This window comes from Schistocerca serialis, chromosome 4, assembly GCF_023864345.2.
Source record: "Schistocerca serialis cubense isolate TAMUIC-IGC-003099 chromosome 4, iqSchSeri2.2, whole genome shotgun sequence".
Classification (NCBI taxonomy): Eukaryota; Metazoa; Arthropoda; class Insecta; order Orthoptera; family Acrididae; genus Schistocerca; species Schistocerca serialis.
The window spans coordinates 102991614-103063702 of record NC_064641.1 but is presented as its reverse complement, the minus strand read 5'-3'; the positions used below and the strand labels follow the sequence as shown (position 1 = coordinate 103063702).

The following is a 72089-nucleotide window of genomic DNA, read 5'->3' as shown; positions in this document are numbered from 1 at the left end:
TATGTGTTTTCTTACCAGAAGCCCACCCGATCCACTGGTAGGGGGAAATGTAGAGGTCGAAGGGTCCATTGTGGTCCCACGAGCAGCTAGGGAACTAAAGGTCCGCTCAGACAGAGCCCCGCATGCCTGAGTAAGCATTATACAACTGGGGTGTTGTTGCCCCAGAGGTTGCCCGCTTGCGAATGTTCCACCCCAACAGCCACGCATCTTATAGGCGTGCAGCACACTGTAAGATTGAGGGGTTTTTATAGAGGTTGACCTTCCTCGCAATCCAGGCAGTCAAGCCAAGATTACCATTCCCCACAGCACACAACATTCCACCGCCGCGCCATACGGTGGTCGCTGAAGTATGTCCGGGGGTTACGGTGACAGGAGACTGGCAGCGCTGACCCGTCCCCAGCTCAGGACCCCGGGGTTGCCAAGCCCGCATTCAGCAAACGAATGCTGAGCCCCTGGGGGCTCTTCACTTCAGTTCTCATTTTTAGTCCTGTTAGCAACTACATCTTGTCACATCCTGGGAAAGGAATGGGACTCAGGAAGGCATTCTGACATACTTAATATTTGCATGCTAAAATCCACATTTCTCACATTTACCTATTACTTTTAACACAAAACTCTAAAAAGTTTTCATGTTACATTGAGTCACACCCTGCAATTACATAAGCAATATTACATACTATCCACCACTGACATAAAGAAACGAGGCACTCACTGACCTGTACACTTCACTTTTAGTTGTTCTGTTTTAGCTACCCTCCTATGCCCATAATGAACCTTTGAAAAACTTCATAAAACTTTCCCTGGTATCCAATATGTTCTCCCATGTTGTGTACATAGTTCCGCGTAGTCAGCGCGTATACAACTTTCCCACTAGAGCGCGCCCCTGTTAAGCACAACAGCGCAGGTGCAGCACTCGTCCATCTCTGCACTACAAGATGGCGCTGCCATAAAGATGGACCAAATTCTGCTTCCGCCAATCCGCGTATTAATATGTAATGCAGCCAATGAGATTGCTGCTAACGTAGAACCTTTTCTCCTCACGGATCACACTCGCGCAGTGATACATGAACACGCGAGGTATTATAACGAGTGTACAGACCTCCGATTAGTGAGTCTGCATTTGTCTGCACCAGTCTGTACCAGTCTGCATTAGTCTGTACCAGTCTGTACGAGTTCTACATTTGTCTGTACCAGTCTATAGTCAAGTTTCTGTCTGCATCTAATAAGATTAACATATTCCTGTACATAGCCATGAAGATAAATGTATAGACACTTTTGTCTAGTATCAGAGATATATGTGAGAATAAGATTAACGTACCAATACCAAAGGAACTTCCGACTGTCAATTTTGGTCACCATCAATCTGCTACTCTAAGCATGCAAGTGGCATTTCTATCATCTGACCTAACGGAAGAAGATAAACATGCCACGATAAGACCATGAGACATATTGCTGACACTCGCCTACTTCGTTAGAGCAACAAGTCAAATAATCTGATGGTGTGTGTGCTGAAGGTCTTACAGCTCACACACCACATCCCATAAAGTCAAAAATCTACAGACATTGTCGGCTGATTCTCTGCAATTCTGTACAGTGTATCCTGGCAGACCCAGAGAAGATTAACTTACACCACCAGGGCCAATGACTCACCTCACATCCATGTGGTGCCTTAGAATATTGCTGCTTAGGATTAGTGTTGGATAATGTAAGGACAGAAAACTTGGAACATCTGACTCTGCTGTGGCTCTTAGACTAGGCTCTACATGGTCTTTGCTGAACTACAGCTGATTACATCTATCTTATTATTTACTTTACATTTGGGAACAAAATTACATTCCTTCCTGATTCCTGTTCCCTTCCCAGGATGTAAAATGATGTAGCTACTAACAGTACTAAAAGTAAGAACTGGAGACTGTGCAAATGACAACATAGCAACACAGTGGTTGTGAGGTAGTGTAAATAGTATCATTCTGAGTGAAATAGAGGATGTCAAAGTGTCATTCACTAACTACTGTCTTCTAATACACACTTACCTAGTTACTGGAACTGCCAATGTTTTCTACCAGACTACACACTCCAAGTTCCAATTATTGACATATTCCATGTAATACAGCTAACCTAAAAAGGTTCTCTAATGAGTTACCTAAACTTTACTATACACAGTACTCATTCTATTTTACAAAATATCTATTTAAGACAAAAACTTACAGTTATTTTGGCCTATTCTTAAGTCCCCTTGCCATCCTCAGTTTCCCACATCTAAGCCAGGCACACTCCTGGCACTTGCTTGCATAATGACATTTTCGTTGACAAACCCAATGAATTACATTGTAAGACTTATTACATGCGACTGTGTGCACTGGTAAATTATGCTGGGTGCAAACCATATAGATGTTGATTTCTCAACTCTCGGCCCTTTACTCAACACTGCAACTGGGTGAGAACCTGACACAGTGAACAAAAATACAAGATACAAAGCACAAAGGATGCAGAGATACTAGATCCCAAAGTGAATATCAAAAGTATGAGCTGCTAGTTTCATATTTTACTGCCCCTGTTGAAGCTCCGCTAGTACTCTTGAGTCATTAGAATGAAGTGCAACCTTTTTTTTTGCCTGCAAATCATCCAGCTGCTGATATCAAAGATGTAGCAGTTCAGCAGGATGATCCTCATTGGACGCAATGACAGGTATGGAGGAATGGAAGAATGGTTCCTCTGGTGTTCAGGATGCCAGTGTATCTCCCACTTAAGGGTCATGGCTTCCTAGATGGTTTGGGAGACACAAGTGACATTATGCACAGCTGTTGCGAAACAAATGAACAGGAGCAGTTCTTTATCGATTCGTTCAATGTGGCCAGTCACCTGTGTACACACCACTTCCAGCAGGGGTTTATCATTAGCTCTAAATATTCCCTTTCTCAGGAGCGGGCAAGGAATTGCCACATACATCATACAGACATTCCCAAGAAGCGGTGCACTGATCTGGCACGGTAGGCACTTTGAGCTGAGTTGGCGATGGCAGCCAAACATCGTATGCAGTTCCATTACAAACATGAGGCAGCATGCAGTGTCTTTTTATCTCACAGCAGGTCGTGGCATTGCCCAGAGTCTAACTCTGGAGCAAAGGCTGGAAGCATCTGTAGGAGGCTGGTGGACTCCAGTGGCAGATACAAAGCCAAGCAGTCCCGTTGATTTGGTGTCAGTGTGTCAGTGGCCACAACGTCTAAGCAGTCTGTCCCCATTCGAGAGTATGTGGCGGACAGTGGTGTGTTAGTGCATCACTGGGTGGGAGGTGAAAGAGAGAATGGGATGAACAGCTGGCTCCTTAAACTTAGCAACAAGTACAAGGTGTTACTTAGTGTTGACAATACTTCCAAGCCAGCACAGGATGCTCTTCCCACTGGGCCAGGGGTCGAGTTTCCTGCCCAGTACAGACATGTGCAGAGGGCAGTTAGTTATTGGAAACTCCAGAGTTAGGCTGGTAATGGAGAACCTCCGTTAACTAGCATGCTGGGTGGGAAAGAATGTCAGCGTGCACTCGATAAGTTTGCCAGGTGTCTCATCTGTGACACGCATGAGGTACTGCCAACACCTATCGAGCACACTGGGGGGGAGCCAGCTGCAACTAGTGGCACATGTCAGCAGTAATGTCACCTGCTGCTTGGGTGTTGGTGAGGCCATCCTCAGTTCCTGTAGACAGATAGCCGATTTGGTGAAGGCAGCTAATATCGCACATGGGATGCAGGCTAAGCTGCCTATTTGTAGCATTGTCCCCAGGGTTGATCCTGGTCCTCTGGTTTGTAGCAGGTGGAAGGTCTAAACCAGAGGTTCAGACGACTCTGTGATGGTAATGAATGTGAATTTCTTGACCTGGCACTATTGGATGCACAATTGTAGGGTTGCCCTTACTAGGTCTAGCATGCAGTACACACAGGGTGTAGAGTAGCCACTGTGGCAGTTCAATATGAATGCATGTACTTTTTTTTTAGGTTACAGAGATCCTGCCTTACCTCCCCTCCCCCTCTCCTTGGGATCAGACACAAACTGACTGCCAAAAACAAAGTTGTAGTACCTGCAGTGTTCTCAGAGATTGCTCGTCCTAGTGGATCAGATATTGAACAGGTTAGTATGGCATAACTAAACTGCATAAACATCCATGAAAAGGTCCCAGAATTAGTATCAGCTATTTAAGGTTATAATGCCCACACAGTATTAGGAACAGAAAGTTGGTCGAAACCAGAAGTGAATAGCAACAATATTCTAAGTCCAGATTGGAAAATTTATTGAAAGGATAAGTTAGTCACCAATGGTGGTGGCATATTTGTTACGGTAAAGAGCTCGATAATATCTAGTGAGGCTATCACCGATTCCAAACCTGAATTAATCTGGGTGAAGTTCAGCATCAAAGCTGTTTCGGAAATGATAATCAGATGCCTTTATGGATTGGCATGATCAAGACCTGTAGCAGTAGCACACTTCAGAGAGAACTTTCAGAATATTGCTAATAATTTTCCTGATCATGCTGTTGTAATTAGGGGGAGGGCTTCAATCTCCTAGCAACAGATAGAACTGAACTTAAAAAATCAGTTAATGTAGAGAAAGATATCAGTGCTCACAAGGCAGTGATGGCAACTCTATGACTAGGAGTTTTTCAAGGAACATTAAAAAAAAATAGGAAAGTATTTTTGCTTAGCAAGACTGACAGGATACAAACTGTAGAGTACCTGAATAGTCAGCATCAAATATTCAGTGATTAGAATGAAGATGTGGAGCAAAAATGGAAAAAAAATTCAAAAGCATTATTGTCATAGACAAGAATGTTCCAAGGAAGGCCTTAAGGGATGGGAAAGACCCACTGTGGTTTAATAGCTATAAAATAAATAAATAAATAAATAAATAAAATATTGGTTATTGTATATTTATGATAGTGATTGGTTGTAATTAATATTTGCTTATCTGGAATGTGGACGTTTAATTATTTGGCATCAGACGCTTGACAATGGCTTTTTCGTAAATGCAATGTTATTCATAGTTGACCGTGAAATAAGACTCAAATAATCGGACTTCGTATTTAAATCGTTTCCAAAGACTGCTGCGGTAGGTGCGGACTCAAAATCTCAATATTAGAATAATTTGCCAGCCATGTCAATATGTCGTACAGAGGTGACTGTCTACTAAACATAAAAAAGTTTACACAGTTAGTTAAATCAGATATATTCAACGAATAAGCCTACAGTTAAATAATTCAACTTACTTTCATAAATATAGAATCTTTACAGGGTCGAGTGCCTAGTGAGATTGCAACTCGCAGTGTTCTTATCTAACACCACATATGGCGGTGTGCCAGTTAATAAAATATATGTGCTTCCCGCACCAGCTATTCTCCACACCTCCTTCTTCTTAATGAAACATAAGAGTGTCATAATTGTATTTTGTTTTATCAGTGGCATAGCGCTGCAGTTCTGTGCCATAGGCTTTATTTATTTGTCAGAGATTAATTATTTAATTAAGTTTTCGCGTTTCCGAGGAAACTCATGCACGGCATGCAAATGTGCCTTTATACAGCCATGTTGGAACACAGCTACCCAAATGGAGTGTCGTCACAGATTCAAAAGAAGTCAAAACCTAGAGGAGAAACAAAAGCTGAATGAAGCAAAAATGAGGATAAGGAGAGCAATGAGAGAAGTGCTCAATGACTCTGAAAGTAAAATTTTGTCAATCTTAGTAAAAACCCTAAAAGATTTTAGTCTTTTTTAAAATCAGTAAGTGGCTTGAAACACTATTTATTCACTCTGTTACCATGCTGTAACCAAAATGGAAGATAATAGAGAGAAGGTTGCAATGCTGAATTTGGTCTTGCAAAGTTGTTTTACGTGGAAGATGGTAACACGGTCCCTCCTTTCAATCATCGTACAAAGTTTGAAATGTCAGATATTGAGATAACTGATAGCAAAATAGAAAAGGAATTACATTTGCTTAGTAGTGGAAAGGCATCAGTACTACATGAGACACCTATAAGATTCTACAAAGATTATGCAAAAGAGTTGCTCTACTTCTAGCAGCAGTTTATTGTGAAACACTCAAGCAATCACTCTTTTCCTACATGAGACACACAATGCTGTAGACGAAGGCACTCAGGTTGATGCCCTGTTCCTTGATATCTTTGCAGTTACATCTCAACATTTCGCTCTTAATAGAACAAAATTTACAGATGTAAATGTAATTTCTGGAGTACTCCAAGGAAGCATGGTAGGATCATTACTGTTTACAGTGTATGTAAATGATATAGCAGAAGGAGTAAGAAGTTCTTTTAAGGCTGTTCACAAATGGTGTGGTTGTCTATAACAACATATCAATGGCACAAGACTGTATTTATGTGCAAAATGACCTGCAGAGGATTGATTAATGGTGCAGGCTTTGGCAGTTGACCCTGAATGTAATTAAATGTTTCATATTGTGCGCAAGTACGAAAAAAATCCATTGCAGTACAATATTAAAGACCAACTGCTGGAAACGGTATCTACTATCAAATATCTAGAAGTAGCTGTCCAGAGTGGCCTCAAGTGGAATAACCACATACAACAAGTAGTAGAAAAAGCAGATGTCAAACTGAGAGTCACAGGAGGAATCATACAGAAATGTAACTCATCCACGAAGGAAGTAGAGTGTAAGGTGCTTGTTCAACTGATTCTTTTGTACTGTTCGTCAATGTGGGATCCTACCAGGTAGAACTGATCGAATAAATAGAGAAGATCCTACAAAGAGTGGCGTGTTTCATCACGGGATGGTTTAATTAGTGTAAGAGCATTACAGAGATGCTCAAAAAAAATCCAGTGCCAGACATTACTAGAGAGTCATTGTGCATCACAGAAAGATTTACTAGTGAAATTCAAAGAGAGCACTTTCCGGGATGTGTCAGACATATAACATTACATGTATGTACGTGAATTATTCAGCTGCCTAGACCTGAATTTGTGTGGCTGAATGCTAGCAGACCAGCCCAGAAAGTATAAAGGCGAGGAGCGCTTGGCTAGAAATGGGTAAAGTCCAAAGCATGTGCGCAGCAGTTGCTTACTTTCCAGCATGCAGAAGACTCACCAGAAATGGCAGAGTTGAAAGATGTCTGAAATATAGCTACTTACATCTGTTAAAAAATTTATAATAAATCACATTCAAGTAATACAGCAAATCTGAATACATTGGTGATTTCAGAAAAATGATGTACATCCATTGAAACAATAATATTTTCAATATCTTTAAAACCACACAAGTTAATAATTTATAGTGACTAAATATTTTCACAATGAAGCTTAGAATTAACAACTTTTAAGTGATTCATGTGATTTCAATGGACACTGTGTTGGATAGCAATATACAATAGCTGTCAATCCTGAAAGCTATTCATCTGTCTCCCATTTATATATAGATTTAGTACATCTTTGTATCATTTTCATAATGCAAAGGTCTGTCAGAACAGCATATTTTCTACAGTAACACAGCAACTGACTGCAGTATAAATACCTCATATCTTGTCATACTCATGTACTTACTTGAATATATTACTATTTTTGTAGATATTTATTTAACTATGATTACAATTGACATTAAAAAACCAACATAATTTAAAAGTAGTCAATAACGCATGTCAGCTGATATCACCATTGAAAAGAGGGCCAGAAGATGCTTGTCAAGCAGGGATAATAAATAATATTTAATGACAATCTGTTGTCATTTAGTGTTAGCAAACATGTCCAAGAAAGCTGGCTCATTTATTTATTAACAAACATTTGTTGGTATTTGTTGTGGGTAAATGTTTATAAAATTTCTTTATTTAAATATGGCTGTAATATATTAGTTTAGTGTGGAAAGTGGTCAACTTGAGTCAATTTCATGTCCATAGAAGATAAGAATGATGTATTTTTGGTGGCAACTGCCTTCAGCCAATGGAGAGAAAGTTAGTGGCAGAACACTGCTGGAGTCAAGAGAAGACTGGGACTTTCTGAGTGGTGCACTGTAGTGAGTGATTCTAGACACTCTGATGTTTGTTCCTGAAGAAGGCAGACCTGCCTGTGGTAGTGTGGGTTTTTCGGTCATCTGGGTGATTGATTCTGGGTGGTGAATGGTTACTGGCATACTTGTAACTTTTGAAGGGGGTTTATATTTTGAGAGGTCTGAGTGTGCTCCATTGCAGACCTCTAACTCATCCCACCTGCATTAAAGATCCGAAAATAGAGTATGAGTTACTACTCTTTTTATTTTGTTAACTGTAATACTGAACTCTTAATTATTCGAGCAGGTGAATATTTCTTGTATTGTGATCACGAAATGGTCTTAGTTTTCGCAACTCTTTGGTGACTACTTAGCTTGGGGGTTGTACCTCCACTCTCGTAATGCTCACAATGCAATGTTACTGCATTTAATAAGACTATGTGTGCCTGTATTATACTCAGTTACTGTAGGACCACTTTCCATTTATTTTAGTTTTACTTTCTTGCATATTCTATTCTCTTATTTTACTATTTATTTATTTTATTCAACATAATTCTCTGTTGTCTACTTCACTATTCTAACCACTGTATAGACAATTTGACTGCAGGAGCACAGCTACAAGTCATTATTTGCAGCCTGTTAGATGCTGGGCATGAAAGCAGACATGTGGCTTGATCCTACAACATTACTGAGCTATGCTTTTTGAACAGAACTGCACATATCCCAACTAAGGTATGAGCAACATCAGGTAAAGACACAACTGGTTTGCTTGAATGGAATGCTGGTTAGATAACAACTACCCAGCAGAATATCCATTAGGTAACATCACAGGCAACATATTACATTCTCCCACATATATCTCACAAAACGACCATGATGAGAAAATTGGAGAAATTAGAGCTAATATAGCGACTTACTGGCAATCATTCTTCCACCTGCCGTTTGCTAACAGAAGTACCCTCTGCCACACACTGTTAGGTGGCTTCCAAAGTGTGATATAGATTTAGATGTTCTGGACAGTCAGGAAGCAGTCCCTCTATCATGGTCTGGTGGCAGTGGCGTAGTTATGGCAGACTCCGAGGACACGGCTGGCACTGATTGCGCGTGACTGCAGTGCACTGTTGGTTGACCACAATGGGCTGGCTAAGGACGTGTTTAAATGCAGGTTCTCTGAGCTGCTGATGCTGAAGTGGACTGTATTTAATGCACATCTTCATATTTTCGCGGCGCAAAGACTGATCCATGAAATTCTGGGCATGCAGCCACATAAATTCGACTTCTTCTTCTAATATTTTGGCTGAATACCGTCCAAACATCCTATCAATGAGCCGAGGTGACTCACTTCCTCCATCCTTTTAAACCTGTAGACCTCACCCCTGTGCATGCAGCCACAGATACACAAGGTGTCAGAGATGTTAATCAGCGGCAAAGAAGTATGGCATGTGAATAGAAATAGATCTATGACTGCGCAGTCGATCCATACAGTGATATAGATGTATTAGTGCAAGCTGCACTGTCACGACGTCTTTGTGATTTTATTACACAAAATTGCCGGATTCCATGATTTGTCCAAGCTGAAGCCGCTATCTCTATTAATTAAATTCGCCGCCAACTGAATTTCAATTGCTTCCTTCACTACTGAGTTCCAGAAAGACGAAGTCGAGGCTACAATTTTGACATTATCATACATCATAGAGTGCCAAGTGTCAATACGGTGCTCTGCCACCGCAGCCTTATTAGGTTGTAAGAGCCGGGTGTACCTGCGGTACTCTGTGCATCTCTCCTGGACAGTTCGTGTCGTCTGTCCGATATATGAACGGCGGCATTCACAGGGGATTTTGTAAACCCTAGGCTTCCAAAGCACCAAATCATCTTTACCAGAAACCAGGAGTGCCGCTATCTTTGGTGCAGGGCGAAGAATTACTTTCACTTTATGCTTACTGAGAATCTGTCCTATTTTTTGACTTTAGACTTCGCATATATGGAAGAAAAGCTTTCGATTTAAAACTTTCCTTGTTTTCTTCTGCTTTTCTTATACCCACAGTTGGTTTCACTTGTAGCGCCTTACGTATCTGCTGTGGAGAGTACCTGTTGGCTTCAAAAACTCTTCTCAGGTGTACAAGCTCGTCCTCCGGACTTCTCTTGTCAGCAATGTCATGTGCTCTGTGTACTAGAGTTCTGAGTAGACTCATCGTGTGTGGAGGATGGTGGCAGTTATTTGTGCATAAATATAAATCCATATGGGTCGGTTTTCGATATACTGCATGTCTCAAAGTGTCATCATCTTTGCACCACACCAACACATCTAAATGGAAAGCATCCCTCTTTTTCGGCTTTCTTCGTGAACTGAATTTGTCTGTGGATAGAATTCAGATGATCTAAAAATTCTTTTAACTTGTCTTCGCCATGGGGCCACACTACAAATGTGTCATCAACATACCTCCAGAACACTGTGGGCTTCAAGCTAGCAGATTCCAGCGCCTTCTCCTCGAAGTCTTCCATAAAAAAGTTGGCCACCAAAGGTGACAAAGGAGTATCCATGGTGACACCATCAGTCTGTTCGTAAAATTCGTTATTGAGTAAAAAATATGTCAAGGTCAAAACATGTTCAAACAAAGCTGAAATCTCTTTATCGAAACTTTTTCCAATTAATAGAGATAGCGGCTTTTACTTGGACAAATCATGGACTCTGGAAATATCTGTAATAAACTTACAAACACGTCACGACAGAGCAGAAATTCTTCCAAGCCATCTGTGGCATGAATCAGCAAACCAGTGTTCAGTAGCACTAGTTGAAAACAGTCTTGGTTGCAATTTTAATTTTTTTATTTAACAGCTACGCGTTTCACCTTAGCTAGGCATCTTAGAGCTAATCTACATAGAAAACAAAGAACAAATACATCTATTTAATGATCGTGATCGCGTTGTGCAGACATGGATAACCTAAAAGCATGTATAAACAGATCAAATACTAAAAGGGCAAATACTGTAAATTGGTATTTCCTAGGACGATCCTTGAGACAGCGTAGCTAAAGGGCATCGTCGACCACATCAGGCCAACATTGCCTTCGTTAACTTCAGTAAATACTAGAAATATAAAATACTAAAAACGAATAAGAGAATAGACCAATGATCAGACACTCAGGAATGCAATCATATTACCAAAGCCTTAAGATAAGGCCTTACCTTTCTAGATGGACGTGAGTGACTCCAAGACCTGCATAAGGCGTACACGTTCACAGGAGCAAATTATAGAATAAGATGGGGCTTTAGTAGTTAGCATAATGCACCATAGCATCGTGTGCTAGTTCTGATGCCTAATACACACATTAACAAGTCGAAAAGAACTGGTTACATTGTTACATGACCAGGTTTTTCTGTCAGGCTATCGTCTGTTATCCCTTGACATGAAGAATTTATACACAAACGTGCTGATAGAAGAAACCATTATGACTATCCAGGAGAATCTCTTTCATAATAAGCGATTAATAACAGAAGAAATTTTTGTGGTTATCTCTCTTCTTCGAATTCTTACAGCATATAATTTTTTCTCGTTTAATGAGAACATATACAGTCAGAAAGATAGCCTGCTATGGGCAACGTTTTGCCTGGTTTCTTAGCTAATGTTTTCGTTAACTACATTGAGCTCCAGGTGTTTAAACACAAGTCCTATTTCTGTCAAAAAATTCTAGTTTATTGGCATTATGTTGACGGCATTTTGATCGTGTTTAAAGGCGATGAATCAGAAATTTTGGGTGTAGTTGATGAATTTAATGCCCTTCACCCAAAGATGATTTTCACACATGAGGATATGAATACTGACGGAGTCCTCAATTACGTAGACCTGTGGTTACACCTACGTGATAACAAAGTATCAGTAGATATTTTTAGGAAACCCACAACCACAGATGCTATCATTCATGCTTCCTCCTGCCATCCTCGCCAGCATAAGATTAGATTCTTCAGAGCTATGATCACGCATCTATGCAAATTGGCGTTATCTGAAGACGCCGTTAATAGAGAGCTTGACAATCTAAAGTATATCGCCCGTAATAATGGCTACAGTGTCATGCTTGTTGAAAAGTTATACCAAGACAAAGAACAATGCCACTTCAGAGTTCACCCAATGCACCTTCTGTTGAGGAGCACAATTACATTTCTTTGCCATTTATGGGCAATTTTAGTTATGAACAGGAGATACGTTTTTGGGGAGTGGGATCTTGTATAGTATTTTCCACAGCTGCCAATCGCCAGTTTATGTGCATACATAATGAATCACCTAAAAAGAACAACCATTTGGCATTGGGTGTATATCTGCTGAATTGTCACTATTTTAATGTAGGATATGTCAGACAAACAGGCAGAGCCTTTAAAGTTAGATTACAAGAACATCTCCTCAATAGTTGGCGACAGGTAAAACAGAACTCCGCCTTTGGTCAACACCTTAAAGCCAGTGGCCATAGTCCTTCTCAAGCACAAAATCTTAAGATTTTGTATTCTGCACATAAGGGTAAGAAGTTAAATATTTTGGAAGAAATTGAAATAATTAGGCATAGGGAGGACAAAGTTTTGTCCCTCCTAAACGACCAAATATTGGCGCTAATCAGGCCTTTTTAGAAATTATGAAATCAGTGTTATTAATGTAATCCTGGGGCTCTCGCATTTCTGCCTAAATATGATCTCTTCCCTCTCTGGCCTTATGTCTTCTTGTTAGCCAAGCCTTTAGAGCTTTTTGACTAGAAAATGATATTGCGAGTTTTTCGCTTCAAATGTCGACGTATCTTACAGTTTTTAATGTAAGTATAAAATAGATATGGGAAAGAAGTTCACTCACATTACGTCTTCCTCCCACGCTGGTGTGTATCTTTCAAGCGTAATAATTTTACTATGGTATTTTCATAAAAAGAATTTTATTGTTTGTTAGTAGTTCTTGCTCCAAATGATGCAGTATTGCCTGTTATACATGGGCTTCTTCATCTGAAATTATGGTCTTGTGTTAGTTATGTTCTCGTTCTAGTTATATATGATATGTAATACCTGTTTAGGCATCGCATCTGTATGTTGTATTACACCCTGGTATTATATTTTAAATTTACCACCATCTTTTGTATTTTTACCTCATCATACTTTTTGGATAAATTAATGCTTGGGTGCTGCTTCTAGTAATTCTATCTTATTAATGTTTTATGTGCATTATATTTATATTTATATTTATTTATTTGTCCATATAAATCTCTTTTTGAGTAGATATATTGTATACAGGATATTGGACAGAAAACCTTTTTAGCTATTGGTTTTTCAAACGTCAAACAAACATTATTTAAATTTTTATGACAAATTGGATCTATACAGTTAATAATTACAAATTTCTGAAATACTGTATATTTATAACTTATTTCTACCAATAAAGATACAAATTAGATTTTTTTCTTGCATAAGATACTGTGAGATTGAATAGTAGCAGTTTTTCAGGAGGTAGGCTGTCACAGACTTTTTAAAGCTTTGTAGTTCAGGAAGAGATTTTATGTCTTGGTAATCTGTTGTAAAGTTTTGTTCCTGCATGATATACACTTTTTTGGCATAATGTTGTGTTACAATGATTAACATGTATGTCACTGTCTCATCTGGTACTGTAATCATGGACACTTTTGTTTTGAGGACAAAGGTTTTCTTTTCTCAGTATGCTTTTTTTGATATGCATGACTTCTTCCAGTATATATATGCAGGGAAGGGGTAGGATCTTTAGATCTTTAAAGAAAGGTTTGCATGGTTTTCAGCTACTCACTCATTTCATTGTTCTTATAATAAATTCTTATAATAAAAGTTTTAGTGGCAGTGTATATCTGGTTTACGGTCTTTCATTCTTCCCAGCAGCTGCGTGGCAGCGCCATCTAATGAAGTGATTCTGTATTAGGCTCAGTACTAGCACACGACACTGTGGGCATTATGCTATCTACTAAAGCCCCATCTTATTCTATAATTTGCTCCTGTGAATGTGTATGCGTTTTGGAGTCACTCATGTCCATCTAGAAAGGGAAGGCATTATCTTAAGGCTTCGGCAATATGATTGCATTTCTGAGTGTCCGATCATTGGTCAGTTCTCTTATCTGTTTTTATTATTTTATATTTCTAGTATTTACTGAGGTTAACGAAGGCGATGTACTCGACGATGCCCTTTAGCTACACTGTCTAAAGAATCATCGTAAGAAATACCAAATTAAGGTATTTGGTCTTTTAGTATTTGATCTGTTTATACATGCTTTTAGGTTATCCATGTCTGCACAACACGATCGGAATCCTTAAAGAGATGTATTTGTTCTTTGTTTTCTATGTAGATCCGCTTGAAGATGAATAAATAAAAAAAACTAAAAATGCAACCAAGACTTTTCAACTAATAAGACGACAGTGCAGCTTGCAGTGATACATCGATATCACCGTGTGGATCGACTGTGCAGCCATAGATCTATTTCTATGCATATGCCATGCATACCACTTGCGTCTAGGGGGACGCCAAGGAATTGGGTCTGCTGATTGCTTGATGCTCATCAGGGAGACAGAACGTGTGTACCATGGTGTGTACTGTGTAGTGTACTATGTAGCAGTGCCGCCTGGTGACAAGAAGTGTGATGAGCAATATTGACCTTAGCGACGTCGCTCACCTGTTCGTTTAAAAAGCCATTACATGTAGATTGCCCACAGCTGTCATTTTGGAGCGTCAAATAAGTCCAGATTATTCAATGGAGCTTAACTTACGGGAATTAAATGTAAAAACCTGTTTCGAATGCGAATAATCGATAATGCGGTGACAGACTAACCCTGTTGCAGCTGTGGCAAATGCGGAAAAGCGGACCAAATATATATAAAAGTCACATACATATTCCTTGCATTTTCTGCAGTTTATGTATGATATCGTTCATAATATGTATCAAAATATTCTTTGAATGTTTACTCATTAACTATATTTTCCGATTTTACCTTGTTCTTTTACGTTTTATTGCGAGAAGTGCGATAAATATGGTACCTTCAAATATAGCGCAAACGTAAATATTAGGCAATGCCATATGTCCATTTGTCACCACAACAATTATCCTGCGCCTAAACTTTACGAGTTCCACAACTAACGAAATTATCACCCTTCAACTAACCTAGGCCTCAGACAACATTATACAGAAGTCCATAGAATAGATTTCCAGGGGGGGAGGGGTGTCCCAATATTGTGCTCCGGGCAAAGTATATGTTATGCTTCAATTTTGGTCGTTGTTATGTAAACAAGGAACTATATGTCAGTGTCATGCACGAACTGTCTCTTCCTACACCTTGTCTAGTTTTTCTGAATCCGGGTTATGTTCATATGGCATTGTGATAAACAATGCTGAATGAGGAATTAGATTAATTTTCTTTCCGACGTGCATGCCTCCATGCATTGCTTAATTATACTAATTAATTTGAAATTGTGTAAAAATATTGTGTTATATTCGTATATACTGCCTCATATGCAACATGTGGTCTGTTCTTGTATTAGAAAATAGCAAATAAATAAACTGATAATTTCATAGCCAGTGTGTATATTGTGATCATACAGTCTAATTTCAGCTGCTTCCGTAATTACAGAGACCCAACAGCTAGAAATATGGGCCAGATCTTTATCTGCTTAAAGGCTATCTCGCATTTACTCAGTAAACAGTTCTCGGAAACAGCTGATTTTCATTTTTTCATGCTTGAGATGATGATCAACACAGCAATTAGCAGTAGTTTGTATAGGCTGTCCCACATAACTGATACCATAGTTACAAGGAATATTATAAATCCCTGGTACACTGAGCCTGAGAGTATGTTTGTCAGGTCACAAACACTCTTTAATTTTGTTTGGTGACAGAAAGACTCTCTGATTCCTTGCCTGTTTACACTCTAACTTACCCATTGCACCACAGAATGGAGGCCATGCTGTGTCTTTGTCCTCATGGCTTGGCTGATGATTTCTTCAACAGATTGGATCTAATTTCATATACAGAATGTTTGTTTGGAGGGAGGGGGGTGGATTGTGAAAGAGCAATGTGAAGATGAGGAGGTATGGTCAAGGGTATATGTAAAATAAATAGTGACTAAATGGTGGTGGCAAGGGGGCAGGGGGGTGGTTTTGATTCGTAATAAATACAAATCCAGACGAGATTATGTCACAGCGTTATGACAAGACTATGGACTTCATGTCATAGGCACGATCCCAATTTATACAGTAGTGTTCTATCTGAATTAATAGCAAACTTACTTCCAACTGGGAATTTGCATAGATAGCCAATACATATATAACATGCATAATACTGCAAAGAATTCAAACATTATAAACAATGTCATGCTTTGCTTAATATGCAAACACACCCAACAATTCAATAATAATCATGAGGATAAAAACATTGTTTGTACTATATATATATATATATATATATATATATATATATATATATATATATATATATATATCAAAACAAGTGTAGAAGGAAAAATGCCTTCTGCTGATTCCAAAATCACAGAGCAGACTAGTATCACAAAGACCATCATACTACACCTGACTGCCAATATCAATCATTATAAGATGATATCCAAATTTACCTATTAGTGTTGACATTGATAGTCATCAAAACATATAGAGGGTAGTTTCTGGAGTATAGTTCTACAATCAGACAAAGATATTCCTCTCTTCTGTTCTTATTTTGTACACCTCCATGCCCCAACCCTCCTTCCAGCGACCCTTTGATCCGTGTTCTGCTTACATCTTTCCTTGATCATGAATGCTCACTTTACCATGTGCAATTCCCCCCCCCCTCCACCCCCCCAGTCCAAATGATCTGTCTCAATGCTGACCCTTTGCCTCAAGTGATGCAAATGTATTACCGACTGCCACTCACCCTATGGTCAGGGCAGACCCACCACATCAGATACACTAGAAGGTGCCTCAACAGCAGAGCCTATGGTGAAACAAATGATACCTGAGCTGTTTCAAGCAATGCACCAGTTACTCCGCCACCATCACACCTGAATGCAGCAGCCTGAAGACAGCTGACCATAGTTAAAAGCACCTTCAGCCAATCATGAACTGCAGCCAGCTCCTATTGTGTCCAACAATCATCCTACCATTTCTAACTTATGAATTAAACTATGAAAACAAACAGAAAAAAGCTAAATATGTGACTTATTACTGTTTGACAGAGGCTGATGGCTTCTCCCCGCTCAAATAACATTATATTGAATATATTGTGTGTTCTTATCTAAGTGCTGGAATAATTTAATAAACTGTTTATGCACTTTAAAGAAATTTCACCTTCAACTTATTATGTGTATGTGCAATACCTAATAGACTTACAGTATGCCTCTATTCCCTATTTTAAGTTTATTAATACCAGAGATTGCTGGTTCTCATTCACATAAGCTGAGATTAATTTGTAAGCCTCTCACCACATCCCCCTTGTCCCTTCCCTTCCCTTCCCTCTGTCTCTTGCCCATACCACCTGTATTAATACTGTACTTTTGTTCCAATGTGAACTTAGCACTCTCAATTGTGATTATTAGTTTTCCTAAAGGAATAAAAAATCATTTGGCATGATGTACTGTTTTCATGGTTTTACAGTTGATTTTTGTTAATTATCTGTCAAAATATGACAAATGAACTCAGCACTTCTACAACCAAGTCAATTAGTGGTATGTTATAACAGCTAATTATGTGATGGCAGAATGCTGTGAGTTGAGAGCTCCAAAGTTTTGATAGATAACACTTGACATGATACTCTGAAGTAAAGTTTTTTTCTCTGGTATGTTAGCTTATTTTACTATGAATCTAAGTATGCTTAATGTGTCATACATATTTTGTGATGTTTATGGACAGATATTCTGATGATGGGCAATGTCTGAAATGCATTACTAATTAGTCATCAAAAGTGGCTAAAACATTACTGTTGTTTGCTTAACTTTTTCTGGTGATTTACCCATAATTATTTAATCCTTGCACACTATTTCCTTTTGCATTTATTTTAAAAATAAAAGTAACTTCCTAAACAGATATAATGGTACATTGTACATGGAAATTCAATCTTTATTTTTTGTTTCATGCTCCTGCTAGTGTTTCAGCTTGTATTTACTTTATTTATTTTTAATTGAATTATTAGAATTTTTTGCTGTTTTCAGTGTGTTCACTTAAATTATGAATAATTTATAAGTACATAAAACATGAATCATATAACGTGCTGAAATACTAAGAAGCACTTCCAGAATTTCTGTAGAATGGGTTAACACCATGATTCTGATCACTTTACAGGAAACTATCGAAACAATCATTTTAACTCTTTCACTGTACAATTTATTACTGTATTTGGTGGGATGAATTTTTACAAGATACATCACTTCTTGAAAAGCTGCTGGCAACCAAAACTTTTTTATTGAAAATGTATGTACAATATTATGCAAGTGTTTATTTTGGCAAATAGTAATATTATTTAAATAAACCGAAAGTTAGTTGTTTCTGTACGCTGCAACATTTTGAAATATTTTCCAATTAATTCACAAAATTTAATTCCTTTATGCAATTTTCAAGTGCATCTTTACTTCAATGATACTTACTCTTTACTTTCACTTGCCTCTTTTTTTTCCATCACCTCAGTTAACTATCTTCATTTCTTTCTTTTACAAATGACTGCCAAGTCATCAGGCGTAGCCTATCTAGCCCATAACCAGTGTGGTGGGGTAATACAGATGCCAGGGAATTTTGTTTATGTTTAGATTGAATGCTTGTAAAGTTGTAGTGCTGTAAGTCTGCATACTTTGCACTCTGAACTGTAAAACCAAGTGGTTGTGTTCAAAGCAGTTTGGGGCCAGACTGATTCCACCATACTGCTTGTGGGATTTCTCTAGCGAACTGTTTCCTGTTCCTATAGATTGAAAGAATGTTATATTCTCGTAAAGAAATGAAAATAAGTGATCAACTTGATGAATGGCTACAGTCTATCCTTGACTAAGTACAGCTACACACATTGATTAACCAGAACCTTTTGATCATCTACCTAATAGCCAGTATGTCTATCTTCAGCACGGATAACAGTGACGGTGTGTTTTAGCATGGAATCAATGAAGCCTGGATAGGTCGCTGGAGGGAGTTGGCACCACATCTGTGCACACAAGTCCCCTAATTCTTGTAAATTGTGGGGAGTGAGATCTGATGCCACATTCAAGTTCAATCACATGCCAGTCTGTGTGATGGGCAAAATCAAGTGTGTCTGTATGATCACCCTGTGTGAACGAGTTCTTAAATGCAAAATTTAGGACTTCTGTCTTCCTTTTGCCCTCTTCTACAGAAAGTAACCAGCTGCAATGCCGAGTCGGGCCTTTATCCGGATTATATAGCAGCCATGACAGTAATTCAGAGTTAGGTGAAGAGGAAGAAAATGAAAACGAGGTAGAAAATGAAGAGGTGTTGGAAGAGGTCATATTTTGATCTAGCACTTACCAGGCATTAGTCCTGCATAGGTCTCCAAAATTCTTGTTCTGAATGCAGCATCTGGTCATTCCATGTAATGGGTAACATTTTTGGAGAAATTCTTAGGGCAATGAATGATTTTTTCTTCTTTTTGTGAATCCATCAGAGGTGGTATATAGGACTGCAGCTGGCCTCAAATTCTTGTGAAAAACCTTGTACCAAACAGCTGTTTTACTTTTTATAAATCCTTTACTATATGCTCCCATTAATCTTAAGGCTATACACAAACCACCAGATAAATGTATCACGTAGTTGGTCTGCATTACGCAGGTGCCACCAGTTTTTTTTACTAGATTCCACGGACTTCTTCATGCTGACATGGACACCTCAGTCATAAGACAACTAGTTATATTTCTACAATTATATGCATGGTATCCATTCTTTCAGACAGTCGAAACAACAGTCACCATGTATACAATTGTATCTATACATAGCCTAGCTTGGCATTGGGAAACTTTCTTCAGTTCAGATGCACTCATACACTCAGAGCCATTTGCAGGAATATCTGATGGATACAGCGAGTGAGATGGACTACTGTAGTGAGGGTACTACTGAAGTAGTAGTGACATATGGAATTTTGGGTCAGATGGGAGACTTGCACAGGTAATCCACATAGTCATGATGGGCACTGTGTCTGGGTAGTGAAGTAGTCAGTGCAACTGCCTTGAGAGCAGGAGACGGGTCAAATCCCGATCCAGTAAAAATTTTCTTGTGTCACCATTGATATAGGTCAACACAGCAAGAAAGCATTTAATAAAATTATCATAATACTTTTATGTCAGAGGCATCCACATGGAACTGAAGGAGACATTCACAGAATCTAATAAACTGTTGGGACCTGCACAATGCAGGCCAACTATGTAGACATGTTTATCTGGTTGTTTGCATACAGCCTTAAGAAGGCTGCCATTGGGTCACCAAAACTAGGTGCATGTAATAATGGATTGATCGTAGAAAAACAGCTGTTTGATCCACGGTTTTTCACAAGAACAAATGAAAAAATTCTGAAAACCAGACTATTTCTCCAACAGAAAGTACCTGATTGGTGATATGTGTTATGCAATATAAGGCATCTTGAGATTATTATCCTATTCAGCTTTCTTGAAGTAAAAATGTATTTACAATGATGCCTACACAAGTTTATCTTGTTGTCCATCTTTTCTATAACCTTTGCAAGCTTTATAATAAAATTTATATGAAAAGTTTTCTGTACATGTTTACTTATCCTGTAACTACAGCTAATTGATGCATAACATAGTGCTATTGTGATGGGTTTACTCATATGTTAATTCAATCGATAGGTTTGGTTCTTAAGGTTTCAAGAAAATATAACATTTCCATATATTATGCACATGTCAGAACCATTTCAATGTAAACATTTAAATTATGGTGAGGAGTATGTGATTTTCAACATGCTTCACAAGTTTGATTTTAATTGCTTTAACCAAAGAAAACTAGTTTCAACCTCTTGCACAGCCCACTTTTGTATATTATCCGTTAAAAGTCACAAAGTTGCCAGCAGCCATGGCAGACAGCTCAGCTGTGGCTGGTGTTGGCCTCACAGCACTTACCATGTTAAGTACGAGTAATTACCAGACATTAACTGAATTATTGGGCAAAAACATTCCATTAAAGGAAAATTCTTCAGACAGTCATTAGAATTTTGGCTGCACTTTTTAAACAAGACTTCTAGACGCAGATAAATTTAATTCTTCATGCTCAAGGTCCCGAAAAGCTGTTAACACATTGACTGCAGTATTGTCGCTACAAGCCACACACCTGATGCCATATGCCTGGTGACAAAACATCCATCACCATGCATGTTGTAACCGACATGTTAAATATAGAAAATTAGACCAAGAAAGTCAGCAAAATATATTCTTGGGGACTGTTTTAATATAAAAAATAATAACAGCAACTGAATAAACAATTTTCAGCTTGTCCAAGCAAATTTTGCTTTTTGACTTCATTCAGTTGTCAATTGGAAACCATTCGTACTGTAGGATTCTAGTGAATACTCATACTTTATCTGTGAAAAATAGCAAAACCATTTGAAATGACTATGTACATAGTCCAATTAATGTTATAGTTTAGTAGATATTTCAGTTACATTTTGTTAACTATATGCAATAGAATAAATGAGTCAAAAGAAACACACAAACAGTGACATTTTCTTTATTAAGTACACTCGGATTTCCACATCACCCTGAGGTACCGGGTATGATGCATTACTCATTTTTTTACATGGCGAGTTTCCCCAGTAGGCCTATAAACCATGATACACAAACATGCACACACAACTGTAGGACAGATAAATTTAATTCTTGGAGTATGTGTGATCAAAGCCAACATGTACACTCAACACTTCACCGTCAAGTTGCACCAAAGCACTAGCAACATTTGACTTTTCAGCCAGGGTTGGTTTACCAAAGACACTTTTTGGACTGAAGTTCTGTTTGTTAGATGTTTGTTGAACTGGCATCTTCTCATTGCTGGCACAGTGTTGACCTTCTTTCTTGGAGTGAGAGTTAACAAGTGACAGCAATTTCTTACCACAGCTTCAGAATTTGCTCACTATCTCCCGGTATGTCCAAATTGTTCCTTTTGCTAAGAGAAATCTGTTACACATGAAACTGGATTCCAATCTGGGTTGCATGCGTTGAGTGATACAGAGAGAGGTGGGGGGGGGGGGGGGAGGGGGAGTTTCTTCACAATTTATAATTTATGGACAGTAAAAATAAGGTTTGTTAATTACCCATTGTGGATTACAATGATTGTGACTTTAATGTCTTCTAAGACTAGGCCGTTAATACAAATGATGCTTTCATGTGAACTGAAAGAAACTTTGCAGTAAAACATTGCACCAGGTTACTGAATGCACAAAGAATGAAATTCTATAGTTTTACCAGAAATGATCCTACTATTGAATAGTAAAAACTTATTATTATGCGGTGTTTCTTACCGTCCATTGACTGGAATACAATCTTTTCATCCGCAGTTCGAACCATGTGCTTTTTCTCCACATGTGCTCTCAAACTAGCCAATGTATTGAAGGAATAGCTGCAGTCGTCTTGTGGGCACTTAATCTTACCTTCTGTATTTGGCTCTACATCATGCATTTTCCTGATATGCTGGTATAAAGTTTTTCGAAGCTGAAATGCTTTATCGCACACAAAACACGTGTTGGAATCTGCCAGTATAAACACAGGCCTAGAACACACAACAGTGAAGTACTATAACGAGTGAGCCACACAATGTATCGACAGACGAATGGCCTCGTTTAAAGAACAGCGCATTTGAGAAAGTAGCAACGATCTGTATTGGCTGGTGTGGGAGACGACGTCATGGCACGACATGGCCAATCAACAAAGCCAATTCCTTGGTGTCCCCTAGACGCAAGTCATACGTACCTCTCTGCTGCTGATTAACGTCTCTGGCGCCTTCTGTATCTGTGCCGCATACACAGTGGTGCGGTCCATGGGTTTAAAATGACAGGGTAAGTGCTGCAACGTCAGTCACCTCGGCTCACTCTGAAGATGGGTGGAGTGTATTCAGCCGAAATATTTGAAGAAGAAGAAGTCGAATTTATGTGGCTGCACACCCAAAATTTTGTGAATTGGACTGTATTTGTGTGCGTCTGTGGAATGGTTCGGAATGGGGTCAATCTGTTGTCATGATACCAATTTAATTTAGCATCTTACACATGTAGATCAAGTACGGATAGAGGAGGATTTGCCATTTTCATAAAACAAGGGTATAAATATAGAACTGTTGAAGTAAGCACATTTTGTGTTGATCAGCACTTTGAGGTTTGTGCATGTGAACTTCAGCTAGATAATGTTGTGTTTGATATTAGCAACAGTGTACAGGTCTCCACTAGGAGATTGGGAGCTATTCATAAAAAAGTTTGACTCCCTATTATGCTGTCTGTCAGACAAAAAGAAGAAGTTATTAATCTGTGGTGATTGCAATGTTAACTTTCTAAGCAATTCTGGTAGAAAAGTGAACTAGAAGTGTTGTTAACAACATATAACTTACAAACAGTGATCAATTTCCTTACACATGTAGCTCAGGACAGTAGTACTCCAGTATACAATGTATTTGTACAGCAAGAGGATGTAGAACAAAACACATGCTTTCCCTGTGGTAAATGGATTATCTGACCATGATGATCAACTGATTAACTTACAAAACCTAACAGGGTGTACACTTCAGAAACCATTAAGTAAAAGTGTGAGGGTGCTCAACCAGCTATCCAGAGAAAGTTTAGGAAATGTAAACTAGGAAGATGTATATAATGAGTCAAATGCTAATGATAAATGCAGCATATTTCTTGATAAATTTATATGTCTTTTAGAACATTGTTTTCCAAAGAAAATTACTAAATGTAACACCAAAAACTTTTCAAATAAACCTCGGATTACAACGGGTATTAAAGTGTCTTCAGAAAAAAAAGAAAACTGTATGAGACAGCAAGAACTAGTAAAGATCCAGAAGTAGTTTTAAAGTGTAAAAATTACTGTAACATACTGAGAAAAGTTGTAAGGAAATCAAGAAATATGTATGTTAGAGAAGAAATTAACAACTCCAGCAATAAAATCAAATCAATATGGAATGTTGTTAGAAGGGAGACAGGAAAAGTAACCACTAGGGTAGGCAGTATTACCGTTAAAGAGAATGAGAACATCTTAACCAACAGTACACAAGTAGCACCAATGTATTTAACAACCACTTCTTAAGTGTAGGAGAAAAAATTGGTAAGAATAGTTCAAAAGAAAAAGCCAGGCAGTACATGGGAGAAACACTTTTGAAAAATTTTAGTCAGATTAGGTTTCATCTAACAACCTCTTGTGAAATAAGGAAAATTATTAAATCTGTGAAAAATAAATGTTCTGTTGTAGTAGATGACATCTCTAACAAGTTATTAAAACAATGTGGAGCAATTACAGCTGATGTTTTGAGTCACATATGTAATGCATCACTGACTCAGGGTATTTTTCCAGACAGGTTTAAATATGCCATTGTCAGGCCTCTCTACAAAAAGGGGGAAACCACATATGTCAATAATTACCGGCCAGTATCCCTGCTTACAGCATTTTCAAAAATCTTGAGAAAGTAATGTACTCAAGAGTGGTTAGCCATCTCAACAGTAATGGGATACTTAGTAAATCACAGTTCAGATTTCAGAAATGCTGTTCCACTGAGACAACAATATACAATTTCACTGTTCACATAATAGAGTCTTTAAATAGTAAAATGTCACCAGTAGGAATATTCTGTGACTTATCCAAAGCATTTGATTGTGTGAACCATGACATTATGTTAGAGAAATTACAATTCTATGGTATAAATGGAACAGTATAAGAGTGGTTTAAGCACATCTACAGAACAGGAAGCTAAAAGTCTCTTTATATGCTTCAAGTGACTCAACAGAGTTTGCCACTTCATCAAACTGGGGTGAAATTTCATTAGGTGTTCCACAAGGTTTGATCATGGGTCCTCTACTGTTCTTGATATAGGTGAATGACCTCCGTTCTTATGTGAAACAAGATGCTGAACTGACACTGTTTGCTGATGATACAAGCATAATTATTAATCCAGTAAAAAAAAGTCCAATAGAAAATGATACAAATAAGGTCTCTGGAAAAGTTATTAATTGGTTTTCTGTGAATGGGCTTGCTCTCTACTTTGAAAAAACACAGTAAGTCCAATTTTATGCTGCAAAAAGTATAATTCCTTCAATAAACATAACACATCAAAAGAAGTCAGTAGCCAGGGTAGAGCATACTAAGTTTTTGGGTGTACATATAGATGAGAATCTTAATTGAAAAATTCATATTTTGGATTTCCTAAAGCACTAGGTTCAGCAACTTTTGCAATCAGAATAATTGCCAATTTTGAGGATGTAGAAATTAGTAAGCTAACATACTTTGCATACTTCCACTCTCTGATGTTATATGGAATAATATTCTGGGGCAACTCAACACTTAGGCAAAAGGTATTCACTGCTCAAAAGAAAGTAGTTAGAATAATGCGTGGGGTTCATAGTTGCACATCTTGTAGGCATCTGTTTAAAAGGTTAGGAATTCTCACAACTGCTTCGCAGTACATTTACTCAGTAATGAAATTTTTTCTCAACAACATGGACCAGTTTAAGATCAACAGCGATATTCATGATTACAATACCAGAAAAAAGAAGGACTTACACTATCCTTTACTTAACCTATCTTTGGCACAGAAAGGGGTAAAATATGCTGCTATAAAACTTTTTGATAAATTTCAGATGAAATAAAATGTCTGACAGACAGCAGTAAGTTTCAAAAAGAAATTGAAATCATACCTCCTTGACAACTCCTTCTGTATAATATATGCATTTTGTGCCATTTAAGGGAATGGGATAGATAATAGAAATATTTAGGTATAACACTGTAAAAAAAAAAAAAAACACTTGTTTCCTATGCACATTTCTTGTGCATTTGACACGTTCCACATCAGAACGATTTTCCGCACTATTGATCAATGTAACACGTAACTAACTAACTGAAGCAATGTGTCAAAAGCATCCTTATGTGTCAGGTCGCTGACACATTGAAGTGGTGGTTTCTGCTAAGTTGTGTCATCAGCGTTTGAAAGTCCACACCTATTCTGTTGTAAGGGGGGGGGGGGGGGAGTGTTTCGGGATCTTATGGGTGCCCAGCGACGAGGTTATTAGCACACTAACAATGATTGAAATAAACGAATGTGGATAAGAATGAAAACCGTCATACACACATGCACACGAAATGACCACACAATTACTCTATCGCGAGTTTATCTACTGATGTTACACCTAAGATGATGTACTTTATATTAGTAAAAGCCTTCAGACAGCAGCAATAAGAAAGTAAGAAAATAATAATAAGTATTTACCAGCACTGGATAACTGAATGTAATGAAACACACTCATGAATGGCTCCACTACCAACCCAAGCAATTGGTTCCACAATGCTGTCTTTATCACTAGAACTCCAGTGAACCATATTAAACACAATTTAAATAAGTTAAGGCTTATTACTGGAACCACCAGAAGATTGATTGATCACAATGAATTGAGAAAACTCAAAACAAATGCAAGCACAGTGGTGTAACTCCCAGCTCCGTCGTGTTAGGTGTCAGCAGATAGATGGCTAAACTAACAGCACGGATTTGCTATGCGTGTTAGTAACTGTGCCATTAGTGTTGTTAATGGTATTCCACCACTTGCTGAACATAGTGAAAAAGTAGTGTTAAACCACTTGAGCTTTAAAACGTACATAAATAAAGTGATGGAAAAGTAGTTAAAATAATTATCAGTGTGTGTTGATTGACACTAGTCATAGTTTATTGCAAGTATACTTTCCTCAAATAGCTTGCAATGGCTTTTAATTGGATTTTGGAACACAATGTTTGAATGAATCTTTCTATATGGAGAAAGTTCCAATGTATAGCACAGTACGAACAAAAACAAAACATCGTTGATGCTACTGCAGAATTTCTGGATGAGAGCTTCCCAGATAAGCTATTACTTTAAGCAGTTTCATGAAAATCAATATTATTCAAGTAGTTCATTGGGCTATTTATACACATAATGGGAATATGTTTTTTGGGACTTTCTTTAATTTATGAATTTTTGAGCTGTCTGCTAAGTTTCCTGACAACTGATTGTCAGACTGTTTGTGAACATGGCACCTTTTAAATTAGAAGACACTTTGTATTTTGTAATAAATCCGTTCTGTGTTCAGGTATTCATATGTAATCTAATATATGTGTAATCTACATCTTGGATGCAATCGTCAGTGCATGGAATGTGAATTTAACAGTGCATTTGCCATTAGCTACATTTCTTGGTCAATATTTGCCATTACTTGGGCCATGTCTTGGAAGATTCTCCTTGTCTGTGTAGCAGTGAATGAATGAACAAATGAGTATTACTTTTGTTGATGGAATTCCAAACAAAATTCTACTGAGCTATTTTCACTTAAGTTGCTTCCTTAGTGATATATGTAATGCATCAGCAGTGCAGGAAACTTTTCCAGTAAGATTAAAATTCTTAAATCGCTTTATAAAGAAGATAATTGGAAAGATTTAAATAATTATTGTCCAGTGTCCTTACTACTGCCATTTTCTTTCAGAACTACTGCTACAGTAATTTACTCTACAGTAGTGTTGCACTTAAAGGTGTGTGTAAAATCCCAAGCCAACTGGCTCACAAGCCACTCACGGGGACACTCACAAATTGTACATTACTTGTAAGCCACCTCCTGTCTGCCTTGCTGGCAATTTTTTGTGTGAGAGAAAAAAAAAAATCACAAAGGGAGTCTCACGAGATTTAATTTTAACCCACTCCTATTCCATGTATGTGTGTTTGACCTCCCAATATGCCAAAATTTAAACAGAATTTTTGAAGACTTAAAGAAGCATTCAATTAATCCTGTTAAGACAGAAACAATGAAACCAAAATCACAGATCTACTTGAGGAACAACAAGCTCCCATTACCTCAAAAGGAGGGGGAAACACTCAAACATAAGAAAGGAGGGAAGACACCCACAGATGGTCAGTAACTGTATCTACGATGGCAGCGCCAAAAATCAATAGAATGTACAAAACAAACCCTGCACCAAACAGTGAGATATGAAAACAAGGTACCCAGTGATTGGAAAACAGAACTGTAATATCTGTGTACGAAAGTTCCAGTAGAATTTAAATACTTTTGGATTACAGTATACAGCTTACCAGAAAGCAGAATTATTGAGTCACCAATAGGCACATGAAAAAAAGCCAGAAAACTTGCTAACCTTCCTCAGGCTTTACTCTAGCTCAAGAAAGGATTACTTCGAAAGCTAACAAGTTATCTGTCTTTTTGTGTGTGCCTATCAATGACTCAACAATTCTACTTTTTGGTGAGTGGCCTCCTGTAATCCAAAAGAACTACAATACTGATATTTAGAAAAGAAAATACAAAAAGTGTACCAACTCTAGGAAAATCACTTTATTACTCAACTGTCCAAATATCTTGCAAAAGATTTTGAGAAATAAGTTGACTCTTATCCTACGGCATCAACAGGAAGAATAACAACATGGATTTTGATTTAACAGAGGAGCAACTGACTTTATTTTTGTACTCAGACAAACAATGGAAAAATTTTGGGAGAAAAGAAGAGACTCAATAAAAGTGTTCCTAGATTTGGTGATGGCAAATGACAGTGTGCCAAGGTGTCAGAGAGACTGCTTGGGAAAAAGTGATTGCCCATAAATCTCTATTTACAAAAATTCAGACGTGGTATGACAGTTGTCAGAGCAGGGGATACACAGAGGGACAAACTGGTTTAGAGCAAGAGAGGTGTGCAACAGGGCAATTCCGTTTCCCCATTACTCTTCATGAGATTCATCGATGACTACCATAATGAAGGATATCAGGGAAGTGGAAAAAACAATACCTAAAGGCGCTTATATTTGATACTGCCATCTGGGATGAAACCCAAAATGGAGTTACAAAAGAAATTGTATGTGTGAAATATCAACTTCAAAGGGTTTGATTTAACTGTAAGTGAAAACGGAGCAGTGGTAATGCTACTGAGTAGAGCACCCACTCTGTGTGGCCTGTTTGTGGAGTGGAAGGAGATTGAGAAAATGAATAATTTGACACTTCTTGGTCATGTCATGGCAAGTGACCCGAGTGCCAATCTTGAGGTTCTGAACAGTATAACTTCAGGATCTAACTTCTTCACTCTAATACAGAAGACTTTTGTGGGATAAAGATGTTCCTCAAAGAGCTAAACAGACTATGTCCAAAATTTAACTCGTGCTCATCTTGTACGAAAGTCTAGAGACATGCATTGTAACCAAGAGACACTTAAGTCGACTGCAAGCTTGTACCACTACTTACTGAGGTCTGCTCTTGTTGTGTTAAATGGATGCAGCTTAACTGAATTTCCTGTCAATACTATGAAAGTTGTGTGCCAGGACAAGGACTACTTGGATATCTGAGAAAGAAATGGCTAGATAATATTAAAGATGACCTTGAAACGAGAGGAGGTATACGGTCTGCTGTGATGAGAGGGGAAATCTAACAAAACAGAATCCGATGGAGGCAGATCATTCCGAAACATCCTACACGGGTTGCTGGAAGGACTCTCTGACGGTAGTAGGGAAATGAACAGAAGTAATTGTTTTTTTTTTCTTTTTTTTAAGCAGGTACCCGAAAATATACAATGCCTTAACCTTATTTTTTTTTTTTGGGGGGGGGGGGGGGGGGGGAGGGGTTGTAACTAACTCAGTCATAGAAGAACGTATCACATGAAAAGGTGTTAGTAAGTAGGACGCAATTTTCCAAATTTTTGGGGCAATCTATTGATGAGAACTCTAACTATTATAAACATATAACTAAGCTCCTCAAACATCTCAGGTACACAACGTTTGATCTTCGGATGATTACTATCTTAGCAAAAACAAAATCACATCTTTTTTTTTCATACTTCTCCTCTTATCTTATGTCATTAGCTTTTAGTGCACATCACTTGGAATGATAGTAGCACCTGCACAAAGGTAAGAATAATATGTGGGGTCTTCCATCAATCATCTAGTATACAACTTTTCAAAGAGTAGGCATTTTAACTGCTCCTTCATAACATGTATTAGAGCAGGTTGTAGTGTTTTAATTATCAACTATAAAGAAATAAAAGACGTGTATTTTTTTTTGTTTGTCTGCAGGTACATACCTGCAGTCTCACTCTACACACCCGTCCTCCAACCACACTGCAGTAATGTAGCAAGCCACCATAGGATCCAAAGTGAAATGACCCAGTCCATTGATGAAGTGGAGAATTGTGTGGTAATTCATCTAAAATTCGCAGCCAAACACACGTTTGGTTTTACATACTTATGTGAACAACTTTTCTCAGCATTAAATCTTTGCAAATCGAAACATCAATCTCGAATGACAGCCACCAGAGGCTGCCCCAGACTGCAAACCACCAGTAGTACTGCTCCAGACACTCCCTCACAGCAAAACAAGGGACTACACATCATAATATGCATAAATGAAAAACAACACAACTACTGCATTTTTGTATGTAATGTAAATACATGTTGTTGTGGTCATCAGTCTTAAGACTGGTTTCATGCAGCTCTCCACATTACTCTGTCCTGTGGGAGCCTCTTCGTCTCCGAATAACTACTGCAACCTACATCCTTCTGAATCTGCTTACTATAATCACCTCTTGGTCTCCCTCTACAATTTTTACCCCTAACACTTCCCTCCAATACTAAGTTGGTGATACCTTGATTTCTCAGAATGTGTCCTACCAACCAATACCTTTTGGTCAAGATGTGCCACAAATTACTTTTCTCCCCAATTCTGTTCACTACTTCCTCATTAGTAATGTGATCTGCTCATCCAATCTTCAACATTCTTCTGTATCACCAAATTTTGTCAGCTTATGTTGTCTTTTTGTCTGAACTGTTTATCATCCATGTTTCACTTCCATATATGGCTACACTCCAGACAAATACTTTCTGAAAAGACTTCTTGACACTTAAATCTGTATTCAGTGTTACCAACAAATTTCTTTTCTTCGTAAAGGTTTTTCATTCCATTGTGTCTACATTTTATGTTATCTCTACTTTGACTCTCATCAGTTGTCTTGCTGCCCAAATGGCAAAACTCATTTGGTACTTGAAGTCTCTTGTTTCCTAATCTAATTCTCTTGGCATCATGTGATTTAATTCAACTACTTTCCATTATCCTCATTTTGTTTACGTTGATTTTCATCTTCTATCCTCCTTTCAAGACAATGCCCATTGCGTCAAACTACTCTTCCAAGTTCTTTGCCGTCTCTGATAAAATAACTATGTCATCAGCAAACCTCAAGGTTTTCATTTCTCCCTCCTGAATTTTAATTGCTACTCCAAATTTTTCTTTGGTTCCCGTACTGCTCAGTGTACAGATTGAACAACATCGAGGATAGGCTACAGCTCCCTCTTACGCCTTTCTCAACCACTGCTTCTCTTTTGACTGTTCTAACTGCCATCTGGTTTCTGTACAAGTTGTAAATAGCCCTTCGCTCACCGTATTTTATTCCTACTACCCTCAGAATTTCAAAGAGAGAATTCCAGTCAACATTGTCAAGAGCTTTATGTAAGCCTTCAAATGCTATAAACATAGGTTTGCCTGTCCTTAACCTATCTTCTAAGATAAGGCATAAGGTAAGTATTGCCTTGCAAATTCCTGTATTTCTCCATAACCCAAACTGATCTTCCTTGATGTGAGCTTCGATCAGTTTTCCTGTTCTTCTGTAAAGAACCCATGTTAGTATTTTGCAACTATGACTTATTAAACTAATAGTTTGGTAATTTCCCACCTGTAGCAACTGCTTTCTTAGCAACTGTAACTATTACATTCTTCTTGAAGTCTGAGGGTATTTTGCCTGTCTCACAGATATTGCAGACCAGATGGAAAAGTTTCATCATGGTCATCATGGCTGGCTCTCCCAAGGCTATCAGTAGATCTTTCAGAGCCCTGTTAAATTCTTCTTGCAGTATCATATCTCCCATCTCTTCTTCATCCATGTCCACTTCCCTTTCTATAAAATTGCATTCAAGTTTCTCTCTCTTGTATATACCCTCTACATTCTACTTCTACCTTTAAGCTTTCCCTTCTTTGCTTAAGACTGATTTTCCATTTGAGCTCTTGATATTCGTACAGCTGCCTCTCTTCTCCCCAAAGGCCTCTTTAATTTTCCTGTTGGTGGTATCTACCTTTCCTCTAGTGAAATATGCTTCTAATTCCTTACATTTGCCCTGAAGCACTTCCTGTCAATCTACTTTTTTAAATGTTTGTATTCCCTATTGTAAATAATAAAACAGTATTAGATTTAACCTGCTGCCAGTGAATGCCTAACGTGTCCAGATATGAGACACTACTCGCAATGCCTGCCCAGTTAAGCTGGGCATGCTCTCTCGCTCCGTCTCAATATGTTGTGACATATGCTTGCTGGTAACCTGCGTACATTTTCATCATAGCTGGCTGGTTTCACTGATCTAGTGTAAATGTGCACCCAGCTGAACACTGCTTTACAGCATTCTGCATATTATGACAGCTCAACGTCGCGCATGCTTATCATAGTCCTGTCGCTAGCAAGCACTGTTAATGTTCACAGCTTCAACTATGTGCTCCATGAATCATTTGCCCATGCCTTCCTGCTCATGCCTTACATGCCTGCACTTAACGTGAAATGGGGCATATTGAAATGTGCACTGGAGAACAGATTAGGACAGGGCCAGTCTCTTGTCACTTTTAAAATGACAGCAGACAGATTTTAATACAACAAGATCCTGTAACAATTATCATTCTTCAAACAGCTGTTTGGTATGCCTCTAACAATGAAATCTCTAAACAGAACAGGTAATATGTCTTGAAGTGAACTCACAGACTGGTCTGTGTGTCCATACAACAGTATAACCTTTTTTTCCAATTTCTGTTTGTTACAGTTACATATTTTCTGGGAATGTGTGCCACTCAGTGATTTCTTGATCCAAGGGAAGAGGAAGAAGTGACAGGGCACCATCTCAGGAAAATATGGGGTTGAAGCAAAACTTGATACCCCAGAGAAGCAGCATTTGTGACTGTGACCTGTGCAAAATGAGCTGGGTCATTGTAGTGGAACAAAAGTACCTTCTTGGATTGCTTCCCAAGATGTTTCATCTAGACAGCCTCCTGTAACATTGTCAGATTTTTGTTGTATACTATTGTGAAAGTTTCTGCTAGAACCATATTAATGCAATCCCAAAAATCTATTATGACATGTGCCCAGTGATGGTTTGGTCTTTGCCTTTTTATGGCAGTCGTGACTCCAGGTTTCCAATGTTTGCATAAGTCAGTTACCTTGGGATAATAGCTATATTCGGCACTAGTCACCCATTGTTACATCGAATTAAATAAGACTTGCACTTGTCAGCCGAATTTCTCTGGATGGGGCCTCCTGGCCAACAATGCCACATGCTCACTTCATTTTGTAGTTAGATGGCTGAAGAAGTCTTGATGGGCTTGACACGGCTGCAACATTTTTGCTATTGCCTCAGTTTGGTGAGCCTTTTGAATGGATGTGAGAAGAAACAGAACCCAGTGGGTAGCAACTTCTATTACATTTAAAATGTTACTTGAGCTGGTGAAAACTGATCCATGACCGATTTCCAATTTTCAACTGTCACCTCAGTTATGATACAATCTATGAGCATCGCGGCCTGTACTTCTCTTGTGATGCCAGCTGTTCAGAGAGAGGTGAGCTGCCACTTTGTTATTTGTCATTCAGACTTGTTTGACCACACTGGAAGTGTCTACACCACCTAACCAGTGCCATGCGATGGTGCACTGTTGCCACATACTGCTACAAACTCGGCAAGAATTGTTGCAACCTTGTCCTCCTAAATAGGGCATATCATTGAAATCAGATTTCAGTGAATCCATTAACACTCTAAGCTGTCTGCAGTTCTATCCTGCAGATTATACGAAATTTACAGTCTCAAGAACAAAAATCATAACCATGTCAAATTGCATAGCCTTGGCACAAAGTGCCTCTTGATGAATCTCAAAATGCAGTGAGCGCCATATATATATATATATATATATATATATATATATATCACTGCTAGTTAGTTAGTTGGTTGCGTGTTCCATTGACCAATCGCACGGTACGGTAGGCGTTACGATGTGGAACGTGTCAATGGATATTCCTATTGGGATTCTTACTGCGTGCTGTTTGCACTAGGATGTGACCTCTTCTCAGCGAAATCCATATATAGCAACAGCTGTCACTGTAGCAAGGCAGCAGGTTTGTTTCCACAGCCAAGACTGATAACATTCAACGACTCTGCTCACTTGCCACCCGTGTACCGAGCAGATGCCTGCTAGTCGAAATAACAAGTTTGAGGAAGCGTGCCCTCAAATATTGCATTGTGCTACTGGAATCTTTCTGCTATTTTTTACCTTGTAGCAAGAAAAGTAAACAAAATGTTTATTCAACATACACACAATACCTGCCACATTTCTACGTAGCTTGAGAAACTGTTTGCTCTGTAGGTCACCAAACAACTACAACAAGTTTTCAAAACTGTAATATCGGTCTTTTGGGGGAGTGCAATATTGTAACTTAGTTACTTGTAATAACCTTTACACTGGCATAGTATCTGGTACAACTGAAAGTATAGTGCCACAAAATTTCAGTTTAGTTTTTATGCAATGCAGTTCCTGAGTCCTAGCCTCAAAACTGCTGAATTTACATTATCTCAGTGGTCTAAATTTACTGCATGGATCTCCTCTAATCACTTAAATATGTACATACACAGGAACTCTACATGTCTTTGCTTGCCTCAAATTTACCTCTTTCAGTACTTTGCCCTTCACTGTGGCGACAAATTACATTGTTACATTAACAATCAGACTATATTGTGTGAATGGTCATGTAGTGACGCTGGACATTACATGTTTTCAAACAATTACTATCCTCAATAAGGTGAGAATTGTAACAAGCTAGTTCTGTAAGTCATCATTACTCCCACCTTCATGAAGAAAAGCAAAACATTTACAACCTGATGATGGAAAGTATGCTTATCTGCTTAGAATGACATAGGAGCATTTTCAAACCAACATTTAACACGTCAGGTATACTGATCATTAGAACTGACACTTTCATGGTCTGCCAACAGGTGTAACAAAATAAACACAAAATATGTTTTAGGTATTAATTTACTAATGGCAGTATCATTCACAGTATGTGATGTGAATAAGTCACAAATCCTTTATAAGACTTAATCCTGTACCACTGGAAATGACATACAAATTTCATTATTTCTGTTAGATTGACAGAATTAAATTTTAAACAAGTTTTATTTTTTTTTACAGTGTAGTACAAAACCTAAAAGTAGCCTGTCAAACACGATAAAAAAATTCAAAGACTTTTGTTTCAAAAGACTAGAAATATTTTGCACATAGCATGTACCATAAATCACTAGCAGCAGGAAGAATGCAGGTATGGCACAAATGGTGTCCACAGAATTTTTTCACAATGATTTCAATGAGGTGACAGTAAAAAGCCTCAAAAACATGATCTGATTACCAGCTGCTTTGTACATATTGAAGAGGAAACTTCTGGAGGACAAAGTTTTGTACAGAGAATATAATAATAACAGTAAATAATCATAATAATAGAGAGAACACACACTGTTCAATGAAATGCTTAAATTTGCACTAAATTTTGTGGGGAATGTTTTCTTTTTTGGGAGGGGGTAGGGACATGCACTCCAGAAATGCAAGGCAGATTTTTATTCTGTCGGCTAAGGACATAATGAAGGGAACAGAAGGATCTATTATTTAATTTTTGCAACTGGTAATTCAATAAACAAAAACCATATTGTTCGGACTGCCTGAGAACACTATCTCTGAATTTCTCATGCACACAATGTAATTGCACACGACTGAGAGAAAACAAAAAATTCTCCACTTAAAATAAAATTACTTTCTCTTCATACAAAGAAAGCAAAAACTGTACAATGATGAACAACCTCACTCGGCATATAGTGTATAACATGAGAGGTGGAAACACAAAAACAATTCAAAATTTAACTGTACAAAAAAAACTGATGACACTCTTCATATTAAAGGTTAAAAGTAACCTTAAAACTAGTTGTCCTTAAAACATGTATGTTACATTACTGGTGGTGACTTACTGTTGTTAAAGTAAGAATAAAAATTTTCTACACACGTCAAAAAAACCAATGGTAACAGAATGGTGTAGAAGCCTATTCCTGATGAATAAAACATCCTTAATTCTGTACAGCAGCCCGTAAATGCAGTTCCAGCATATTACACGATTAAGAGGAACGAACGACTTTCGACAACAACTCTATTTCACTCAGGACTTCCTGCTTCCTCGCCACTTTGTCCAACTGGTCCTTTTCGAGTTGTTTGTCCTGCCCCTGGGAGATCTTCTCCTCGATAGCTTCGATCTCACGCAGCCTCTTCCTGAGGTTTTTCAACCTCTTGCCAGGATCTTTCATTGACGTGTCATTCTGCTGCGATGGTTCCCCCCCGCTTTTGGCTGTAGGACTATTCTGTGATGAATTCTTGGCAGTTTTAGCACTCTGAGATGGATTCTTACTACAAGAATTAGTTTGTGTCGTATTTTTAACCGGACTGTTGTTCTGTGTCACTTCTTTTCCTGGAGATAAGTGCATTTTCTCCATGCCTTCACTGACTTCATCTGTATTATCAGATTTCTTTTTTTTCTTTTTCTTCCTGGTAGATTTGGCTGCAACTAGAAAAAAAGGAAGTGCTACAGTTATATTGCACAAAGAAAACTTGTAAAAAAAAAACTGCAAACAGAATATCAAATAGGACAGAGAATGTAATAATACCCAAATTACACCATGATACAGGTGTAAGGAAAAAAGTAGATGCAAAGAAAACTGTTAAAGAGAACAGTATTAACAAGATAAATTTTGAAACTGCACATTGTTGTTAGGAGTGTGAGCAGGATTCGTGAATGCAATCTGTTCCACTCTCTAATTGTTTTATACAAATGAATACTTACCTATACTGTTTCTTTCACAATTAGTCCTAATATGTCAGTATAAATCAGAAATTTAACTCTCTTATAGTGCAATCCAATATGGTTCGCCTGTGTAGTATTTGTAAAGAACATGTGGCCAGAAATTTTCCCTCCTGTGCTGCAATGGTTCCCTGCCTAGTTCACCTGTCACGCCAATGGGACCACTTACCCACCTACAGTCACTGAACGAGTATCTAACAGCATATCATTGAAGCATTTATAATTAGTTCACTACTTTACTTGATACAGACCTCAACAACCTGCTCCACACTGTGGCATTAGTTTCAGTTGTAAATATTTGTCATGTATTATTGTTTATCAGACATGTTCTACATCCTGGAGAACCTCCTCGCTAAGGATGAATTGGAATGAAAGTAAATCTAATCTAATCTAAACAATGGCATTAATGTGAATTCTCTTGTATCTTTGCAACTACTTTTCAATATTTGTCCATGAAACAGATATTTGTACGCTGAGCACACTGCATTTCTATCTCTTAGAGTAAAATTTATATTGTCGCCTGTGTTTTAAATCCAAATAAACTGATTTCACAAAACTGTGAACGTTAATTAAATAAAGTATTTTGTCCAGAATGAAATTTTCACTTGAAGCAGAGTGTATGCTGATATGAGGAAAGAAGGGGGTATGATGGGATGAAAATGGAGTTAGGGGAAGGAATGTAGCAGGATGGAAAGTAGGGGAATGGGCTGAGAACAATTGGTAGGTGGACAACGAAAAGTACTCAGATTTGTGACAACGAAGTGGCCAATGTTGTACCTGGACAGAGGCTCAAGTAAGATTTACTGAAAGCTTACTTGCTGGCTCATGTGACATTTGGCCAGTAGACAGTCGCGACAGCTGGTCTGACTGTCGTAGCTGGCACACAAAAGCACAATCTGTGGAAAGTTGTTTGACGAAAGTATGCCTGTTTGGAGTGCAGATGTTAGTTGTAATTAATGGGAGCTTTTCAGCGTGAAGGCACAACTCTTTCCATTATGTAACAAAGGAGTTATGTTATCTGTCCTCCACTTTGGTGATGTCTGCTATAGAGAAAAGGCACTCTATGATTAAGTTCCTAGCAAGTGCCTCCGTAGCACTGCTGAGCTTTCAGTGTGGCCCAGGCTGGTAGGCTGTAATGCCAGATCCTGATGGGAGACCTGACTGCCCAGCACCAGAGCTATAATATGAAAACATGTGGAGTTTCTTGCAGGTCACAGCCTACCTGTCAGGGTGCTGTTGCACAAACCATCATGCAATTTACAGCAAATGTCATTACTCCTGAAATGCTCTTTAGGAAATAAGCAATGTAGGAATTGTTGATGAGGTGGAAGAACAGAGTGTAGCCTATTAAGTTCTGTGCAGATGATGCAGTTGTTCAGAGAGGTGACTTGGTTAGTAACTCTCAACAAAATGTTGGAAGACTCTCAGATCATCAGTGTTTGATGCAAAACACCTGCAGCTGACCCTCAATATAAATAAATGTGAAGTAATGTATGAAAACAGGTGAAAGAATCTGGCACTATACAGGTGAAAGAATCTGGCACCATACAGCTAAACAATCGGCATTTGGCAACTGGAATCAGTTACAACCTTCGAGTAACTACGAATAGTTTCTGTGTTGAGTAATATACGGTGGAATGACTGTATAAAACTAGCATCTGGGGAAGACAGATGCCAGACTGAGTTTTTTGGAAACATCATGTTCTTGTTGTGGTCTTCGGTTCAAAGAAAGGTCTGAGGCAGCCCTCCGCACTAGTCTATCCTGTGCAAGCCTCTTTGTCTCTGAGTAACTACTGCAACCTACATTCACTTGAGCCTGCTTATTGCAGTTAAGCCTATATCTCGTTCGCAATTTTTATTCTCCTCCTCTCATATTACCCTCCATTAACAAAGTGACAATTTCTTCATTCCTCAGTATGTGTCCAATCAACCGATCATCTATGTAGGTGAATTTGTGCCATAAATTTCTTTTCTTCTCAATCTGATTCAGTACCATCTCATTAATTATTTGATCTGCCATTCCAATCTTCAGCATTCTCCTGTAGCACCACATTTCCAAAGTTTCTACCATTTTCTGTCTTACCTGCTAATCATTCATGTTTTACTTCCATTCAAGGCTACACTCCATACAAATACCTTCAAGAAAAGGCATCTTAACACATTTTTATTTGATATCAACAAATATATCATATTCAGAAATGATTTTCTTCCTGCTCCCAACATGCATTTTATATGCCCTCTATTTCAGCCACTGTCAGTTATTTTGCTGCCAAAATAGCAGAACTCTCATGCTACTATTAGTGATTCATTTCTGAATCTAATTGTCCTAGCATCCTCTGATTTAATTTCACTACTGCCCACTACCCTTGTTTTGCTTCTGTGGAAGATCATCTTATAACCTCTTTATGAAGATAGTATCCAGTCTGTTCAACTGATCTTCCAAATGCTTTACATATATGACAGAATTTCAATGCCACAAGCGAAGTTTTTATTTCTTCACCTTGAATTTTATTTCTTTTTCAAACTTCTGAACAGTCATAAGGGAGAGTAATTTGCACACTATACAAATGGCATCCACAAACATTGTTCAAGCAGTGTGTGAGCATTGCACATCTGTTTCCGGCCCATATCAAACTTACATTAATGGATCAGACAAAACAGTTACAAAGAAGAGTTGGATGATTCATTACAGGTATGTACAGTCTGTAAGAGAAATCAAACTAAAGATATTGTGTGTTGCCGAGAGTATTTACTCACGTAAGTCTTATAGTCGGCATTCCAAAATGAGTTAAGAGACATGTTACTTCCTCCAACATGCATCTTACGTGATATTCACAATATTAAAAGATAGTCACAAACATGAAAGTCCTGAGACTGGTTTGATGCAGCTCTCCATGCTACTCTATCCTGTGCAAGCTGCTTCATCTCCCAGTACCTACTGCAACCTACATCCTTCTGAATCTGCTTAGTGTATTCATCTCTTTGTCTCCCTCTACAATTTTCACCCTCCACACTACCCTCCGCAGATAGTATACCAGCTGTGAATGAAATAGAAAAGGAGGCATCATGATACTACAGGGAAACACCTATTTTACGTTTTCATGTGCTCCAAAGTTCAGAACCGCAAAATTGAGGAAAATTCTGAATCAAGAAAAATGTCCCCCCCCCCCCTCCAAAATTAGAGCAAAACCCTATTTAATTGGCATATATGGTTAAAAATCTTAATCCTCGTTAATAGATTGTATAAAATCTGTATAATTGGAGGAAATTAAATGTACAATACAATGTCTATACAATAATTTGTGCCCTAAGGAATCTCATCATTCCTTAAAAAATCACGTATGTGTAACAACAAGTAAAAACTTGGCAAAAAGTTGAAACTGATATCAGCGTACAAGGTAATCGAGGTATTATCCAACTTACTATGATCACACATTTTTGACATATCTTTCCTTTGTGTTCACAAAGAAAAAAGCACAAACTGGTGAACATGGTGAATTAAACTGAAAACCATGAAGTATGGTGAAAGGTGTCGGAATCTAATATGTGGTGAGATTGGTTCCTTCTTTTAGCCAATGGCACTTCAAGTGGATCGAGTAGAACTCGCACCACTTTTTGCAATGGTGATATCACTAGTCGGCTTTTGACCATCAACTTTTGCGAGTGCTTGTCAATTACCAATGTGTGAACTGTGTGTATTTTGATTATTCATTTCCTTCTTAGGGTGTGACGTGTGCACAGTGTGCCGTTTCAAAGCAACAATGTACTGAAAGTACACTGGAGAGCCAAAGAAACTGATACACCTGCCTAATATTGTGTAGGACTCCCACAACCATGCACAAATGTTGCAACATGACGTGGCATGGACTCGACTAATGTCTCAAGTAGTGCTGGAGGGAACTGACATCACGAACCCTGCAGGGCTGTCCATAAATCCAAAAGAGTATGAAGGAGTGGAGATTTCTTCTGAAATGCACGTTGCAAGGCATCCCAGATATGTGCAATAATGTTAATGTCTGGGGAGTTTGGTGGCCTGTGGAAGGGTTTAAACTCAGTAGTGCATTCCTGGAACCACTCTGTAGCAATTCTGGACGTGTGGTGCATTGCATTGTCCGACTAGAATCGCCCAAGTCTGTTGGAATGCACTATGGACATGAATGGGTGAAGGTGACCAGATAGGATTCTTATATATGTGTCACCTGTCAAGAGTCACACAGAGGCATCAGGGGTCCCATATCACCCTGCTGACATGCTGGGTCCATGGATTCACCTACATCTACATCTTCATCTACATCCATACTCCACAAGCCACCTGACAGTGTGTGGCGGAGGGTACCTTGAGTACCTCTATCGGTTCTCCATTCTATTCCAGTCTCGTATTGTTCGTGGAAAGAAGGATTGTCGGTATGCCTCTGTGTGGGCTCTAATCTCCCTGATTTTATCCTCATGGTCTCTCTGCGAGATATACGTAGGAGGGAGCTATATACTGCTTGACTCCTCGGTGAAGGTATGTTCTCGAAACTTCAACAAAAGCCCATACCGAGCTACTGAGCGTCTCTCCTGCAGAGTCTTCCACTGGAGTTTATCTATCATCTCCGTGACACTTTCGCGATTACTAAATGATCCTGTAATGAAGCGTGCTGCTCTCCGTTGGATCGTCTCTATCTCTTCTATCAACCCTACCTGGTACGGATCCCACACTGCTGAGCAGTAGTCAAGCAGTGGGCGAACAAGCGTACTGTAGCCTACTTCCTTTGTTTTCGGATTGCATTTCCTTAGGATTCTTCCAATGAATCTCAGTCTGGCATCTGCTTTACCGACGATCAACTTTATATGATCATTCCATTTTAAATCACTCCTAATGCGCACTCCCAGATAATTTATGGAATTAACTGCTTCCAGTTGCTGACCTGCTATACTGTAGCTAAATGGTATGGGATCTTTCTTTCTGTGTATTCGCAGCACATTACACTTGTCTACATGGAGATTCAATTGCCATTCCCTGCACCATGCGTCAATTCGCTGCATATCCTCCTGCATTTCAGTAGAATTTTCCATTGTTACAACCTCTTGATATACCACAGCATCATCCGCAAAAAGCCTCAGTGAACTTCCGATGTCATCCACAAGGTCATTTATGTATATTGTTAATAGCAACAATCCTACGACACTCGCCTGCGGCACACCTGAAATCACTCTTACCTCGGAAGACTTCTCTCCATTGAGAATGATATGTGGTCGTCTCTATACATGTACATGTCCATCCGCTCGATACAATTTGAAACAAGACTCGTCTGACCAAGCAACATGTTTCTAGTCTCAACAGTCCAATGTCGGTGTTGATGGGCCCAGATGAGGTGTAAAGCTTTGTGTAGTGCAGTCATGAAGTGTGCATGAGTGGGCCTTTGGCTCTGAAAGCACATATTGATGATGTTTCATTAAATGGTTCGTACATTGACACTTGATGATGACCCAGCTTTGAAATCTGCAGCAATTTGCAGAAGGGTTGCACTTCTGTCATGCTGAACACTACTTTCCAGTTGTAATTGGTCCCATTCTTGCAAGATCTTTTTCTGGCTGCAGTGATATCGGAGATTTGGTGTTCTAATGGATTCCTGATATTCACAGTATACTTGTGCAATGGTCATATGGGAAAATCTCTACTTCTTCGCTACCTTGGAGATGCTGTCCATCACTGCTTGTGCGACGACTACAATACCACATTCAAACTCAGTTAAATCTTGATAGCCTACCATTGTAGCAGCAGTAACCTATTTAACAAGTGAGCCAGACACTTGTTGTCTTATAGAGGCATTGCCGACTGCAGTGCTGTATTGTGCCTGTTTACACATCTCCGCATTTGAAAATGCATACCTATATCAGTTTCTTTGGCACTTAAGTGTACATTGCAAGTACGTCACACTTATCATTAAATGTCAATTAATAAAGCATCTACAATGTAAGACTTCAAGAGATTTTATGATATCTCATCCACAATACAAAATTCAGATGAATAAGCTGTAACGTAATGGATAACATCATGGCTAATTGAGTTAGAGCTGCTTGTCCACGATAAATGGACTACTGTTGCGGTGGCTGTTCGGAATGACCATGCCCGTGCATTACGACTGCCGAGGGTAGAGGAGAGGTGTTTTGTGTCTTAACATGAAATCACTGGCGGCACTTGTGGAAGTATTGCCTGTTTAAGTAAAACTTTCGTCGGACTGGAAATCACCTAACTTGTTGACATATTAATGCTTGAGAGTTTGACCTATAACTTATGTATTATTTATATATCAAAACAATGAAAAATGAATGTACAGCTTACCACACTATGAATTGAAAGTTTCAAACTGATTTTTGGAATCTATTTGCACATTGCATTTATTAAACGCAGACAACAGTAATGTTTACAAACTGTAATAATTGTGCTTGAAAGAACTGTCAAAATGATGTTCACGAAAGATCACTGTCATGTGTGTTTCTTTCAAGATCACCACTACCCCTTGAGGGCGTAGTAATAATGATAACTTCATCGATGGCCATTTCATTATTCCATCTAATGTTCAGTACTCTCGCTCCAGCTGCAGCTCTTTCTTGCAGTAAGCTTGCCAGTCCTGTGCAGTAACCGACAGGAAAGCAGTATTAAAAATATTCTGTTACCTTTCCTTCGACATGCCACCAGCACAACTGTTCTCCCTGAAACTGTGTTTCATTTTGGCCTATGCCACTTTTGTCGGAATCAGATCACAGTTGTATAGGGTGGTAAATTCACTACATTGTGGCCTCTGCTCTCAGCGATCTTATACATGACGTACACTTTCATGGCTATTGTAGGTAACAGTTCAGCCTTCTTCATAGCATCAATGCAGTTTATTTGTCCATCTTGCAACTACTTTAACATCATAAACCTGAAATCATATTTATTACGCATTCTGTCAAACTTTCTGCTGTGGTATGGTGCCTGTGGTGTACGTACTGTAAGACCTTTGGTACACACACCATCAGATTATTTGACTTGTCGCTCTAATGAAGTAGGCGAGTGTCAGCAATATGTCTCGTGGTCTTAACGTGGCATGTTTATCTTCTGCTGTTAGGTAGGACGATAGAAATGCCACTTGCACGCTTAGAGTAGCAGATTGACGGTGACCAACTTTAAACAGAACTTGATTAATTTTCACACACATTTATTAAAATAATAAAAAACATAGATATTACGTAACTTGATTCTGGATGCTGTTTACAATTGACAATCTGAAGTTCCTTTGGTCTTGGTACGTTAATCTTATCCTCACATATCTCTGATACTTGACAAAAGTGTCTATACATTTATCTTCATGGCTATGACCAGGAATATGGTAATCTTATTAGGCATAGACTGAAACTTGACTTTAGACTGGTACAGACAAATGCAGACTAATGTAGACTGACTAATTGGAGGTCTGTACATTCGTTATAATACCTCGCGTGTTCAGGTATCACTGCGCGAGTGTGATCTGCGAGGAGAAAAGGTTCTACATTAGCAGCAATCTCATTGGCTGCGTTACATATTAATACGCGGATCGGCGGAAGCAGAATTTGGTCTGTCTCTAAGACAGCGCCATCTTGTAGTGCGGAGACGGACGAGCGCTGCGCCTGTGCTGTTGTGCTTATAGCGGGGCGCGCTCTTTTGGGAAAGTTGTGTACGTGCTGACTACGCGGAACTATGTACACAACATCGCCTTATACAAACAATCACAGATATGAGTGGAATATTATGAACGACTGCATCTGCACCCTTTTCGTCAAATTCACAAAAATCACAAGCTAGAGGAAACAGTTTCTTGCATCAAACTTCCTGACAAATGAAAACTGTGTGCCAGATCGGGTTCCCAGGTTTGTGTTGTTGCCCAGCACACTTCGCTGTGGTATGAAAATTCATTCTAGTTTCTTCCGTCATGCTGCAATTACTTGCGGAATATATATTTTCGTGGAAGTTTTTCTCAGACTTGCAAAAGCTGTGTGTGTTCGGTACCGTTGTGAAAGTATCTCTGTTGGAAAGGAGAAGGTACAAATACAGATGGGCTGAAACAAATGTACTATTGGAAACCCTAAACACACATAATTGGCATCATCAGTCAAGGAACTGTGAAAGGAGTTTATGGTTGGTTGGTTGGTTGGTTTGGGGAAGGAGACCAGACAGCGTGGTCATCGGTCAAGGAGTTTATGTATCAATTTGTTTCACCAGAAGGCAAAGTACAAGGGCAGTACAGATGTCTCTGATTTTAGATGACTTTCTAATGTTACTGTAAACATATATGCTTTACACTTGTGATAAAAGTACTAGATACTGCTTGAAAAAAATTGAAGAGCAACTAAAAGGCAGTCTGTACGATATTGCAGTGCCTCTGTTGATCTGATTACAATGCAAAGTTCCTGTGGACGTACATGTATGCATGCCCAAAGGAACAGGCACTGTGCCAACCACAGCTGTTATGAAACACATCAAATGAATTCACAATTGCGAGTAAGGACTACCATCAGCTGTAGAATGGAATGATGACAATGAAAATTTGTGCTGGACGGGGACTAAAACCCAGATTTCCCGCTTATCATAAGTGGTCACCTTACCATTTATCTATCTGTGCTGGAAAGGAACTTTGCATCATAATCAGAATAACAGAGGTACTGCAATACTGTATTTATCTGCTGGTACGACGCAGGCAACTTTCAAGTACGTCTGACATACATGGGAATATACATAATGGGTGTTCAAGTACAGGATGTAGATGAGTTGATGATGACATATGGAAGTTCGCATCTGGCCGTGAGTTGTGCACGGGTAGCCAAATGGTAAGATAACCAGTTGCAGTAAGTGGTAAACCCGGGTTCGAGACCAGGTCCGGCACAAATTTTCACTGTTGCCATTCCAGAAACAGCTGATGGTAGTCCTTAATTCATTTGAAAATGCACACTCTTGGTTAGATACCGCCCCAAATTTTTGTTTCCTGTTATCGAACACTTGATTATACAATAAACAAAAGAGATGTTTGATATTTGCATACAACATCCTCACAGTTTTTAATCTAAGTGAAGGCCTCAATTTTAGTCAACTAAATAGTGTTTCCCAGTAACATCAATATGTAATCCTCTAATATGTTTTTCTGTTTTTTTATTTTTGTGTTTTGCCATGATTTTTAGTCATTAATAATAATACAATAACAGTGATGACTACTCTGATTTTTGAGAATAACTGCACTTCTGTAACAAATACCTGCTGTGAGTTTTGAAATAAACTTGCCCAGTGACTTGAAGAAGTAAATTTGAGTAAGTTTTCCTTCTAATATAAACACCTCAGCAACTGCTCACAGAAGTTATTTGCTAGTGGACTTGAACCTTTTGTAACACTTCACATCTAGAGGCAGCTTGACATTGGCAGCACTCTGAGACAAATGAATGTCTTTCAAGTAGTGCCAATTTCCTCCGCTTCTGATAGCACAAGCAAAATCGTTGATATCATGGCCAAACAGCAGGTTCTCTCTTGCATGCTAATAGATACATTTTTTCAACTTAGCACTGTTACCACATTTTGGAACTTTGTTATGATTGTAATACAATATGTTATGTAATATTTGATGTTATTAAACATAACTGTCTTATAAGAGAACAGAGGATTAAATACATATTTGCCGGTTTAGTTGTAAATGTATGGTGATTTCAAAGTGTGTACGGTTAGGCAGGAACCTAAGAAGACAGCTTAAATTGCTCCAAGTGAAACAATGAGGAATAACATTCATATACTTCCTTGTCACAAATATTCGCACACTGCACAACCACTAACATAATGCCCTAAAGAGTTCTTGCTCCCGTCACCAACTCATCCATAAACATCAACTTGGCGCTACAGCAATCAACAAATTGATACCCTCATTCCTGGTCCCACAGTGCTACCTCATCACGATTGTTTAATTTCCTGCAAAACATTGTGTGAAATGTACTCCACCCATCATCACTGCATGGTGAAGCCAGATGTTTTGTTGCCAATGCTGTTGTGTATTATGTCAGCATTTCCTCTCTCATGTCTCCCCTCTCTGCAATGGTCTAAAATATTCCCCTAACTCCCCCCCCCCCCCCCCACCACCACCCATAGTGTGACCCGTATGTCTTCTGTGCCAGACATAACCCGTTCAGTCACATAAAATGCCAATAGGAAGAAAACAGGAGGAAATCAAGCGAGACGACAAGTAAGAGCACAGACCTGAGTAAACCTTACTAGGAAGAAAAGAAAAATTAGGGAATTTTTAGCATTGATCTGAAGGGTTTTTCACAGGGACTATGAATTTATGATGTAGAATCATGGAAAATGTGAACTCAGAGAATGTAAAATCAAAGTTCCTTGCAGTTGCTTCACTACAGCAGGGTTACCTATTTCTATGTCATCCATGTGGGAGTCTGTGCAACACTCAAATGATGCCACGTTTGTATGATCCTCCTGCATACATGATTTCTTAAACATGAAATTTACAAGGGCTTCCTTCTGCTGTCTTCTATTGCCACCCCAGACCGGTCGACAAGTGACTGGATACAAGCCTTCGACTTCCTTAGTGATTTTATGTATGACCACAATTTTCTAATGTTCGGCAAGATCTTTCACTAAGGTATTATGGTGGAAGTAGTTGTATGCTTTGTTCATTGTTGTTCTTATGGATGCACGGATTTCTAACTAACTTTTGCCTGTTGACATTTGTGTGTACTTTTTTAAACAGAGTCCAACAATCTCAGTTTCCTCATTATTTTCTAAACCTGATTGTTACACCATGGTGTGTCTTTTCCATCCTTAATCCATTTACTCAGCACATACCAGGTTTTGGAATAGTAAACCTACTTCAGATCCAATAATGCAGCATTGTCAGTATCACGAGCCCATTCACCAGCTCAGACATTTATACAAAATGTTTGTTCATGAGGAAAATTACACAAGGCAAACTGGATTAATTTTGTAGGCACAGTAAAGGAACACATGTACGACACCTACGCACCCATTCGTTAGATTATAAATGCTATACAGGGTGTTTGGAAATTCCTGTTCCTTTTAGGACTTGTAGAGAGGAACAAGTTCGTAACATTCTGAACAAGAATCCATGTCCGCAAATGTACTGTTTCGTTCTACAACAGTTTCCATTTATAAGTGTAACACATCCATGTCTGCTGAGGGAAAGAAAAAAGCCTCAGAGTTGCTCATCCTGGTGAGCAATAGGGTAGACAGGATGCTGAGAACTACATCATATGGTCACCTGATACCACTTAATGCCTGCTTTGCAAAGTTTAATTTAAGAGACTCATACAGAGGCACAGGAAGATCTGCTGAATATCCAATGAAGAGTGACGTGTTTCTCCACGGGATTATTTAGTCAGTGTGAGAGTGTTTTGGAAATGATCAGCTGGTTGGTTGATTGGGGGGAGGGGGGATAAGGGACCAAATAATGAGTGTCACCAGTCCCTCAGTCCAAGAGTGGTGCATATGGAAGTAGCGATGTACACTGTGAATGTTTTCTGATCTAGTTAGTAAAAGCGAGAAGGCAAAAAATGCAATTGACATCTTTTGTATTATCAATAGTAAAAGCAAGATCAGGGAAAAACGTATGTCAGCAGGTGGGTGTCCCTGGGGCTCTGGATGCGACAGGAAAGCCACCCCCCCCCCCCCCTTCCCCTCTGAACCATTACAGTCAAGAGCACCAATACCCAGAAAAACCATTTCATGGAGAAAACTGAGAACCAGTTCAACCATCTGTGAATCATCACCCAATATTAGAGGCAGTCCTCATACTTAGCACGGAGCCAAATGGATGGGTATTTCACCGAGATATCTGTAAGGCTTCACAACCACACTATGGGGATGGCTCATTGGACAAAAGGGAGCTATGGGTTAACCTAGTATGACTGATACAGAGGCAACACAGAACTTTGGGTTCCTTCCGGAAGAAGCAGAAGGAACAGACCCATGCTGCAATAGTCTCCTTGATTTTGTGGAGTTTGTTAGATGAGGCAGTAACCCACCAGATGATATTTCCCAAGTCGGCAAAGTGAACAGGGAGTGAGTAAGAGCTCCTCTAGCCAAATGGTCAGCCAATTCATGCGCTGGGATATGCACGTGAGTTGGGACCCAGATACAAAGACAACTGAGCAGGCAGCATGACGAAGGTCACAAATAGCGGAGACCAAACGGTGGCAAGAATAGCTTTGGTCAATAGCTTAGAGACTGCTCATTGAGTCAGTACATATTAAAACACAGTCAAGGGAGGCTTGTTTAATAAAATGGAGGGCTCTTAACAGCTGTCAGCTCTGCCATAAACACACCACATGTTCCCAGCAGTGAATGGCATTCCATACTGGAAGGAGACATAAAAAGCATAACCTGCCTGATCCACGTTTTTAGAGCCATCAGTGTAAAAGATTGTAGCACCACGAAACTGTTGTAGAACTTGGCGTAACATGTGCAAAAAGATCATAGGGGCGATCGAGACTTTAGTACCTTGGCAGAGACTGGTCCTACTCTGTGGCCTGGGTACCATCCAATGAGGGAATGCATGAGAAAACCTGGGGTGCACAATCCAAGGAGGGGAGTTGGGGATCTTGGTAGAGGGAAGCGAGGCGCTTTCCATCTGGAAGTCCCACCCGAAGGTAGGTGTCAGGAAGGCATTCTGTGCGTAAAGATAATGGGGATGATTAGGGAACTGTCGAATGGTGATTGGATAGGAGACCAAGAGCTCATACAGTCGAATCTGAAGGGGGAAGATATCCACTTCAGCAAAGAGACTGTCTACAGGAGTGGTCTGAAAGGCACCAGTGGCCATACACACAATTTATTTACAGTCCCTGTGTGTCTACAGAGATGCTGTCAATAGCAGCACAACTAACTGCCACAAATCCTATAATAAATTGTATGAAGGAGATTAAGTTATATGAAATGACAAGGGACTTCAGTATAGCTGTATAATAGATATGTGCTGAACATATTAATTTAAATGTCCTCTTGATAAGTTAAAAACTTTAAAATTGTGTGCAATTATTTCATAAATAACTCAAAATCGTCAGATTGAGCCCACTGTATCACAACAATTACAGTGAACTTCTCATCAACTCTCTTTCTATAGCAGAAATATCATAATGCTAATTGCTGCAAAAGTAGAGATTTTTTTGTATTACCTATTAACATAATCAGCAATTCTGGTCTTCTCTTCGCTTCTCAGAGTAGTTCATGGTCTCTGAATAACTATAAATTGTAACAAATTTCTCATTCAATATGGGTAACACGAAGGGAACAAAACTGCACAACCACGCTTAATAACTAGAAAATGAGAATCTTAGGTATACTGCCAAACATCACTGCTAACCGCCCAAGCACTCATATTGCAAGCACAAAACGCATGAGGTGCAGCAAACTGCTTGTTATTTCTAACCATTAGCAATCAATCACTGTGACTTGCTCACACATGAGCTATTGGTCACCCAAGGGAAGGATTGTGAGGGTGCCTTTACACACTTCAGTCTGTCAACATGCCTCATGAGGTCTTTTCAAACTAAGACTGAGCAGGTGCCCTGAGGAGAATGGAATAGTGATGTGTGGAGTCTGTTTGGAGACAACTGGGAGTCCATCCTGAACAAGGCAGAATGAAGTTGGCCACTATGCACCTATTATGGACAACAGTACAACCCCCCATCTCTGTGGGACACGGAGAATATGGGAGAACTAACACATGGAATGTTACCTCTATAAATAGCATCAGGTTCTGTTCACCAAAGAGTGCAGGATTTGTCTGATGCCCAATGGCACTTGTACAATGATATGGAGATGGCCGGGCACCAATTTGTGTCTCAGGTATACTGTTCCACAGGGCAAAAGGGAGTTGTGGCAGTTGTGTTTTGGGCCAGTAATATGGATGAACCTCAGATGCCTCCGCACCGCTATAGGTGGCTGTATAATATCATAACAGCATTGTTCAACATATTCCCCAGCTCTATAGTTTTGGTGATGTCTTTCAAAACAATGATGCCTGAGCACTCTGTTCCCAATTTATGAAAACCTTCCTCCAGGAAGCAAGAATCCGCCTTATGGAATTGCCTGTGCTATCTGCTGACAAGAAACATACTAAACAAGCTCAGAAACATTTGGAACTTGCAGAGGGTAGTTGCAGGACCCGTCCTCACACGTCAGATGATTTATGGAGGGACATCATCACACAATGGGTTGAGTCTGAGAAATAATGCCCAAAGCACCTTGTGGTCAGCATGCAAATCTGAGCATGTAACAATGATTGTCTTCAGTGCTGTGCAAGGTTTTGCATACTGTTTTGTTTTTACTTTAAAGTAATTTTTTATAGAACTCTTATTACTTTCATTCTGTTTCCTTTGAATCTAACTTCTAACACATTTGCAGATATGCAAGCCATGCAAATTTCTTTAAGTAGTTTACAGCGTATGAGGTGCTACCCAAAATAGCCAAGAATTTCACTATACTAGTCAAACCAGAAGCAGCACAATAGTACGCCACTAGACGTCTCAAGATACATGTCTTAGCTACTGCAGCACAAAGTTGCATCATCTTTGGTGCATACAGTTGTGAGTTGTTGTTGTTGGTTGTTGGTGTGTGTGTGTGTGTGTGTGTGTGTGTGTGTGTGTGTGGATAGTACAAAGGAGCGAAGGATATGCATCAAATTCTGTTTCAAGTTGAAACCCATCACATGCTGACAGAGGAATCTGATGAGAGTGCACTGAGTCAAGTAAGAACATTTCAATCATTCAAGCACTTCCATGAAGGCTGAGAATCTGTGGAAGACGACAAACTATGTGAAAGATGATGAAACTATTTAGTTGACTGTCAACATGCAAAACTCCGTAAATGATCATGAAAGTATATTATGTAATTCACGAAGACCGAAGGTAGACAAAGTTTGTAATAGACTTGGGCTGTTGTACCACAAGTATCAATGAATTCTAGTAGATGAATTGAAAATGGGACAAAGTGCAGTGAAGTCTGTCCCTCACCTTCTCAGCATCAATGAACATAGCCTCAGGTTTCAGACATGCACTGAGCTGCAAAGAAGAATTTGAGAGTGTCCAAAATTCTTATCCACGGTGTAACAGTGTATCTTGGGTCTGCAGTTATGACCCTGAAACAAAGCAGCAATCATCACAATGGGAAATTCCATCATTTCCGATGCCGAAAAAAGCTCAAAGTTCGCAGCAACATGAAGTCAATGCTGATTTTTTTTTTTTATGTTCGGGGAACAGTGCATAATGAGTTCGTTCCACCTGGTCAGACTTTCAATGGACAGTCTTACTGGGAGAGTTTCAGCAAACCGAGGGAAAATGTTCAGTGCAAATGGCCACAGTTGTGGATAAAGAAAGGCTGGTTGGTACACCGTGGCAATGCACCCAAGTACACTTTGCTTACTGTGAAGGCATCACTGGCCAAAAACAACACTGTGATGGTCCTCCAGTCTCCCTACTTGGTAGATTTAGCTGCATGTGACTTGTACCTGTTCTCTAAGATGAAAATTGTGTTGAATGGGACGCATTTTGACTTGACTGATGACATCCAAGTGAATTGCAACGGGTACTGAACACCCTTCACACTGCGGACTTCCAGAAGTGCTTCCAAAAATTGGAGCAATGCTGAGACTGTTACAAACATGCCCGAGGTGACTATCTTGAAGCTGATGGAGAATTAGGATGGAAGTATAGTTTTCTGATTTTTACAATGAAATTCTCGTGTTTTGTGTAGGACGACATAATCTAAAAGTAATTTCCACAATAATCAGTGTGAGGAGATTGTCACTAGTTTAATTTGTTGTTCTTACGCTTAACAGGAACTGCCTGCAGAGACTGCTTCTATATGTTAAATAATTCTATCCATTTAATACCCCTCAAAGCTGTCCACTGTGATGCAAGTTACAGAACACACTGTACGAATGCTGTAAACCGGAAAGAGAGAAATTGCTCATTAACTAGAATGATTTTCTGAGCTGCAGTTTTGCCTCTGTATTTTAGCCATTAACTAGCTAAAGCCAGTAGGTCGTGGATGTAGTGACATTCGTGATGCTGGCATTCTGCTTTAACAAATGGTATCACTGCTCATACTCTTTACAAATGAAGGTTGCAGTGACAGACAATGACAATGTCTAAGGCAGGAGTGATAATTTCATGTAAAAGTATCAATCTCTTCAGTATAGAAACAGCTTTAGGCAAATTTTATATGAATCTCCAAAAGATATTATCTTGTCACAACTTTTTAAAGAGATTAATAGAAAGCTCATTGAACATATCACAGAAATTGCTGAAATATGCATGGTGACCACCTGTAAAGCCTAATGACATTTTGCAGTGTGGACCGCTGTGAGCTGTGGAAGAAGAGGATCGGTAAGGTTCTGGAAGATACCAACAAGGATGTAGAGCCATGCCAACTCCAGTGACAGTGTACTGCACTAGGCTTCTCACATGAGTATCCATGGCAAGAAAAGATCGATGTGATCCCACAGATTCTCAGCTATGTATAAACTGGGGGAGTTTGGTGGCCAGGGGACTACAATAAACCCATCCTGCTGCTCTTCGAAGCACGCATGTTCACTGGGAGCTGTGTGACATGTGGCATTCTCCTGATGGTTGGTGCCATTGTGCTGAGAAAAAACGAACTGCATGTAGGAGTGGACATAGTTCCCAAAGAATAGATGCACGCTCAGGTTGACTTATAGTACCTTCTAGAATGACGAGACAACCCAGGGAATGCCACGACAACATTGCCAGCCCATTAGGCTCCCTTCTCCGACCTGGTCCCTTCAGACGATTGTTGCATGATGTTTGCTTTCAGATATTTTGCAGCATAAAATGGGATTCATCTGTAAAGGCCACCTGTCATCACTCAGTTAACACCCAGTTGCAGTGTTGGCGTGCAAATTCCTGCCTCCTCCACCAGTGAACAGCAGTTAACATGGAAGCACGAAGTAGGCACCCACTGCGGAGGCCCACTGCACTGTGTCTTTTCACCTATAAACATGCCCACACCTGTTATCTGTGCTCTAAGGTGCATCACAGTTGCCTTGGCACCAATTTTGCACAGTCCATTTTGTTGTGTACAGTTTACTTTAATCATGGCGGCATGCAAAGAGTTTTCTAACTTGGCTATTTGAGAAATGATTCCACACTTGGTCCAAAAGCCAATGATCACGCCCCTTTGGACATTAGGTCCCACATTACGACGACAACAACTGCACTGTTTTCTGTGCTGCTCTGAACTCCCCCCCCCCCCCCCCCCCCCCCCAACATACTTTTATACCCTCCAGTGGTAGTGCTGCCACCTGCCATCTGTGAGTGGTTACTGTTGGTTGATGTCAAACACAGGCAGTGGTCGCATTAATGTGAGTGGACCACGTATATGCAAAAATTAAAAATAGGTAAACCTTTCTTGCATAAAGTGGAAATTCTCTCCAAATTTTCTTTGAAAGTACAGAAACTAAGAAGAGGTACAGTAACCAGAAGATTAATATGAGAGATTTTAATCACATAACTGATTTGTAAAACTAATGATATTATTTCATAAACAAAGGTTGAGAGAAAATTTTCTGTACAACAGTTACAAAAGCTGTGTTTAGAAATTGTGTAGAACATGACAGTTTGTAACAAAGCATAAATTCCTAGACAAGTTGAATGTTTGATACCACTCGTCTGCTTTGACCTATGACATAACTTTTGTGCTCCATCACAGTGAAGTGGAGTATTTGAACTGTGCTGTGTTTGCAGAGGGCAAGTTGGAGTATGCAGAGGTGCCCTCCAGTGTGGAAGGTTTATGTTTCTAAATTAACTGTGTGCTGTTTCTGATACTAGACTCATCGAGTGCTGTTTGTGCAGTTGCAGCTGTAGCAATTCTGAAGTTAATTTCTGACAAAGTTGTTTGTGCACTGTTATACAGTTATTAAATTTAGTAATTTTCAGTGGTCTCTCATGCTGTTTCTGACGAAATAAAAGTTTACTACTCTTTTGGAAACATTCACCCAGCATGTTTTTTTTTTACAGTTGTTTGTGCGTTGAAGTCATACAATAGCTTCCAGCTGACATTTCTTATTGTTTGTAGTGAAATATTTTGGTAAAACTTTCATTCATTGTGTTTAATTTTGTTGAGTGTTCCAATCGTTGCTTGACTTTTTGATTTTAGATAAGAAATTGTGTGAAGTTTTTGTGGGACTGGTATTAGTTGTGGTTTAGTAGTATTAATAAAAGTAGTCGCTTTCTTAGTAGAGAGCGAAATTCAGTATCATTATTGTTAGTTCTTTAAATAGTTTTACTGTTGCAATTGAACTTAGGTAATGTGGACGTTCAGTATTTTTTCAGTCACTGTTAAAATTCTACCACAAGTGAGAAGTGTGGGGTTTTCAGAGGTTTGCAAGTAATGGGCTATGGATCTGGAATTTGTTCAGAATATTTTGATTGGGGGGAATGTAGTGGGGAAGCCAGTGTGCATTTTAGTGAGATCCTTTCCTGGAAATGCAGAATTTGTAGCAGAAATAAGTTGATAGAGGAGCAGGAGTGTAAGATGTGTGCCCTTCAGGTGCCGTCACAAGACGCAAAGAAGGAATTAGGAGGATGAAGGGCACTGATGAATGGGAACTTGTGGTTGGTAAGATGACAGCTAAGGAGGAGGAGATATTCAGGCAGTTGTACTTTGCGTATGACCAATAGATTTGACCAACTGTCAGAGTTTAGTGGAGAGGAACCTCTTGTAGCTGTAGGTGCAGGAAACATGCAGCAGACCTCAGCAGTTAGGGGGCCTAAGTCAGCTGCAAATTCTAACAGACAGAAGAAGGTTCTGCTGCTAGGTAGGTCGCATGGTAGAGGTGTGGGCCAGTGGTTGCAGGAAGTGTTGAGTATCAGGTCACCAGCATTGTGATGTCTAGTGCAGGGTTGACTCAGGTGACTTAACATATGGGAGTTATGTAGTTGTGTGATATAGGTGGTGACCTGGTAAAGATAGCGACTCAAACTGGTGGCACTAATGTGCACTTCACACAACTGTTTCAGCGTCATGATCGGCTTAATCTTAATGCTGCTATTAGGTGTGTTAACAAGGGGTTGGAGAAGGCAATGATGGTGGAGAGCCTGGGCTCACATTGCAGTGGTGGCAGCTGAGTGAGTCTATCAATAGATCATATTTCACTAGGTGTGGCCAGAACCTAAATAGGTATGGGAAGGTGAAGCTGGCAAAGCTTATAGGTATCCCCGCTTAAAAGAACAGGCGAATCACGTTCAGAGGTGGTCAGGTATCGAAGTACTGAAAGAATTAGCATATTTCATCAAAATATAAGACATATTAGAGATCAAGTTAGTGAACTGCTTATAGATGTTGAGTCTGACATTACCGGTATATCAGAGCACCACTTAAATAATTTGACAATTCAGAGGCTTCCTTTACCAGGATACAGATTAGCTGGCTGTTTGTCAAGGAGTTCTTTGCAGATTGGGGGAGCGGCCATGTATGTAAAAAGCAGTATTTCATTTGAGTCCATAGACATAACGTGGCACTGCACTTAACAAGTATTTGAATGTTGTGCAGGGGCAGTTGAATTTAGTGAAACTAAACTTCTAATTGTTGTTGTTTGTAGGTCACCTAACTGACTTTAGGGCATTTCTGCAAGCTAAAGAGGGTTCTTGGATCACTTTGTAGGAAGTACCAAAAAACAGTTATATGTGGTGACTTCATAATTAATTTTGTATGTGATTGTGCAAGAAAAAGGATGTTGGAAATCTCCTAAATTCATATGATCTGATGTAGACTGGTTTTTTTTTCCAACCAGTGTGCAGGGGGAATAGTTGCACAGCTATAGACAATATTTTTATTCATTCTTTATTAGTAGAGGAGTATTCTGATAGTAAAAGGGTGAATGGCTGTTCAGACCATGGATTTGGATTGTTTGGGGGAAGAGACCAAACAGCGAGGTCATCGGTCTCATCGGATTAGGAACGGATGGGGAAGGACATCGGCCGTGCCCTTTCAAAGGAACCATCCCAGCATTTGCCTGGAGTGATTTAGGGAAATCACGAAAAACCTAAATCAGGATGGCCGGACGCGGGATTGAACCGTTGTCCGCCTGAATGCGAGTCCAGTGTGCTACCACTGCGCCACCTCGCTCGGTGTTCAGACCATGGTGCACAAATTTTAAAACTGACTGGTTTTAGTACTCAAACAAATGTTTTATATTATTGTAAACTATGTGGAAAAGCTAATACAATGGCAATAGAGAGTTTGTTTAAACCTCGTTAAGGAACAAGAGTGGCAGGAAAGTAAGTTCGTAGTAAAAATATTTCCAGTGAATGATATTTCTGTAACAAATATGTGTACAGTATTTAACAATCACTTTGTGTCCATTGATGATGCATTAAATAAAAACTTAGTTTCTACAGGGAATCATATAACTCTCTCGCAAAATGTCGTTCCGAGATAGATTGATGTCTGAAATACTACTCTGTGATACTAACAGGGGGGAGGGGAGATTGAGTGCATAATTAAATCAGTGAAGACTAAGGACTCTCATGGATATGATGGACTGCCTAGCACAACATTAAAGTACTGTGCTGCACATGTTAGCCTTGTACGGAGACATATCTGTAAGTTTTAATTTAAGAATGGTCAGTTTCCTGAACATTTAAAGTACTCAGTAGTAAAGTCGCTTTATAAAAAGGGATAAAGTAGACAATATTAGACCTATTTCTATGCCTTCAGTGTTTGCAGAAGTTACTGAAAAGGCTGTATATGGAAGGACAATTGATCATTTTATTTCACATAATTTGCTATCAAATGTACAGTTTGGTTTTAGAAGTGGTTTAACAACCAAAAATGCTATATTCTATATCTACATGAGTACTCTGCTATTCATAATAAAGTGCCTGGTAGAAGGTTCAATGAGCCACCTTCAAGCTATCTCTCTACCATTCCACTCTCACCTGACTGGTATGCAATCTGGACCGGAGGCCTTGCCTTTATTAAGTGATTTTAGCTGCTTCGTTACACTGAGGATATCTACTTCTATGTTTCTCATCTTGGCAGTTGTTCTTGATTGGAATTCAGGAATATTTACTTTATCTTCTTTGGTGGAGGAGTTTCAGAACCCCATGTTTAATAACTCTGCCTTAGTGGCACTGTCATCAGTGACTTCACCGTTGTTATCGCGCAGTGAAGGTATTGATTGAGTCTTGCCACTGGTGTGCTTTATGTATGACCAGAATGTCTTTGGGTTTTCTGCCAGATTTTGAGACAGAATTTCGTTGTGGAAATTATTAAAAGCATCTCACATTCAAGTACGTGCTATATTTCGAACTTCTGCAAAGCTTTGCCAATCTTGGGGATTTTGTGTTCTTTTTAAATTTGGCATGCTTTTTTTGTTGCTTCTGCAACAAAAATCTGACCTGTGTGTACCATGGGGGATCAGTACCATCACTTATTAATTTATGTGGTATATATTTCTCAATTGCTGTCGATATTATCTCTCTGAGAACATTCCACAACTTTTCTACACTTACATGATCAGATCGGAAGGAGTGAAGACTGTCTCTTAAGAAGGCGTTAAGAGCATTTTTATCAGCTTTTTTAAAAAGATATACTTTGCGTTTCTTTCTGATGGTTGTAGGCATTACGGTATTCAGCCTAGCAGCAACTGCCTTTTGTCACAATACTCACTACTTGTCCAGGATTATTTGTTGCTAAAAGGTCAAGTATGCTTTAGCAACCATTTTTCTTCGAGTGGGTTCATGAACCAATTGTTCAAAATAATTTTCTGAGAAAGCATTCAGTACAATTTCAGATGACATTTTATGCCTGCCGCTGGCTTTAAACGTATAATTTTTCCAGCACATCGAGGGTAGAATGAAGTCACCACCGACTATAATTTTATGAGCAGGGTACTTATTTAAAATGAGACTCAAGTTTTCTTTGAACTGTTCAGCAACTATACCTTCTGAGTGAGGGGTCAGTAAAACGATCCAATTAACACTTTAGTCTGATTGTCAGGTATAACCTCTACCCATACTATTTCACACGAACAATCTACTTCAATTTCGCTACAAGGCAAACTACCTCTGACAGCAATAAATACTCCACCACCAACTGTATTTAACGTACCCTTTCTGAACACTGTTAGATCGTTTGAAAAAAATTCGGCTGAATTTATTTCTGGCTTTAGCCAGTTATGTGTACCTACAGCTGTGCTTTCTGTAAGGGTTTGGAGCTCTGGTTCTTTTCCAACACAGCTACGACAATTTACATGTACAATACCAATGATTTCTACAACTACCTTACTGTTTTTTTACCTGCCCACTTTTAGACGGACGTCCCTTCTGTGGTTCCCTGAGACCCTCTCTGTGAGGTACCGGGTGGACTAAACAAAATGTTCTGAATGCTAGGCACATTTTTTGATTAAACTAAGGCATTTGATTGTGTTGATTACAAAATATTGCTCCAGAAGTTGGACAATTATGGAATACGGGGAGTAGCTCACAATTGGTTCACATCTTACTTTAACAACAGACAGCAAAAGGTCATTATCCACAGTGTTGAGAATGGCTATGATGTGTGGCCTGAGTGGGGCACAATCAAATGGGTGGGTCTCCAGGGATTAGTGATTGGGTAACTTCTGTTCCTTATTTACATAAATGATATGCCCTGTAGTATTACAGGCGATTCTAAAATATTTTTGTTTGCGATGACACTAGTTGGTAGTGAAGGATGTTGTCTGCAACACTGGCACTGTTTCAAATAGTGCACTTCAAAATGGAAGTTCATGGCCTGTAGAAAATAAAGTAACGCTACATCACATTAAGACTCAGTTTTTACAGTTTCTAACACACAATTCAACAAAACCCAACGTTTTAATTTCACAAAATGGGCATATGATTAGTGAAACGGAACAGTTCACATTTCTAAGGGTTCAGATAGATAGTAAACCGACATGGAACCCCCACATTCAGGATCTCATTCAAAGACTTAATGATGCCATTTTTACTATTCCAACATTATCTGAAGTAAGTGATAGTTCATCACAAAAAGTAGTCTACTTTGCTTGTTATCATTCACTTATGTTGTATGATATTTTGGTGTAACTCTTCCCATTCTCAAAGGATATTTTTCGCCCAGAGACAGGCAGTTCGGGCAATAAGGTGTGCAGTATACTGCTGCATCCATTTTCAAAAAGCTACTACAAGTATTCAAAAATCTTAGCAGTGATCCACACACTTTCAAATCAAAATTGAATTTTTCTCATGTGTCATTCCTATTCTGTCAAGGAGTTCCTTGAAAAATTTCGCCTAGTCCTGTGTTATAGTGCTGATTGGGTTTACATAAACTTATGGTTTTCTTTTTTTAGGGTTCATAAACATTTTACTTTATCTGTTATTACTTTTACGTTATAATTTCATGTACTGACACATTCCATGACCCTGGAGACTTGCTCCTCAATTTGGTCCTACGGAACTAGACATGTAAAATAAAAATAATATTGGAAGAGTTTGTGGTGGTTTGTTAGTGAGTTATTTTGATGCTGGTAGTTATGAACAACAGATTCAGTTTTGGGTTTGGAATTATTAGTGCAGTGAGTTGGGTAATGGTTGCAGATTCAATGTGATGTTGTATTAGCTACTGATGTGACAAAGTACGAATCAGTCCCTGCATGTCACAAAGGGAGTGACATGTTGAGCATATTTAAATTCCTATAGTTATTTGGTTTAGTTGCCATGTATGTGAAATATTAAATCTGTGGAGGAAGTATGAGACTGACTAAAGGGCTAGGAACCAATACATGTGACACTCTTGGCAGGACAACATATGGTGTTCTATCTGAGGAGTTCCTAGTTTAAGAACTCTAGGCTTGCTGTTTGAGAGGTTGTTTTGATGACATATTGTTTTGCAATTTCTGGATTTGTATGTAAGCTGAATTTGGTAAGTTTCCATATTTTACTTATTTTTTATTGTAGAATGTATGGTATGTGTGTTTACGTGCGTAACTGTGCACTTCTTGCATACTGAAACTGGTGTGTACAGGTCTTTGGTTGTGTTGTTAACTGCTGGCAATTAGCTTTCACTGTGAGTGGCAGATATTATGAACTTTATTTTACCTACATTAGTGAGGTTAGGTTGTCAATGTTAGTTATATGATGCAGTTTTGGTTTTGTGGTACTGTGGGCGGGTGGCAGTTGTGGATAATGCCTTTTGTTTGTTTTTGCAATTTTTCCCTATATGTATTGTCTTGCTTTGTGACTGTTTTGTATGATATGTCTTTCAGGTTGACATATATACAGTTTGTTAGCTTTCATTTTCCACCTTTTGCTTTTTGGAAACTGTTTTCTTGCTTACTGTGCTGTTGCAAATTGTATATTTTACTGTTCATGTGATTTAGCGGTTGTTATGTTAGATTTTAGTTTGACCGAAACCCCACTTTCCTGCAAGTGTCATGTTAGCTTAAATAGTTATTATTACGAATCTGTACAATCTGTATTGATGATCACATTTTTGCACCACGGAAACATTTGAGGTTACTTGACACCATCTTGAAATCATGTCTGTGTTGCATCTAAGTGCATGGTGGAGGGTACCCTGTGCCACTACCAATCATTTCCTTTTCTGTTTCACTCGCAAACAGAGTGAGACAAAAATGGCTATCTATATGCCTCTGTACGAGCCCAATCTCTCTTATCACATCCTCGTAGTCCTTACACGAAATGTACGTTGATAACAGTAGAATCACTTTGCAGTCAGCCCCAAATGCTGGTTCCCTAAATTTTCTTAAGTAGTGAGTGCTCTTTGAAAAGAATGTCGCCTTTCCTCCAGTGAGTCCCATTTGAGTTCCTGAAGCATCTCCATAATACTTGCATGTTGTTCGGAACTAATGGTAACTACTCTAGCAGCCCGTTGCTGGGGGACAAGGAAGGAGCCTCCACACGTGCACTATCTGAGATAAGAGACTGAGAATCATCTGTCAGATAATGCTGGCGTCCCCCGGAAACGTTGCAATAAAAGACAACGGCCAATCCTTCCAACATCGGAAAAGCAAAAAGAATGGGCTCTTCTCAGAGCCAACTCTGACGATGGCAAGCCTAAACGTAGAGGGTATCACCAAAAACAAACAACAAATCATATCACAACTTTGCTGCACGCACAAATGGGACATACTTTGTATACAAGAAACACACAAGAAAGAAGGGGCAATAAGACCAGAAGTAGAAGGAATGAAATTAGCCATAGAAAATCCACATCCTAAATATGGCAGCGCTGTCTTCACAAAACCTGAGATGGCCATAATATCAACTAACAGAACTACATACAATAACACAGAATTACTGACTGTTGAGTGTAGCACCTTCACTGTAACGTCAGTACACAAGCTGCCCGGAGAGAAGTTGCCGCCAAACTTCAACAACCAGAAAACACAGTTCATCTTAGGAGACTTCAACTGCCACAGCACATCATGGGGCTACAAACATACAGACGACAACGAACATAAATTAGAGCAGTCGGCGGAAATAATTAACTTATTCCAGATCCCAAGCTACCATGCTCGTTCAGCAGCAAAATATGGAAGCACGAATACAACCCTGATATTTGTTTTGTAAGCGCAAACGTGGAAGACCGATGCTTAAAAACTGCATACGCACATCTTCCTAAAACACAATAACGACCTATCGGAATCCAAATATACGCTGCTTTGAGAACACCGAAAATACCATTCCGCAGACGCTTCAACTTTAAAAAAGCTAAATGGACAGAATATGCTGTGGAACTGGATGCAGAAATAAAAAATCTATACCCAATTCCAGAAAATTATCAAACTTTCGTACAGACCCTCCAAAAGATTTCTCGAAGACACATACCCTGATGCTGCAGAGAGCATTTCATCCCAGGTCTCTCTGACGAATCAAAGAACATCCTGAGGGAGTACGAAATGCTTTAGGAACAGGACCCCTTTAGTGAAGAAGTAGTCCAATGTGGAGAAACACTAATGGAAATGATTAGTGAATCAAGACAAAGGAAATGGGTTGAAACTGGAAAGAATGGATATGACCCACAGTAGCAAAGTCGCATGGAACTTAATAAAAAAACTTAATTGTGACTTCAGGACAGCTAAACAATGCTCTTCAGTAACGCCCAATCAAATTGCCCATCAGCTCCTACTAAATGGAAAACCCAACAAGAAATGTCAGAAAATAAAAATCAGCAGAATTCAGAGTCAAGAGTCAAGCATGTTCGAAATACCATTTACCATGAAAGATCTTAATCATGGAATGAACTCAATGAAAAACGGGAAAGCAGTGGGAGTCGACGATATATGTGTGGAACAGATCAAACAGCTTGGACCTAGTGCCAAGCAATGGATCCTGCAGCTCTTTAATCATTGCTTAAAAACGTGTAAGATCCCAAAGATGTGGAGTAAATCAAAGGTAGTGGCGCTACTAATTCTGGGAAAGACGCAGGTAAACCGAAGAACTATCGCCCAATAACACTCCTGTGCCATCTGTACAAACTGTACGAACGAATAATCCTAAACCGCATAGCAAATATCGCAGACCAAAAGCTCATTCCCCAACAGGCTGGATTCAGACCCGGGAAATCATGCACCAGTCAAATCCTAGCACTCACATAACACATAGAGGAAGGGTTTGAAAACAAACAAATAACAGGTGTAGCATTGGTGGACTTAAGCTCTGCATATGACACCGTCAACCACAGAAAGCTCATGGAAAAACTGTACTGTAAATTTAAGGATCATAAGTTCACAAAAATCACTGAATCTCTGCTGCAAAACAGACAGTTCTATGTAATGCTGGACAAAAAAAAAAAAGCCGATGGCGTCGACAAAAGAATGGTCTTGCCCAGGGCAGTGTGCTGGCCCCCCTACTATTTAACTTATACACCAATGATCAACCAACACCGGAACGTACTACCCATTTCTTGCATGCCAATGATCTGGCCATTACAGCGCAAGGAAATAGCTTCGAGGAAGTAGAAGGGAAATTAGAAAGCTCGCTGCAGGTAATGTCTGAATACTATAAAGAGAACTTCCTCAAACCAAATCCATCTAAGACACAGGTTAGTGCTTTCCACCTCCACACAAAACAGGCAAACAGGAAGCTGAAAGTCACCTGGAATGGCAACAAACTGGACCATATGGACAAACCAACATACCTTGGTGTCGTGCTGGATAGGTCACTGATGTGCAGATATCACTGTGGAAAAACCTGCCAAAAAGTTGCTGCCAGGAACAATATTTTAAGAAAACTGACGAATAGTAAATGGGGAGCTAGTCCGACTGTGTTACGAACAACTGCTCAAGCACTTTGCTTATCCACATCAGAATATGCATGCCCTGTGTGGTTCCGATCCACACATGTCAAAAAAGTCACTACAGTCCTTAATGAAACATGCAGGCTAACAACAGGATGCATGAAACCCACTCCACTTGGGGAAATATACAAAGCAGCTGGATTCTCATCTCCTGAATCCCGAAGAATTGCGCACGAACATACAGAAAAATTTAAACAGATTTTCGACGAGCACCACCCGCTGCATGGTTCTTCATGTGGACGTAGCAGACTTCAATCGCGCAAGAGATTTCTCACTAGTGAATTGAACGAGCCTCCAAAGAACTACCCTACCTCACAAGAAATATCCAGCGGCAGTACATCAAGCTGGAAGATTTGGAGAACACTGAACCGCATCAGAATAGGCTAGCACCAGTTAAAGCAAACCTAGTCAAATGGGGCTTCAAGGATGAAGGAGACAACAAATGCGACTGTGGTGAAGTTCAGGATATGGAACACCTTCTACAGTGTTCCATCTGCCCCACAAGGTGTACCCTTGACGAACTATGGCTTGAGAAGAGAGAAACATTGGACTTGGCCCGACATTGGGCTGAAAGGCTTTGAAACAAATCTCCGGACACGAAAAAGTAAAGTAAGTCTGAATTGCTTCAATGTCGTCCTTTAATCCAACTTTGTGCAGATCTCGAACACTGGAACAGTACTCAACAATGAGTTACACTAGTGTCCTATACAGATGAATCACCCTTTCCTAAAATTCTCCCAATAAATCAAAGTTGTCCACTCGTTTTCTCTACTACAATCCTTACATGCACATTCCATTTCATACTGCTTTATAATGTTATACCTAGATATTTAATAGATGTGACTGAGTCAAGCGGCACACTACAAATACCATATTCAAACACTATGGATTTGTTTTTAGTACTCATCTGCATTAACTTAGAATTTTTTTTTTTTTTTTTTTACATTTGGAGCTAACTGCCATTCATTACACCAACTAGAAATAATGCCAGAGTCGTCCTCCTACTGTCACTCAATGATGACACCTGTCCATACTTCACAGCATCATCAGCAAACAGCCACAGACTGCTTCTTACTCTGTCCGTCAGATCACTTACATATATAAAATATAACAGCAGTCCTATCACACTTCCAAGGGAACTCCTGACGATACTCTTGTCATTGACGACAACATACTAGGTTCCATTACGTAAGAAGACTTCAAGTTACTCATGTACCTGGGAACCTATTTTGTATGCTTGTACCTTCATTAACAGTCCACAGTGTGGCATTGTGTCAAATGCTGTACATAGGAGCCACCTGTTGCTCTGCAACCATGGTTTGCAGGGCCTGATGGGAGAAAAGGACACACTGAGTTTCGTGCGAGTGTTGCTTTTTAAAACGGTGTTGATTTGTGGGCAGAAGCCTTTCCCTCCCAAGGAAAGTCATTATATTTTAACCGGAAATATGTTCAAGGATTCTGCAGCAAACAGATATTAAATATACTGGTCTCTAATTATGTACTTACATTCTATCACTCTTTTTATACACAGGAATTACCTGCACTGTTTTCCAATCGCTTGAGACTTTGCGCCAGTTGAGAGATTTGCAATGAATGCAAGCTAGGTATGGGGCCAATACTTTAGAGTACTCTTTGTACAACTAAAATAGGATTACATCAGGACTAGCTGACTAATTTGCTTTCAACCCCTTCAGCTGTTTCTCTAAAACAGGAATGCTTATTTCTATATCCTCCATACAAGAGTGTGTACGATGGTCAAATGATTGTATGTTTGTATGATTCTCCTGCGTGAACCATTTCTTCAATTCAAAATTTAAAATTTTGGCTTTACTTTTGTTATCTACACCACAGTGGTCAACAAGTGACTGGATAGAAACCTTAGACCCACTTAATGATTTTACAAAAGACCAGAATATTCTCAGGTTCTTGCCATGATGTATTGGTAAGGTATGACAGTGGTAGTCGTCGTCAGCTTCGTGCATCGATCTTTTTACAGACTCAGGAATTTCTGTTAACTTTTGCCTGTCATCATTTGTGCATTCATATTTGAATTGAGAATACAAACACCCTTTGCTTCCTCAGCATTTTTCAAATGTTGTCATTAACACACAGAGCATTTTTCCTGTCCTTAATTCACTCCCTCAGCACATACTTCTCCAATGTAGTCTGTTTAAACTTTGTTTATAATTTTTCTGCATCCACTGTACTGAAACAAAAATGATGTCAATTCATTATTCAAACTGTCTAACTGCTCTTTCTAGCAGAAATACTCTTGGCCTTTTTGGTTGTTTTATTAACTTTAGAACCCAAAATCACTGTGATGGCATCTTTGTCACCAATCTTCGCATCTATAACAATGCCATTGATTAGGACAGACCTGTTTGTAGTTACGAAGTACAAAATATTTCCCTGCCTGTGGGTTATCAAACTAGTTGCTGTGTTTATTTTTAGTTTGCCCCCACCCAAAAACCCCCGCTTGTCCCATTAGTTTCATTATATTTTTGGAGGAATACGTGTGTGAGGGTTTTCGATCTATTTTTGTGTTGTCATGTTTACGTAATGATGCCATAGTCGCGATATGGGAGTTGTCGTGAATGGTCGTTTCTGTCATTGGTGACAACGCAGACGGGTGGAATCGGACGTTTCCGTTAACCCGACTTCCTGTCAATGACTAAAGCCATGACAGTGGAACTGGTTGGCTGGTAAAAACATCCAACAATTAACTTGATTTCACCTAGACCTATTATAAGGGACAAGTAACTTCACTGTCATACTCAAATTCGATCTCAGTAGAGAACGCCAGAAGTTTCCCAGGGGGGGCAGTAAATTCAGGAACAGATAAAAGAAATACGCTTTTCTTGCTGTTTCCAGTCATTCAACAAGCAGGTCTAAAGAAAATACGTTCGTATGGGATATGTAAGCTTGTTTGCAATCCATCAAAAATTCCCCAACAGGCAAGTCAAATTCTGGATGGAAAGTGATCTGTAGACATTAGAGCAAAACCTGGTGCGTCCTAGGAGACTAACAGCACTCCAGAAACAATCTTCCACCCCACAGAGGACTGCAGTGACTCAACCACCGCTAAGGGGCATGTTCTGAGAACAAATCTTTCATTCTATAGTGAAGTGTGTGCCACTTCTGAGCTTCCTGGCAAATGAAAAGTTTGGAAAGTCGAAGAGAGGTACCAGATGTAGTAAAGCTGTGAAGGCATGTTGCTAGGCACGCCTGGATAGCTCAGTAGGCACGATCAGGGAAGGTGGGGTTTCAGCTTTGAGGCCCAGTCCGACACAGTGTTTCAGTCTGCGAGGATGGTTAGTAGTACAGCTGTTGTTGTTCATGTTACATTTTAATGACTCAGCGGCAACCTCAGATTTTTTCCACAAGTGATGCACTTTATTGTGAATTCAATTCTGTAAAAATTGAAACTACATATAGTCACATGTAGATCTGGAAAACATATCAACCTGTTGCAGAGACTGACAATTAACCCCCAGTGAAAAGTTATGCTAGGCTGTGCACTTCATGACTCATGTATATATGGTATTCTTTGGCTATAAGATTAGTGAGCCATAAGCAGAGTCAATAATGTCATACAAGTATCTAGGAGTAAAAATACACGGAGTTGTCAAATGGTATGAGAACATACATTTAGTTTTACGTAAAGTAAACGGAGACTAATAATGATTTGCAGAATACTGTATAAGTGTGTCTTTCTACAATAGCAACTGCATACAAAATACTTTAACAGTCCATACTCTAATCTACACATGTGTTTGAGACCCACATCAGATCAGACTAACAGCGGACATCAGAAAATCCAAAAGGTCCTGTGATCGGTCACATGCTAGACTAGAAGAAATGTCAAAAATTTTTAACTGACAAGCACTAGAAGAAAGACACTACCTCTCTCTTATGGAGCTAGACGATAGGCCACTGTGTAATTGGAAGGTGACAATTTGGTAGTGAGTTGGTGAAATCAACAAATACGAATGCTAAATAAGGTGGCTGTAACAGAATGTTCTTTAGCATAGCATGATTTTATGTTCATGACATATTTAACTCACTTTTCCATATTTAATGCACTTTTTGTCATAGAGACTAAATCTGCAAAGTAAATTCCGAAAACCTACATAAGAGGGCCTACTTAACTTCAACCAACCGCCTTTCAGGACAGAAATAACAGCTTAACAGAAACTTTCAATAGCACTTCAAAAACTCACCAAAACTCATCTTTCAACCTAACCTAGACCTCAGACATTGCTACAGATCAGTATGCTAACACAAATAATACTCTGTACTTCGATCTACACTAAAGATTAGTCACTACAATGTGCACTTCAAAGAAAAGGTCAGTGTCTGTTCTCTTTCTGTCTGCCTGTGTCACATGCCAGAACACCATTATGCCACAGGGCAAAGTACCAGCAGGTTCAGCTCACCCAAAATTAGAATATTTTACAGCCTTCCGCATATCAAGAATTAGGCAAATAGCAACTTGTACAGAAGTGTAAATGCAGTCATTCTACCTATACTCCATCCATGAAAGAAACTAGAATGAACCTTCATATGTAGTATGACGAGGGGGAGGGGAGGGGGGGGGGGCAGGAAATGTATCTCTCATAGCACAGATGTAAATGTAATATTCAAATTCAATAACATCTTTGATGGACAAATTGTCCATATGTTTACAGGACTAATGAGAATCCACGACAGGTGAGGTGTTTAGCATATAATTTATGATACGACAGTCTCCAAAAGCTACAAAAGAAATATCAAACAACGAAGTATGAAACATGGTAACACAAAAAGGATGGTGAACTAAAACATTAAACATAAAAACAGCATGAAGAAGACAAGTGAATACACGAAAAGTGAAAACAATAGAGATGCAGCTTATTCAGTGACCTGCATGGCGAGGAGCAACACAGCCAACATATTAAAGGAATCTGGGCAATTCTGTATAAGTCGACAAGATTAAATACTTTTAAACTAAATTATATATACAAGGGTATTGCTGAAGGCTTAACTACATACAGTGTACCTGCAAATAAAAATGTCCATATATGAAATGAACATACCTTCACTAGGTTCCTCCACCATTATACCAGAAAAGGGTGACTTCTCAAAATTTTCCTTTTTGCCTTTGTGCGCATTGACAAATTCTTCTGACATGCCAACAGGATATTTGGGTTTTGATTTTGCGAACAACCGGCCCTTGCTCTCATATCTACAAACATTGTTTTTTTGTATACATGTAAAAAAACAGGGTTGTACAACGATCGTACGTTTTTTCCATTAGTATGCTCATACGTTGTTATACATACATTGGAACTTCTTCCTGTGGTACATAGCCATCCCTCACTCTTCTCTGCTTTCTCCATGTGCCATCTGGCCTTTGGCTAGCGGCAATAAACGTCGCCCCTGAACATTTAAATAATATAAAACAATAAACGATAACATCATGAACGGGAATGAGATTTACTTATGTGTTATTTTCTCTATGACTTATTAAGTACGAAAATGTAAACACACACAACACAGCACTTATCCGGGTAACCTCACACACAAGCCCACAAGTAATTATTCGCTTTTCTTTCACTTAATCATTTACTATTTCAACGAAGTACACACATCTTTATCGTCGAATATATAAATCCACAACCAAAAATATTTCTCTCTACCTTGCTCATCTTTCACGTATGTTGGTGGACTCAGCGCCATTTAAAATGCTACCGCATCTGCAGAGCCATCTAGCAACCGACGCTTCAACTAATTTGTAGTATACTACATGACAAGTATCGACCGCAAACTGATTGCGCGAAAGTCGTTAACGAAGACATACACACGTCAAAAACAGTTTTGCATCACATCGGTTCCGAGAGTTCCGGAACTTGTACAGCAAATTGGAATAGATATCAACATAAAAATCATTTTCGACCTTTTTATTGCTTATGAAAACCAATCATTGCATGTTGTGCCACCATACAGCGAGACCCTCAGAGGGGGTGGACCAGATTGTTGTATACACCGGTACCTCTAATACCCAGTAGCACGTCCTCTTGCATTGATACATGCCTGTATTCGTCGTGGCATACTGTGGACACAACTTCATCAAGGCACTGTTGGTCCAGATTGTCCCACTCCTCAACGACAATTCGGCGTAGATCCCTCGTCGTCCATAAACACCCCTTTTCAATCTACCCCAGGCATGTTCGATGAGGTTCATGTGCGGAGAACATGCTGGCCCTTCTAGTAGAGCGATGTCGTTATCCTGAAGGAAGTCATTCACAGGATGGGAACGATCGGGAGCGAAATGTCGTCCATGAAGACGAATGCCTCACCAATATGCAGCCGAGGTGGTTGCACTATCGGTCGGAGAATGGAATTCACGTATCGTACAGCCTTCGATGACCACCAGCGGCGTACGTCGGCCCCACATAATGCCACCTCTAAACAGCAGTGAACCTAAACCTTGTTGCACTCGCTGGACAGTGTGCCTAAGGCTGCACCTGTATTACATCCGGAAGTCGTCCGTTTCGATCCTGTCAGTCACCGGCTAACGCCGGAGTAAGGAACAAACACCAGGTGGCTAATGCACGTGCCTACATTGGACGGAGAAGCGCAGTACGACGTCGTCCGGCACCGGACTGCCGGATTGGACGAACAAACATGTTTGTTTTCAGTCCGGCAGAGCAGTTCGGCGGTGCACCATGAACGGTATGATCGACAAGGAATTCCTAATTCATTTCGTGTTGAATGAGCCTCGCTTGTGAGATCAGCGGATTAAAGGCTGTCATAACCGGGATATAAGCGAGAACTGTGGGAATCTACTGGGGGGCAACTATCAGTCAAAGGTAAATATCGAAATTCTGTTGTAAAAGTTTGGTTGCTTGCTTTCAAATTACTAAATGTTACTACAAATCAGTAGTAATTTCAGTGATACACTTGCAACATATAATTTTTTATCAAACTATCAGAAATAAATAAGTAATTAATAGCTAAAATACTACTCGATGCGTTCGTTTTGCCACGGAACGGCGCCAATTCCATTGAAGCATGACTTGAATTTGTCTCTGATAATTTGAGCCTGTTGTCACGGTCTGTTGAACGTTCTTGATGAACCACTTTGTTGACAGGGTGATGTACTTATGTCATCTTCTAAATTTGCAGAGTTGAAGAAGTCACCACTTTCACAGTCAGTAATTATGTTGTGCCGTAAGCAGATATATTTCACTATCCTCTTCGCTTTGCCAGGTTCTGTTTCAATACATTTTCCCAGCAACCGCCACTTGGCAGTCAAGACACCGAAGGCACACTCCACACATCTTCTAGCCCTCGATAGCCTGTAATTGAAAAGTTTTTCTTCGTTTGAGAGATGTCGTTTGGAATAAGGTTTCATGAGATAAGTTTTTAAAGGATATGTATCATCTCCAAGCAAGACAAACTACATATCTGTAGTAATTCCTTTGACAGGCAAAGGTTGCGGTGCATGACAGTTCTCCAAGATTGCAGACAAAGTAGAAGCGGAAAACGTTCCTCCATCATTCTCTTTTCCATAACCTCCAATATCTACAAAAATAAATTGACAACGTTAGTCTGCCAGTG

The 72089-nt window shown here is 39.3% G+C and overlaps 1 protein-coding gene across 1 annotated transcript; it reads right to left on the bottom strand.

Moving 5' to 3' along the window:
* Nucleotides 1-35253: 35253 nt before the first annotated feature.
* On the bottom strand, nt 35254-70262 carry LOC126474128 (partner of Y14 and mago). The gene is made up of 4 exons (XM_050101564.1): nt 70166-70262; nt 69809-69905; nt 69563-69711; nt 35254-36838 (listed from the first exon to the last, which is right to left on the bottom strand). Exons 1-4 carry the CDS (start codon nt 70203-70205, stop codon nt 36396-36398), a joined length of 729 nt encoding a protein of 242 aa, XP_049957521.1. The 5' UTR covers nt 70206-70262; the 3' UTR covers nt 35254-36395.
* Nucleotides 70263-72089: the final 1827 nt, after the last annotated feature.

What these genes read in the sequence shown, in the direction of transcription:
- LOC126474128 (XM_050101564.1), bottom strand. Translation starts at nt 70,205, where the DNA reads ATGGCGCTGAGTCCACCAACATACGTGAAAGATGAGCAAG. An exon ending in ATACGTGAAAGATGAGCAAG is followed by an intron (nt 69,906 to 70,165) that starts GTAGAGAGAAAT and finishes TTAAATGTTCAG; the next exon opens with GGGCGACGTTTATTGCCGCT. An exon ending in GGTGGAGGAACCTAGTGAAG is followed by an intron (nt 36,839 to 69,562) that starts GTATGTTCATTT and finishes CTTTTTTTCTAG; the next exon opens with TTGCAGCCAAATCTACCAGG.